Genomic DNA, 72089 nt, shown 5'->3' with positions numbered 1-72089 from the left:
GCTGCTCAAATCAATCCCTCAATCATTCAATCAATCAAAATAGAGTTGGAAAGGGACCTTGGAGGTCTTCTAGTCTAACCCCCCTCCTCAATCGATCGATCAATCAATCAGAATAGAGCTGGGACTTTGGAGGTCTTCTAGTCCAACCGCCTCAATCAATCAATCAATCAGAATAGAACTGGAAGGGACCTTAGAGGTCTTCTACTCCAACCCCCTGCTCAATCAATCAATCAATCAATTGGAATAGAGCTGGAAGGGACCTTGGAAGTTTTCTAGTCCAACCCGCTGCTCAACTGATCGATCGATCAATCAATCAATCAATCAGAATAGAACTGGAAGGGACCTTAGAGGTCTTCTACTCCAACCCCCTGCTCAATCAATCAATCAATCAATCAATCAATCAAAATAGAGCTGGAAGGGATCTTGGAGGTCTTCTAGTCCAGTCCCTTGCTCCTCCTCTCCTTGAAGATATGTAGACTTCAACTCCCAGAATTCCCTAGCCAGAATGTCAACAACAACCGTGCTGACAAGGGAATTTGGGGAGCTGTCCACCCATGTGGAAGTGGCTCCAGCTGGGGACCCACCCACCCATCCACCCCCAAGAGCAACAATATTTTGGCAACGACACAAAAGCTACAACATGCCGGCTGGGGGATTCTGGGAGTTGAAGTCCACAAGTTTTAAAGTTGCCAAGACTGGAGACTGTGCTCTACCCTGTGGGCTAGCTCTTGGCACCATGGCCTTCCGCTATGCCCTGGTAGCTCCACGCATTGCCTAAAGCCCAGAGCAGGACGACGGCAGCCGCCATGCCTCGGCAAAGGCCCAGGAGAGCCGGCTCATTCCTGCTTCCCTGGCTCACCGCCTCCTCCACGCCCCTCACTTGGCAGAGGGGCTGTTATTGCCAAGCCAAGAAAATAGCTCAGCGGGCATCCGACCAGGGGGAGACCAACAGCAGCCCTTTGTTCCTGCCCCACCCTGGACTGCAGGCTGACATGAGCACATGGGGGGTGTTTGCTCCCCACTGATCTGGGCCATCGGTGGCTGCAGGCAGAGGCCTGGATGGGGAGCTCAGGGAGTGGGGGGGGGGCAAAGAAGGAGGAACAGCTGGACCAGGGCAAACGCGCCCTCTGCTGGGAAGTGTCTTTCAGTGCAGAGGTGCCCAAACAGCCATGGCAATCATCAATCAATCAGAATAGATCTGGAAGGGACCTTGGAGGTCTTCTAGTCCAACCCCCTACTCAACCAATCAATCAATCAAGCAGAATAGAGCGTGAAGGGACCTTGGAGGTCTTCTAGTCCAACCCCCTACTCAATCAACCAACCAATCAATCAATCAATCAATCAATCAAGCAGAATAGAGCTGGAAGGGACCTTGGAGGTCTTCTAATCCAGCCCCCTGCTCAAGCAGGAGATCCTCGACCATTTCTTCTTTAAAAAAAAAAAATTCCAGTGATGGAGCACCCATAACTTCTAGTGGCAAGCTGTTCCACAGGTTAATTGTCCTCCCTATCAGGAAGTCACTGGAAGCTTTCAAGAAGGGACTGGACTACCATCTGTCAGAAATGGTGTAGGGTCTCCTACTTGGGCAGGGGGGTGTTGAACTAGATGACCTACAAGGACCGACAAGGTTGTAACTGTGAAAAACGGTTGTAAGTCGCATTTTCAGTGCCGTTGTAACTCCGAACGGCCACTAAATGAACTGTTGTAAGTTGAGGACTAACTGTATCGAAAACCTCTACATGTCATCCTCGACGTACGGCCGCAACTGAGCCCCGAATTTCCGTTGCTAAGCAAGACAGTAGTCGAGTAAATTTTGCTCCATTTTACGACCTTTCATGCCACCGAAAGTCATAAGAGTAGGACTTCCTGTGCTAAATTTATTCTAGAAATGTTTAAGGCCACCCACCTCTGCAATGATTCTAAGTGCCATACCTTCAAAATACAGATAAAAATCATAAATACCAGAAGGAAAAAAGCCAAATATAAGGTAGAGACAGTCCTTGACTTACAACAGTTCGTTTAGTGACCATTCAAAGTTAGAACGGCACTGAAAAAAAAGCAACTTACGACGGTTTCTCACACTTAGATCTTTAACATCTCTGGTCAAGATAATATTAATACTTAGGAAATGATGTATTCAAGTTGGCGGTATCGATGGTCATTAAAGGGTGATCTTGGAAGTACAACAATCCAGAGTACATACAGTGTTTTCACTTCTCAAGATAATTGACAGCCTTTGGCTCAGACTGCTAAGACAGTCTGTTATTAACAGCAGCTGCTTGCAATTACTGCAGGCTCGAGTCCCACCAGGCCCAAGGTTGACTCAGCCTTCCATCCTTTATAAGGGAGGTAAAATGAGGACCCAGATTGTTGGGGGCAATAAAAGTTGACTTTGTATATAATATACAAATAGATGAAGACTATTGCTTGACATAGTGTAAGTCGCCCTGAGTCTTCAGAGAAGGGCGGGATATAAATGCAAGGGCCGTGGTGGCTCAGGCTGGAAGACAGTCTGTTATTAAACACAGCTGCTTGCAATTACTGCAGGTTCAAGTCCCACCAGGCCCAAGGTTGACTCAGCCTTCCATCCTTTATAAGGTAGGTAAAATGAGGACCCAGATTGTTGGGGGCTTTTAAGTTGACTTTGTATATAATATACAAATGGATAAGACTATTGCCTTACACAATGTAAGCCGCCCTGAGTCTTCGGAGAAGGGCGGGATATAAATGCAAATTAAAAAAAAAAGTGATTCCCTTAAACAACTATGGCAAGAAAAGTCGTAAAATGGATCACAAACTCATTTAACAAACGTTGCACTGAACAACAGAAATCTGGCGCTCAGTTGTGGTCGCAAGCCGAGCATTAGCTGTCGTTCCCACTTGCCTAGAAACCTTCTCTCTGTCTATGTGTGTGTGTGTGTGTGTCTATTGTGTTTGTGTACACACTCAGGTTAACACTGGCTTTTAAAGTCCCAACCAAATTGTTCCCTGCCATCGTTTTCCCTCTTCAGGAAACGTGGCCACGTGGCCTCCTCACCAAACTCAGCCAAGCCCCCTTTCCCCTCCCTGACGGGTGACGTGAAAACAAATTATGATTAATGTTCGCCGGTTTGTTTCAGTCCCCGCTCCACAATATTCCAATATTAAAAAGAAAGTTAGATGCTGCGGAATCTAAATCTGCAGGCCGGGGAGCTTTCTAACCTTGTGCAGTTGAGCTTCCTCTGCCTGGTTTTTAATATAATATAACATAATATAATATAACAACAGAGTTGGAAGGGACCTTGGAGGCCTTCTAGTCCAACCCCCTGCCCAGGCAGGAAACCCTACACCATTTCAGACAAATGGCTATCCAACATTTTCTTAAAAAATTCCAGTGTTGGAGCATTCACAACTTCTGCAGGCAAGTTGTTCCACTGATTAATTGTTCTAACTGTCAGGAAATTTCTCCTTAGTTCCAAGTTGCTTCTCTCCTTGATCAGTTTCCACTCGTTGCTTCTTGTTCTACCCTCAGGTGCTTTGGAGAATAGCTTGACTCCCTCTTCTTTGGGGCAACCCTTGAGATATTGGAACACTGCTATCATGTCTCCAGTGATGGGATTCAAATAATTTTAACAACCGGTTCTCAGCTCTAATAATTTCTTCCAACAACCAGTTTGCCAAACTGCTCAGTAAGTTAACAACGGGTTCTCCGGAAGTGGTGCGAACTGGCTGAATCCCACCACTGCGTGTCTCCCCTAGTCCTTCTTTTTATTAAACTAGACATTAGTTTAATGGTTTTTGGGCAAGAAATCAAGAAAATGCCATTTTCTCCTCCCCCCTCCTTTTTTTTTTCTTTTCTCCTTATTTTGGACCTCTTCTCCCCTTTTAATTTTCAGCTCAGAGCTAAGCATGTGAAGGGGTTAAACAGGAAGGAACAGCGAATTTTTTTTGGGGGGAAGAATCTGTTCGCCGGCATCCAAATATTCAGGGAAAGTGGTCCTCAATTTACTAGCCATTTGTTTAGTAACCGTTCAAAATTGCAACGGCCACTGCAAAAAGTGACTTACGACTGCTTTTCACACTTAACGACCATTGCAGGATCCCCTGGGTTTCTATCTGGGTTGGATAGCCATTTGTCTGAAATGGTGTAGGGTTTCCTGCCTCGGCAGGGGGTTGGACTAGAAGACCTCCAAGGTCCCTTTCAACTCTGATATTATTATTATATATTATCTATGTCTAACTATATCAGTGGTGAAATCCAATTTTTTTTTTACTACTGGTTCTGTGGGCGTGGCTTGGTGGGCGTGGCAAGGGAAGGATACTGCAAAATCTCCATTCCCACCCCACTCTGGGACCTCAGCTAAGTCTTGCGCCCCCGGTCATTGTCAGCTGTGGATTCAAAGTGGTATTGGTCATTACCTGTCTCTGTTGGTTTGGTTTGGTCAGTTATTCGTTTCCTTAACTGATCTATGTGGCGCGCCACATCGGTTGTCTGGTAGCTCTACCACACGATTTTGGCCCTGTTACTTTTGTTACTTGTCCGCGACCAACTAGGGCCGTCCCCATAGTTTCGGCCCACACCGGTCGCCTATGCTCATTTCCCTTGTTTTTCTAGCTCCCCTTGTAACCCTCGGGTGTGTAATGGGGTTCAAACGTCAAGTGGGCACCGGAGTTTCGTCCCATTAGCAATTCGGCTGGGCTTTTTCCCGTGGCTGTGCTTGGGGTTCTGTGCTGGACGGCCAGGAAAGTCTATTTTTGTTTGCCAGTCACCTGGCTTGAGCCTGGACAATGCCTCCTTAGCGCCCGGACGGAACGCCTGCAAGGCCATTCGACGCAGGGTGGAAAGGTGCAGAGAGGGCATGTCGGATGCCTTCCTCTGCCAGGTACTCTTCAAACTGGGCTGCCGTGAATTGGGCTCATTGTCGGACACCAGAGTGTCCGCAACCCGTGAGTTGCGAATAGGTGGCGCAGGGTTGCGATTACTGCTTCGGCTGTGGTGGACTTCATAAAGTATGATCTCTAACCATTTGGAAAATGCGTCCACCACCACTAGGCGTTGGCCGTGAAAGGGCCAGCAAAGTCAATGTGGATTCTTGACCAAGGCCCTTGGGGCTTTTCCCATTCTCTGACTGGGGCTGTTGGGGTAGCGGTCTGGACTCTTGGCAAGCTTGGCATTTCCTACCCTCTCAGCAATCTCTGCGTCCATGAGTGGCCACCATACATAGCTTCTAGCTAACCCTTCATCCTTACGATGCCTGGGTGACCCTCGTGGAGGAGGTCCAATACCTGCCCCTTAACTTAACAGGAATTATTACACGATCACCCCATAACAGGCACCCCTTGAGCCGAGAGCTCATCACGTTTCTTAACAAATTCTTTGAACTGCTCGCCCGGCGCAGCGGGCCACCCTCTCTGTACCCAACCGAGTACAGTCCTTAACACAATGTCGGTATGATGCGAGCCACTTCCTTTGATGTGACTGGGCCAGAGTCCAACGAGTCAATAAGGAGGATGGGTGTCCCGGAGTGGGGTCTTCGGTCGCCTGGCAGTGGGCATCGGCTCAACGCTCTGCATGCCCCACTTCTTTCCGGTCGATGCTGCAGCTTGTATGAGTAAGCGGCTAAAATATAGTCCATCGAGTCAAGCGTGGCGAAGTGCCACAGGCGTTGGCCGGTCGCCAGCCAGTAATCCCAGTAACGGTCTGTGGTCAGTCCAAAAGACATACTCATGGAATTTTTGACCCCTGATACAATGGCTAATGCTTCTTTGTCTAATTGGCTGTAGTTCCTCTCTGGGAGGACATCGTTCTAGAGTAGAACGCTATAGGGGCTTCTGTGCCGTTTGGAAGTCTATGGCTGAGTACAGCCCCACCCCATAAGGGGACGCCATAAACCAGCACTAGGGGTAGTGAGTCGTGATATTGGATGAGCAGGCTATCACTTGAGAGCAGGTTCTTTACTGCTTCAAAAGCCCTATTTTCTGACTTTCCCAAGACCAAACAGTATTTTTCCTAAGAGCCTATGCAGCGGTTCCAAGAACGGTTGCTTTGTTCTTTAAAAGACCGTAAAATTAACCAATCCCAGGAATGCCTGCAGCTCTGCTTTGTTTTTGGGCGCTGGAGCCTTCCTAATTGCCTTAACTTTGCTCTCAGTAGGGTGAATTCCTTTCTTGTCTATCCGTAGCCCAAGAAATCGACGATTCGACCCTATCTGACATTTATTTGTCTTGACTTTTAATCCGCTGTCCGGAAAATGCTCAAGACCTTTCTTAACGCTCCCCAATTCCTCCATGTTTTCCCTGAAATTAGGACATCATCAAGTAGGAACTACCCTGGGAGCCCTTGCAGTAGTCGTTCCATCAGGTTTTGGAACAGCCCTGGTGCCACACTAACCCCAAATTGCAATCGGTGCACTTGAATGCCCCCTGTGCGCCACAATCGTTTGGGCTTCGCTGTGCGGGCGTCTACTGGCAGTTGTTGGTAGGCTTGGGCCAAGTCTAACTGCAAAGACTTGCCCTTGCCCCAAAGAGTGCAATAAATGTTGCACCACGGGAACACGCTTTTCTGTAAGGCTTTGTTAAGCGCCGCCTTGTAGTCAGCGCAAATTCTAATTGACCCGTCCGATTTGATGGGGTGACGATTGGCGTCTCCCACTTTGCGTGATCGACTGGCACCAAAACCCCTGATTTATGAGCTTGTCCAGCTCCTTATCAATTTTGGTTTTAGGGCAAAGGACTCTCGCTTTAAGCCTAATGGGGGCTACCTGGGGTCTAAGTTGAAGGAAATAGGGGTCCCTTGTACTTGCCCAGGCAGTCCTTGAAGACATCTTCGAACTCGTTAAAGAGAATGTCTTTCAAATTGCAGTCACTTCTGTAGATGCCAGTCACTCCCATGCCCAGGGCACGAAACCAGTCTAGTCCCAACAGACTGGGCAGAGTTCCTTCGGCGATCGTGATGGGCAGGGTCTTTTGTGAGGGCCGTACTGACTCGGACGGAGGTGGTCCCTCGAACAGGGATGCGATTCCCCTGGTAGTCGTGCACTCGTAGCCGCTGTGCTTGCAGATGGCGCTCCGCGACGGACGGCAGCGACTTCACCAGGGTGTCCCAGGACATGATGGTGATCGCTGATCCCGTGTCCACTTCAAGCCTGCACCGCACTCCCCTCGATCTTGGGCTTTGAAAATCTTCTTTCCACTTTGGTTGAGGCGCGCCTATAATGACAGTCGTTTGGTTAGACTTCGCGCCTTTCTTGTTTGAACCAATCGCGGGCCGCCTTTCCGGTTCCGCTTTTGATTGGCCGATTTGAATTTTCGGCGGAAGGTTGGGCCGCCTGCAAACCTGAGCTAAGTGTCCTTTCTTCCCACGGCATGTTGCGCCTTTAAACCTGCAGCGTTGGCGCTGATGCTGCCCTCCGCAGCTTCCGCACTCGTCACGGTCCTCAGTGTCGCTTTCGGTCCGCAGACCCTTCCTCATCCTCGCCTCACCTTCGGATTCGGACTGAATCTCCTCCTGGTGTACTGGCGCTGGCTTTGCGCGCCTTGGATTGAAGAGGCTTTGCAGAGTCTCTGCTGCTTTAGTAGACATTTCGTGCTCTGGCCTCGCCCAGAGCGGTGGCTAGTGTCAGGTTGCTCCTGGCTAGCAGTCGTCGCCAGGCGGATGTCCTTGACCTCGGATGAGTTGCTCGAGTAGCACTCGCCTAAGTCTCGGTATCCGCAGTCCTTGGACGCCTTCTTAAAGCCCATGTAGTCACCGATGGACTCGCCTCCATCTGTCACGTTCTCCGAATTCAAACCGCTGCACGTTGACGGCGCGCCGGAGAAATGGTTCTTCAGCAAAGTCTGCAGAGTCGGCCACGATACCGATTGTATCGGCGCTGGCTCTGCCAGGGCTTCCGGATCGACAATGACCTCGGCCCGCAATGGCTTAGGAAGTAAGCCTTTGCGGTTATCAGGGATCCTGTAGTTCGTTGGCTTCTAGAAAGCTTTCAAACGGGTCATATGTTCCCCATTTCTCCTTGCCGGGTTGTACGGTGCGGGTGGCGTGTTTGCCATTTCCGCTTTCTGCCCTGAGTTTGCTGGGTTCGAACTAGCGTGCTTCAGCTCGGTTCTGGTTCTCCTTAGCCTCGAGATCCCACCGCCGCCAATGTTAAGTTCGGGAAGTAACGAGGCTGGAGACCAGGGTAGTGACAACAGCTCTTTAATATAGGGTGAACCCAGCAACAGGCTGGGGAAAAACCTCTCCTTTTATACAGTTCTGTTGAGGCTTCCAATCAGCAACGTTGATTTCCGCTCAAATATTTAAAGGCACAACTGTTAATACATAACTGTTCAAGGTAACCACTTGATGGCTTGTTATTATACCTTGTACATTTGACTCAATAGTCTCAATAGCCCTCCCATTTTAGCCCAGCATTCCCGTAGGGACCTAAACCGGATGAAACCCAACTCGCTGCGAGCAAAAAACGCCACATCATCCCTCAAATGTGAAATCATCACGTAGATTTTGCTAAGTGAATAAATTTCAGACAAATGTATCAACATTTTCAAAAATTCCAGTGTTGGAGATCACAATTCTGCAGGCTGTTCACTTATTAATTGTTCAACTGTTGATTCTCCAGTTCAAGTTGCTTTTTCTTGATGTTTACCATTGCTTCTGTCCTGCCTTCAGGTGCTTTGGAGAATAGCTTGATTTCTGCATTGAGATATTAACACTGCTATCTGTTAGTGATATTCAATATTAACAATTCTCTGCTCAATAATTTCTTAACAAAGTTTGAAACTGCTCATTTAACAACTTCTTAATGGTGCTGAACTGTTGAATCATTATGTGTTAGTCCTTCATTAAACTAGACTATTTAATGGTTTTAAGAAATCAAGAAAAGATTTTTTCCTTTTTTTCTTTTCCCTTATTTTGACCTCTTTCCTTTAATTTTCAGCTCAGAGCTAAGCATGTGAATTAAACAGAAGGAACAGAATAAAGAATCTGTTGATCCAAATATGAAAGTTCCTCAATTTAAGCCATTTGTTTAGTAACTGAAAATTCAAGCACTGAAAAATTAAAACTTTTCACATTAAGAATTAGGATTTTTCTATCTCTATACTTTTCAAATATTTCTGTCATTATAGAAGATAATTTTCTTTGATATTATTATCTAGAACATATCATTGAAATTTTTTAAATTTCATTTTTCAAAAGGATACTGAAAATCTATTAATATTTAAAAGATGATTTACATTCTGAATCAAAATAGAATCAGAATTTATTTCAAATTATATCTTTTATCACCATATCATCTAATCATTATCTATCATTTACATCTCATTTTCATCATCTCTATTTCTACACTTCTTCCTTCCTTTCTTCCTTTCCTTCCTTTCTTTCTTTCTTTCTCTTTCACAACCTGCATATCACACATATCTACTATCTATCTATCTATTCATCTATCTATCTTCTTCATCTATCACTATCTATCATTCAAAAATCAGTATTGTGTCTTCTGCTGGAATCTATCACCTATTTTATTCACAGTTTCTGTGTCTGCATTTATCATCAAAGCTATCTTGTCTGCATTTCATTTCACTATCTGAAATATCAATCATGAGCGCCTCTCACTGGCCTTGCTCTGCCAAACAGAACAGAGGCTCACTGGGGACCCCGGTTTGCATAAAAGCTTTTAAGAAGAAAGTCTGCAACACACACACACAAGATACACACACACACACATACACAAATGTCTGAAATGGTGTAGAGTTTCCTGCCTGGGCAGGAGGTTGGACTAGAAGACCTCCAAGGTCCCTTCCAACTCTTGTTATTATGTTAATTATACACGATCACATTGGACACACAATGGGTTGTCGTGTCCAACCCATTGCGACCCCATGGACACACACACACCTAGACACATACAAACACAAACACACACACACGCCTACACACAAAAACACACACAACAAAGACAAACATGCTTTTAAAAACATAAAAAAACACACACATTTTAAAAGAACACAAATAAAAGACATAGACTAATCATGTTTATATTTCACACAAAACACACACATGTACTCACAGAGAAAATATATTTTTAAACACAGACTATATATATTATAGAAATATTTATTATTAATCAGACTATATATACATAAACACATACATAAAGTATTTCTACATATAACATATATATACAGGTTCAAGAAATAATACACACACTTTTTGCGGAACCTCCCCTTTTCATGCTTCTGTGATACCCAGGTAGTCCTCGACTTACAACCACAGCTGGGACCAGAATTTCCACTGCTAAGACAAACGGTTGTTAAGCAAGTCGCGGCTGATTTTGTGACCTTGTTGGGGAGGGCTGTGAAAGGAATCCGTGCAGTCGTTAAGTGAAGGACACGGTCATTATTCAAAACAGATATCAGACTAAGAGTTATCAGACTGCCTTTGAATGATTAGGATGTATTATTTTTGATTGTTTTGGGGGAGGTTAGGAATTGATGAGAATTGAAGGATTATAATTTAGTTAGGAAGGAAAAATTTTTAGTAGAATTTTTAGAATAGAATAGAATTTTTATTGGCCAAGTGTGATTGGACACACAAGGAATTTGTCTTGGTGCATATGCTCTCAGTGTACATAAAAGAAAAGATACGTTCATCAAGGTTCAACATTTACAACACAATTGATGATCAATATATCAATATAAATCATAAAGATTGCCAGCAACAAGTTATAGTCATACAGTCATAAGTGGAAAGAGATTGGTGATGGGAACTATGAGAAGATTAATAGTAATAATAGTAATAGATTCAGTAAATAGTCTGACAGTGTTGATGGAATTATTTGTTTAGCAGAGTGATGGCCTTCAAAACTGTTTTGTGTCTAGTTGTTCTGGTGCAGTGCTCTATAGCGCCATTTTGAGGTAGGAGTTGAAACAGTTTATGTCCAGGATGCGAGGGATCTGCAAATATTTTCACGGGCCCTCCTGATTCGTGCAGTATACAGGTCCTCAATGGAAGGCAGGTTGGTAGCAATTATTTTTTCTGCAGTTCTAATTATCCTCTGAAGTTTGTGTCTTTCTTGTTGGGTTGCAGAACCGAACCAGACAGTTATAGAGGTGCAAATGACAGATACACCTCTGTAGAATTGGATCAGCTTGGGCAGTTTGAGCTTCCTGAGTTGGTAGAAAGAACATTCTTTGTTGTCCTTTTTGATGATGTTTTGATGTTAGCTGTCCATTTTAGATCTATATGATAGAACCCAGAAATTTGAAGGTTTCTACTGTTGAAACTGTGTTGTCAAGTATTGTGAGAGAAGTATGGAAGGTTTTTCCAAAGTCTACCACTATTTCTACGGTTTTGAGTGTGTCAGCAGATTGTTTCACACCACAAGGCTAGTCATTTGACCTCTTGTCTATGCATGATTCACATTGTCTCGAATGAGACCAATCACTGTGTCATCTGTATATGTTTGTTTTATTTTACTACCTTGTGTTCGTTCCAAGTCAAAAGGGGAAAAATTTGTAAAACTTTTCAAAAACAAGGACACGGTCCTTAAGCGCCATCCGACTTTCTTCATTGCCTTTGGTTGTTGGAAGCCAGCTGGCTGGGAAGGTCAAATGGGATCATCAGTTGCCGAGCCTCTGAATTTTGATCTTGTGATCCCTCAGGATCCTGCCACGGTCCTAAAGGTGTTGAGAAGTGGTCATACGTTCCTTTTTTTCCAGCGCTGTCATCAATTTGAAGCCGTCACTAAACGAATGGTTCTGAAGTCGAGGACTACCTGAGCAGCAACCTCCTTCTTGTAATGTGACATTGTGGGCTCGAAACTTTCCACGCACAAATGACAGATCTCGGAAATAAGTTGCTAAAATCTGAGCAGTAGTTTTTTCTGTGATGAACAGAGGCTCAATTTTATAAAAGCTTTTGAAAGTCTGAACAAAACACAAGATAAACACACACATAAAAATATGAAATGGTGTAGATTTTTCATTGGACTAAAGACCTCCAAGGTCTTCCAACTCTTGTTATTATGTTATATTAATTATACACAATCACATTAACACTGGGTTATCTGTACCATTGCAATGGAAAATGAAATACAAACAAAACACACAGTACAAAAAACACACACAACAGACAAACATGACACATTAAACACACACACATTTACAAAGAAACACAAACAAACAGACATACAGACACAATCATAGACGTACACATATACACACAAACACACACACATGTACAACACACACGCAGACAAACATATACACACAAACACAGACACACATATACACACAGAAATACACAGACACAATCAGACACATATACACACAAACACACACACTAAAGAACACATACACACATATACACACATCTATACAAAACACAAGAAACAAAACACATTTTAAAAGAACCTCATGCTTCAGATAAGGTAGTCCTGTACAACCACAGCTGGGACCAGAATTTCCACTGCTAAGACAAACGGTTGTTAAGCAAGTCGCGGCTGATTTTGTGACCTTGTTACTGTGAAGAATCCTGCAGTCTTAATGAAGGAACTATTATTCAAAACAGATATCAGACTAAGAGTTATCAGACTGCCTTTGAATGATTAGGATGTATTATTTTTGATTGTATTAGAATTGATGAAATTGAGGATTATAATTTAGTTGAAGGAAAAATAGTAGAATAGAATAGAATAAATTTTATTGGCCAAGTGTGATTGGACACACAAGGAATTTGTCTTGGTGCATATGCTCTCAGTGTACATAAAAGAAAGATCGTTCATCAAGGTACAACATTTACAACACAATTGATGATCAATATATCAATATAAATCATAAGGATTGCCAGCAACAAGTTATAGTCATACAGTCATAAGTGGAAAGAGATTGGTGATGGGAACTATGAGAAGATTAATAGTAGTGCAGATTCAGTAAATAGTCTGACAGTGTTGAGGAATTATTTGTTTAGCAGTGATGGCCTTGGGAAAAACTGTTCTTGTGTCTAGTTGTTCTGGTGTGCAGTGCTCTATAGCGTCGTTTTGAGGGTAGGAGTTGAAACAGTTTATGTCCAGGATGCGAGGGATCTGCAAATATTTTCACGGCCCTCTTCCTGATTCGTGCAGTATACAGGTCCTCAATGGAAGGCAGGTTGGTAGCAATTATTTTTTCTGCAGTTCTAATTATCCTCTGAAGTTTGTGTCTTTCTTGTTGGGTTGCAGAACCGAACCAGACAGTTATAGAGGTGCAAATGACAGACTCAATAATTCCTCTGTAGAATTGGATCAGCAGCTCCTTGGGCAGTTTGAGCTTCCTGAGTTGGCGCAGAAAGAACATTCTTTGTTGTCCTTTTTTGATGATGTTTTTGATGTTAGCTGTCCATTTTAGATCTTGCGATATGATAGAACCCAGAAATTTGAAGGTTTCTACTGTTGAAACTGTGTTGTCAAGTATTGTGAGAGGTGGAAGTATGGAAGGGTTTTTCCTAAAGTCTACCACTATTTCTACGGTTTTGAGTGTGTTCAGTTCCAGATTGTTTCGGTTGCACCACAAGGCTAGTCATTTGACCTCTTGTCTATATGCGGATTCGACATTGTCTCGAATGAGACCAATCACTGTTGTGTCATCTGTATATGTTTGTTTTATTTTTACTATACCTTGTGTTAAGTCAAAAAAAAAAATTTGTAAAACTTTCAATTGACATCCTTGGATATTTCTTTCATTGCCTTTTTTTAAACATTCAAGGTCAAATGGGATCATCAGTTGCCGAGCCTCTGAATTTTGATCTTGTGATCTCTCAGGATTCTGCCACGGTCCTAAAGGCGTTGAGAAGTGGTCATACGTTCCTTTTTTTCCAGCGCTGTCGTCAATTTGAAGCCGTCACTAAACGAACGGTTCTGAAGTTCGAGGACTACCTGAGCAGCAACCTCCTTCTTGTAATGTGACATTGTGGGCTCGAAACTTTCCACGCACAAATGACAGATCTTGGAAATAAGTTGCAATCCAAGCTAAGCTTAGCTTTTTTCAACTGCCTCATGTGTTTTCTTTGTGTTTGTAATTCAGTAGGCATTGTCTAAGAGGTTCAGAGCCACATTCAGTTTTAAGCAAGTTATATTTCTTTCATTTATTACATTTAATATGCTGTTTCTATTATGATTGAGTTCTTTGATTGCCATGAATTTTCTCTGCGGCCAAGAAACTAGGAGGCGGTGAGTTCTAGACTTGTTGTAGCCATGAAATCTGGCTTGACTTAAATTCAGTCTATTCAGTCCTGCCTTACATGAAAGGCAATCATGATTTGGTCCAATCACTGACTGAGTTCTAGTCCTGCCTTACATGAAACAATGAACTTTAATCTAGGAGACTGATTCAGTATTTATTGAAAGGCAACTGGGTGACTTAATCATCATGTTGGTGAGTTCTAGTTCTGCCTTAGGCATGAAAAATGACTTTAATCACCAGAGACTGTGATTCTAGTCCTGCCTTATATTCACCTGATTTAATCACCAGGAGACAGTGAGTTCTAGTCCTCCTTAGGCTAAAAGCTTGGGTGTCTTTGAGTCAATCACCAGAGACTGGGAGTTCTAGTACACATGAAAGCCAGCTGATGAATTATTTGTTTAGCAGAGTGATGGCCTTCAAAAACTGTTCTTGTGTCTAGTTGTTCTGGTGTGCAGTGCTCTATAGCGTCTTTTGAGGGTAGGAGTTGAAACAGTTTATGTCCAGGATGCGAGGGATCTGTAAATATTTTCACGGCCTCTTCTTGATTCGTGCAGTATACAGGTCCTCAATGGAAGGCAGGTTGGTAGCAATTATTTTTCTGCAGTTCTAATTATCCTCTGAAGTCTGTGTTTCTTGTTGGGTTGCAGAACCGAACCAGACAGTTATAGAGGTGCAAATGACAGACTCAATAATTCCTCTGTAGAACTGGATCAGCAGCTCCTTGGGCAGTTTGAGCTACTGAGTTGGCGCAGAAAGAACATTCTTTGTTGTCCTTTAATGATGTTTTGATGTTAGCTGTCCATTTTAGATCTTGCATATGATAGAACCCAGAAATTTGAAGGTTTCTACTGTTGATACTGTGTCAAGTATTGTGAGGGAAGTATGGAAGGGTTTTCCTAAAGTCTACCATTTCTACGGTTTTGAGTGTTCAGTTCCAGATTGTTTGGTTGCACCACAAGGCTAGTCATTTGACCTCTGTATGCGGATTCACATTGTCTGAATGAGACCAATCACTTTCATCACATGTTTGTTTTATTTTACATACTTGTGTTCTTAAGTCAAAAGGGGAAAAATTTAAAACTTTTCAATTAAAAAAAAGGACATCCTTGATCCGATTTTTTTCATTGCCTTTGGTTGTAAGCCAGCTATAAGGTCAAATGATCATCAGCTCTGTTTCTGAATTTTGATCTTGTGATCCTAGGATCCTGCCACGGTAAATGTTAGAAGTGGTCATATTCCTTTTTTCCAGCTGTCATCAATTTGCCACTAAAGAACAATGGTTCTGAAGTGAGGATCACCTGAGCAGCAATCCTTCTTGTAATGACATTGTCTCAATTCAAGGAAAAATACAGATCTAAAGTTGCAATCCTTGCTAGCTCAACTGCCTCTATGTGTTTTTTGTGTGTGTGAAAACCAAGGCATTGTTCCAAGATTCTGCAGAGCCACATTTTCAGATTTTGCAGATCTGGGTTTTATTTTTTATTTCTTTCATTTATTACATTTAATATCTTCTCAACATTTGACTCAGATTGATTGCTGAATTTTCTCTATTTCAAGAAACTAGCTGTGAGTTCTAGACTTGTTGTAGCCATGAAATCTGGCTGGTGACTTAAATGATCTCCAGATCTGAGTTCTAGTCGCCTTAATGAAAGGCATCACTTTGGTCATAGATGAGTTCTAGTCCTGCCTTAGGCATGAAAGGCAACTGCAACTTTAATTCATAAATGAGTTCTAGTACCAATGAAAGGCAACTGTGACTTCCAATCATCTTTCATGAGTTCTAGTTCTGCCTTAGGCATGAAACAATCGACTTTAATCACCAGAGACTGTGAGTTCAGTGCCTTAGCATGAAAGGCATGACTTTAATCACCAGGAGACAGTGAGTTCTAGTCCTGCCTTAGGCTAAAAGCCAGCTGGGTGTCTTTGAGTCAATCACCAGGAGACTGGGAGTTCTAGTCCCGCCTTAGGCATGAAAGCCAGCTGGGTGACTTTGGGCCAATCACCAGGAGACAGTGAGTTCTAGTCCTGCCTTAGGCTAAAAGCCAGCTGGGTGTCTTTGAGTCAATCACCAGGAGACTGGGAGTTCTAGTCCCGCCTTAGGCATGAAAGACAACTGGGTGACTTTGGGCCAATCATCAGGTGTTGGTGAGTTCTAGTTCTGCCTTAGGCATGAAAACTGGCTGGATGACTTTGGGCCAATCACCAGGAGACTGTGAGTTCTAGTCCTGCCTTAGGCATGAAAGGCAACTGGGTGACTTTGGGCCAATCATTAGGTGTTGGTGAGTTCTAGTTCTGCCTTAGGCATGAAAACTGGCTGGATGACTTTGGGCCAATCACCAGGAGACTGGGAGTTCTAGTCCTGCCTTAAGCCCGAAAGCCAGCTGGGTGTCTTTGGGCCAGACACTTTTTCTGAGCCCTAGGAAGGAGGCAATGGCAAACCAAGAAAACCTTGGCCAGAAAACTGTTAAGGACTTGATCAGCTACGACTGAACAGAAGAAGGAGGGCGAAAAGAGATAATTTTGAGATCTAATATCCTAAACGGCCTCCAAGATTTCAGGCTCTCTTGTTTGTAGCTGCAGTTCAGGCGGGGACCCCCGCATTTCCCGTTTCTCCTTCCTTCCTTCCTTCCTTCCTTCCTTCCTTCCTTCCTTCCTTCCTTCCTTCCTTCCTTCCTTCCTTCCTTCCTTCTTCTTTGACCCCCGGGGGTGCGTGTGTCAACGGGGGGGCTAGGGAACCGAGTTTGGAAGGGAAAAGCGCAGGTCTGTTTTTATCAGCATATATCCCTGAAGAGGGGAAAAGAAACAAGAAAAGGAGGTGAAATTTCGGAACTTCCCATCCTATCTCTCTCTCTCCTTTTCTTGAAGGGGAGGAAAACTCTGCAGGGCGTGGTCAAAAAAAGTCAAAATGGCAGCCTTGGTTGTGCCACGGGAGCCACGCCCATTTTTAAACGTGGCTTTGTAGGCGGAGCTTCCATGGCAGCCATTTTGACTTTTTTGACCGCCCCGGCAGCCACACCCACTCAAGGGCCTGATACCGGTTTCCGAAAAATAAAGCATTATCCTATGTAATTCCTTCTTAGCAAATTTATTTCTGATTTCCGGCAAAGCAGGTCCATTGGCTACAGGTAGTTCCTTGACTTATAACCGCTCACTTAGTGACCGTTTGAAGTTGGAAAAAAAAGACTGTTTTTCTCACACTTGCGACTCACGTGAACAAAATCCGGTTTTGGGGCAACCGACTCGTATTTATGACGGTCGCTGCGTCCCAGAAGGTCACGCGATATCTTTTTTTGCGACCTTCGGACGAGCAAAGTCCATGGGGAAGGTGAATTCGCTTAACTGCTGTGAGACTTACTTAACGACTGCAGTGATTCGCTTAACGGCAGGGGCAAGAAAGGTCGTAAAATGGGGCAAAGGACTCAATTGCGGTCGTTAAGGCGAGGACTGCCTGTATTTCTTAAAATCTCTTACACAGTAAGGAGAGTGGGAGAGGAGAAAATATGGTCGTAAGTTGGGGACTAAAGTACAATGGTGTAAAGGACTCCCTGTACAAGGCACTCACTTAATGACCGCCATATTCACTTAACAACGTCAGAGTTGCTTAATGACCGCCACAAAAAATTTTAAAAAAATTGGGCGTCCTTTAACAACCGGCACAATTTATGACCATACTTCTGGCATCCATTACGGTCATAAGTCGAGGTCTACAGGTAATATGGATGTTATTGCAATATCATGGGAATACTACAGATAGTCCTCGAATTGCAACCATAGCAGAGCCCAAAATTTCCATCCTTAAGTGAAACCCGCGTTGCGAGTTTTGCCCCGTTTTACGACCTTCCTTGCCACCGTTGTTAAGTGAATCGCTGCAGACGTTCGGTTGGTAACGCGGTTGTTAAGCGAATTTGGCTTCCCCCTGGACTTTGCTCGTCGGAAGGTCGCAAAAGGGGGATCGCGTGGTACCCCCACCCCCCAGGGACACTGCAACCGTCGTAAGTACATGCCAGTTGCCAAGCCTCTGAATTCCGATCACGTGACCTTCCGGAAGGCTGCAACGGTCGTAAGTGCGAAAAACAGCCCTTTTTTTCAGTGCCATTGTAACTTCGAACGGTCACTAAACGAGCCGTCGTACGTCGAGGACTTCCCAATATCGCAGTTCCTAGAGCTGAACAGAGACAGCAGCACGAGAAGCCCCCAAATAGGAAAAGGGGTAGCAGATGAAGAAGAGGCCCAAAATCCCCAGCTGCCCCTTGCCCAGGTACCCACCTCATGCATGGAGACTTCAGGGTCCACGAGGCTGGCACCGTAGAAGCTGGGAAGCAGCTTCCCTGCTCGGAGTTTTTCTAAGGAAAGAAGAGGAAGGAGGAGGGGGCTAAGAGGAAGTCGTGGCTCCCATCGCCAGCAATTGTGGGGAGGGGAGGGAGACACCCCATTGGAAAAGGGGGAGATGGGTCTCTTGGACTCACTGTTATGCCTGGCTAAGGCCACATGCCCGGCTATCTTCAGAACGGTCTCCAGAGGGGATAACTGTACAAGAAAAAAAAATACCTCAAGATTATGAAGTTATGAATTATTTCAATCGGAATAGAGCTGGTTTGGACCTCAGAGGTCTTCTAGTCCAACCCCCTGCTCAATCAATCAATCAATCAATCAATCAATCAATCAATCAATCAGAATAGAGCTGGAAGGGACCTCAGAGGTCTTCTAATCCAATCCCCTGCTCAATCAATCAATCAATCAATCAATCAATCAATCAATCAGAATAGAGCTGGGAGGGACCTTGGAGGTCTAGCCCAACCCCCTGCTCAATCAATCAATCAATCAATCAATCAGAATAGAGCTGGGAGGGACCTTGGAGGTCTAGTCCAACCGCCTGCTCCATCAATCAATCAATCAATCAATCAATCAATCAGAATAGAGCTGGGAGGGACCTTGGAGGTCTAGCCCAACCCCCTGCTCCATCAATCAATCAATCAATCAATCAATCAATCAGAATAGAGCTGGGAGGGACCTTGGAGGTCTAGCCCAACCCCCTGCTCAATCAATCAATCAATCAATCAATCAATCAGAATAGAGCTGGGAGGGACCTCGGAGGTCTTCTAATCCAATCCCCTGCTCAATCAATCAATCAATCAATCAATCAATCAGAATAGAGCTGGGATTGACCTCAGAGGTCTTCTAATCCAATCCCCTGCTCAATCAATCAATCAATCAATCAGAATAGAGCTGGGAGGGACCTTGGAGGTCTAGTCCAACCCCCTGCTCAATCAATCAATCAATCAATCAATCAATCAATCAGAATAGAGCTGGGAGGGACCTCAGAGGTCTTCTAATCCAATCCCCTGCTCAATCAATCAATCAATCAATCAATCAATCAGAATAGAGCTGGGAGGGACCTTGGAGATCTTCTAGCCCAACCCCTGCTCAATCAATCAATCAATCAATCAATCAATCAATCGGAATAGAGCTGGGAGGGACCTTGGAGATCTTCTAGCCCAACCCCCTGCTCAATCAATCAATCAATCAATCAGAATAGAGCTGGGAGGGACCTTGGAGGTCTAGTCCAACCCCCTGCTCCATCAATCAATCAATCAATCAATCAATCAATCAATCAATCAATTGGAATAGATCTGGAAGGTACCTTGGAGGTCTTCTAGTCCAACCCCTCAATCAATCAATCAATCAATCAATCAATCAATCAATCAGAATAGAGCTGGGAGGGACCTCGGAGGTCTTCTAGCCCAACCCCCTGCTCAATCAATCAATCAGAATAGAGCTGGGAGGGACCTCGGAGGTCTTCTAGCCCAACCCCCTGCTCAATCAATCAATCAATCAATCAGAATAGAGCTAGAAGGAACCTTGGAGGTTTTCTAGTCCAACCCCTCAATCAATCAATCAATCAATCAATCAGAATAGAGCTGGAAGGGATCTAATCTGACCCCCAGCTCTAATTATGAATTTTAGGTCAAATGTGGTCATAAATTGAGGGCTACAGGTAAGTCCTCGACGTACGACCTCAGTTGAGCCAAAAAATTCTGTTCTTAAGCAATACCTTTGTGAAGGTCCTTTTGCCCCATTTTACGACTTTTCTGGCCACCCTTGTTAAGTGAATCCCTGCAGTTGTTAAATGAGTCACACGGTTGTTAAGCGAATCAGGCTTCCCAGATTGACTTCGCTGGTCAGAAGTCTGCAAAAGGGGATCACGTGACCCCCGGGACACGGCAACCGTCGTAAATATGAGTCAGTTGCCAAGCATCTGGATTCTGATCACGTGACGATGGGGATGCTGCAACGGTCGTAAGTGTGAAAAAACGGTCCTAAGTGACTTTTTTTCCGGGCCATTGTAACTTTGCACGGTCACTAAACGGGTGGTTGTAAGTTGAGACCTACCTCTCTACCTGCGATTGCCTTAACAAGTGTGGCCAAAATGGTCGTAAAATAAAGCATGCCTCAGTTAACAACCGCCTTGCTCGGCGGTTTTCTCCTCTCTTGACACACTCACCTGGATCTCGCCGATCCTGGACCACTCCTGGGACAAGCGCAAACTGTGGGGCAGAGAAGAGAACAGACGGTGATATAGATATTAACAGATATTAACAGATTAACAGAGTTGGAAGGGACCTTGGAGGTCATCTAGTCCGCCCGGCCGGCCCAAGTAGGAGACCCTACACCATTTCTGATCGATGGCAGTCCAGTCTCTTCTTGAAAGCCTCCAGTGATGAAGCTCCCACAGCTTCCGAAGGCAACTTCTGTCCCATTCATGGATTGTTTTCACTGTCAGAAAATTCCTCCTTATTTCCAGGTTGAATCTCTTCTGGATCAGTTTCCATCCATTATTCCTTCTCTGGCCTTCAGGCGCTTTGGAGAATAGCTTGATCCCCTCCTCTCTGGAGCAGCCCCTCAAATATTGGAAGATGTTATCCTGTCTCCCCTGGTCCTTCTCTTCCCTAGACTAGCCAGGCCCAGTTCCTGCAACCGTTCATCGTATGTAATATAATATAATATAATAACAGAGTTGGAAGGGACCTTGGAGGCCTTCTAGTCCAACCCCCTGCCCAGGCAGGAGAACCTATCCCATTTCAGACAAATGGTTATCCAACATTTTCTTAAAAATTTCCAGTGTTGGAGCATTCACAACTTCTGCAGGCAAGTCGTTCCACTGATTAATTGTTGTAACTGTCAGGAAATTTCTCCTTAGTTCTAAGTTGCTTCTCTCCTTGATGAGTTTCCACCCATTGCTTCTTGTTCTACCCTCAGGTGCTTTGGAGAATAGCTTGACTCCCTCTTCTTTGTGGCAGCCCCTCAGATATTGGAAGACTGCTATCCTGTCTCCCCTAGTCCTTCTTTTCATTAAACTAGACATAGCCAGTTCCTGCAACCGTTCTTCATATGTTTTAGCCTCCAGTCCCCTAATCATCTTCGTTGCTCTTCTCTGCACTCTTTCTAGAGTCTCCACATCCTTTTTACATCGTGGCGACCAAAACTGGATGCAGGACTCTAGGTGTGGCCTTACTAAGGCTTGATAGAGTGGTATTAGTACCTCCCTTGATCTTGATTGTATCCCTCCGTTAATGCAATTTAGGATTGTGTTGGCTTTTTTGGCTGCCGCCGCACACAGCTGGCTCCTATTTAGCTGGTTGTCCACTAAGACTCCAAGATCCCTCTCACAGTTCCTGCTATTAAGCCTGCTTTCACCCAGTCAGTATGCATACTTTTGGTTTTTCTTGCCTAAGTGTAAGACTTTACTTTTCTCTACGTTGAACTTCATTTTGTTAGCTAGGGCCCAGAGTTCAAGTCTGCCAAGATCCATTATGGTCTCTAGAGTCTCCTACTTGGGCAGGTGGTCAGACTAGAAGAGTCTGACCTCCGACTCTTGTTATTCTGTTCTATGATTCTGGTTAATTGAAAGCAGCAAGTAGCTTCATTTTGAATGCTTGGGCAGGGGGCTGGACTAGAAGACCTCCAAGGTCCCTTCCGACTGTACTGTTTATTTATTTATTTTATTTATTTATTTTGTCACAACAATATATGTAACTATCATACAGAAAGGTTATATAGTATATAAAAGTATAGAAGAAAAGAAAAACAATAGGACAGGAACGGTAGGCACGTTTGTGCGCTTATGCACGCCCCTTATGGTCCTCTTAGGAATGGGGCGAGGTCAATATTAGAAAGTTTTTTGGTTAAAGCTTTTGGGATTATGGGAAGAGACCACAGAGTCAGGTAAAGTTTTTCAAGCACTGATGATTCTATTACAGAAGTCATATTTTCTGCAATCTAGATTAAAGCGGTTGACATTAAGTTTAAATCTATTGGGACTGGAGGCTAAAACATATGAAGAACGGTTGCAGGAACTGGGTATGTCTAGTTTAATGAAAAGAAGGACCAGGGGAGACATGATAGCAGTTTTCCAGTATCTCAGGGGTTGCCCCAAAGAAGAGGGAGTCAAGCTATTCTCCAAAGCACCTGAAGGCAGGACAAGAAGCAATGAGTGGAAACTCATCAAGGAGAGAAGCAACCTGGAACCGAGGAGAAACTTCCTAACAATGAGGACAATTAATCAGTGGAAGTTGTAGGTGTTTCAGCACTGGAGGTTTTTAAGAAGGGACAACCATATGTCTCAAATGGTATAGGATTTCCTGCCTGAGCAGGGGGTTGGACTAGAAGACCTCCAAGGTCCCTTCCAACTCCATTATACTATTCTATTCTATTCTATTCTATTCTATTCTATTCTATTCCATTCCATTCCATTCCATTTATTCTATTCCACATTTTCTATTCTATTCTATTCTATTCTATTCTATTCTATTCTACTCTACTCTACTCTACTCTACTCTACTCTACTCTACTCTACTCTACTCTACTCTACTCTACTCTACTCTACTCTACTCTACTCCACTCCACTCTACCCACTCTACTCCACTCTACTCATTCTATTCCATTCTATTCTCACTCTACCCACTCTACCCACTCTACCCACTCTACTCTACTCATTCTATTCTCACTCTACCCACTCTACCCACTCTACCCACTCTACTCTACTCTACTCTACTCTACTCTATTCTATTCTATTCTATTCTATTCCATTCCATTCCATTTATTCTATTCCACATTTTCTATTCTATTCTATTCTATTCTATTCTATTCTTCTCAACTCAGGCCTCCTCAGCCCAACTTTTATATACAGTATGTCCTCGACTTATGACCACCAATTGAGCCCACAATGTCTGTTGTTAAGTGGGACTTTTGTGAAATGTCCCATTTTATGACCTTTCTGGCCACAGTTGTTAAGTGAATCCCTGCAGTTGTTTAACTTAGCACCAAGGTCACTAAGGGAATCAGGTTTTCCTCTTGACTTTGCTCGTCAGAAGTTTGCAAACGGGGATCACATGACCCCGGGACACTGCGACCGTCATAAATACGAAACCATTTGCCAAGCATCTGAATTTTGATCCCGTGTCCACGGGGACGGACGCTACAACGGTCGTAAGCCTGAAAAACGGCCATCAGCCGCTTTTCCAGTGTCACTGTAACCTCGAACGGTCATTAAATGAACCAAGTGAAATATAAGCCAAGGACTTTCTGAACCTGCGGATTGCCGGGCATCTTAATTTTTATAATGTGATTGTGGAGTTGCGGCAACGGTTTTTAAGTGTTTAAGAGGGCTGGTTGTAAGTCACTGCCCTCATAATGTATCTGCTAAATGGGTGGACATAAGTCGAGGACTTCCTGCAAAGAAGGAGACTCACCCTTGGAGGGCCACGGAGCCCCCAACCTTGGCAAAGGACTCGCCCGAACCGACGCCTTCCAGAAAAATGTGTCCTGTGAAGTTGCACTCCTAGGAGTAACAAGAAAACGTAGTTCAGGTGCCGAAGAGCCCGGAGTGCCTCCTCCACTGTGGCCCCCAAGGAGGAGTTGGAGAAGCAGGTGTTGACCTGGTGGTCTTGACTCCCAAGAAGGGGGGTCTCAGGGAGCCTCTTCTGAAGGCAGAGTCTGAAGTGCATGGGATCGAGTAAGGCTGAGTCTTATTTACATGCATGTTAGATGCATGTTCACTGGACCATGGGTGTTGGGGACCGCCTTCCTCCTTTTTTGTCCTCCTCTGCCTTCCTTCTTTCCTCCTGCTCCTTCCTCTGTTCTTCCCTCTCCTTCCTCCTTTGTCCTCCTCCACCTCTCTTCCTCTTCTATCCTCCTTCCTTTTCCTCCTCTCTTCCTCCTCTTTCCCCTCCATATTTCCTTCTTCTCCTCTTCTCTTACTCTTCTCTTCCTCCTCCTCCCGTCTCCTAGTTCCTATTCCACATTTCCTCTTCTCTTCTCTTCTCTTCTCTTCTCTCTTCCTCTCTTCCTCCTCTCTGCCTCCTCTCTCTTATTTCCTTTTCCTTCTACCTCCCCTCTTCCTCCTCCTTCCTTTCTCCTCCTTCCTCTTCTTCATCCTCCTCTTCTCTTCCTCCTCCTGTCTCCTCCTCCACCTCTTTCCTTCTCTTGTCTTCCCTTCTCTATTCTACTCTACTCTACTCTATACTCTTCTTTATTCTACTCTACTCTATACTTTTCTTTATTGTACTCTTCTCTAGTCTATACTCTTCTTTATTCTACTCTACTCTATACTCTTCTTTACTCTATACTCTTTTTTATTCTACTCTACTCTACTCTTCTCTAGTCTATACTCTTCTTTATTCTACTCTACTCTACTCTACACTCTACTCTACTCTATACTCTTCTTTATTCTACTCTTCTCTATTCTACTCTACTCCATACTCTTCTCTTCTCTACTCTACACTACTCTACTCTACTCTACTCTATACCCTTCTTTATTCTACTCTACTCTTCTTTTCTCTTCCTCCCCCTCCCTTTCTTCTAATCTTTTCAACCCTAGGCTTTTCAACCCTACCCTGTCCATATACCCAGGTTGGGCCGGGATTCATTTCTGCCCAACTCCCTCTGTCCAGCCTGACCCCTTTCCCTGCCCCGATGCTTACGATGTTGAGGGTGAACACGGGCACCAGGCTGCTATTGGGCAGGACCACAAAGGTTTCCACCCGGCCCAGGACGATGGCATCCAGACCCCCGTGGTGGAAGTGCAGCTTCGGCTCCTGCTGGGCTTCCAGGTGTAGCTCTATCGGCATCTCCGGAAACTGCCTCCTCAGCTGCAGAGGAAGACGAGCGGAGGCTGCAGATCCAGCCAAGATCCATCCATCTCCCACCCACCCCCACCCCCGCCAGCAATCTAGCCCTGCCTGATTCCCCCATCCATCGGTTTTTTATTTTATTTATTTATTTTATTTTAATTTATTTATTTTGTGGAAGTACATATTAGATAATATATATAAGTATAAGCATGAAATAACCACACAAAATGAATGCAACCAAAGGGAACAATAGGACAGGGACGGTGAGCACGCTGGTGCTCTTATGCAGGCCCCTTACAGACCTCTTAGGAATGGGGGGAGGTCAACAGTAGATAGTCTTTGGTTAAAGTTTTGGGGTTTTGGGATGAGACCACGGAGTCAGGTTTGCTTACCTCAGGTACAAAGTAGCCAATGCTTTGGGTATTCAAGCGAAATGGGGACCTTTTGGGTATCTGAAAGGGGAATGGATTTCTTTAGAACACCAGTTGGGGCCTTGGAGATCATCTAGTCCAACCCCCTGCTCAAGCAAGAGACCCTATACCATTTTGGACTCCAATAGTTCTCCAAGCCCCTCCTCCTCCTCCTTTTTCCCTTTCCCCTCCTCTTCCTCCTGCTCCTCTTCCTCTTCCCTCCTCCTCCTCCTCATTGTCCTTCTCCTTCTTCCCCTTCTCTTCCTCCTGTTCTTCCTCCTCCTTCCCATCTTCCTCAGTTCTCCTCCTTTGTCTTCTTCCCCTTCCCTTCCCCTTCTCCTCTTCCTCCTCCTCCACCTCATCATTGTTCTTTTCCTCCGCCTCCTTCTTCCTCTTCTCTTTCTCCTCCTCCTCTTCCTCCTTCCCCTCCTCCTCCTCCCCCTCCTCCTCCTTTTTCCCCTTCTCTTCTTCCTCCTTCTCCAGCTCATCATTGTTCTTTTCCTCGGCCTCCTTCTTCCTCTTCTCTTCCTCCTTCTCCTCTTTCTCCTTCCCCTCCTCCTCCTCCCCCTCCTCCTCCTTTTTCCCCGTCTCCTCTTCCTCCTCCTCCACCTCATCATTGTTGTTTTCCTCCGCCTCCTTCTTCCTCTTCTCTTCCTCCTTCTCCTTCCTCCTCCTCCTTCCTCCTCCTCCTTCCTTTCCTCCTCTTCCTCCTTCTCCTCTTCCTCCTCCTTCTCCTCCTCATCGTCCTTCCCTTCCCTTCTCTCTTCCTCCTCCTCCACCTCATCATTGTTGTTTTCCTCCGCCTCCTTCTTCCTCTTCTCTTCCTCCTTCTCCTTCCCCTCCTCCTCCTTCCCCTCCTCCTCTCCTTCCCTTTCCCTCCTCTTCCTCCTTCTCCTCTTCCTCCTCCCCTCTCCCCCTCATCGTCCTTCCCCTTCCCCTTCTCTTCTTCCTCCTCCACCTTCTTCCCTTTCCCTCTTCTTCCTCCCCCTCCCCCTCCGCCTCATTGTTCTTCTCCTCCTCCTTCTTCCCCTTCCCCTCCTCCTCTTCCTTCTTCTCCTCATCATTGTTCTTTTCCTCCTCCTTCTTCCCCTTCTCTTCCTCCTTCTCCTCTTCCTCCTTCCCATCCTCCTCCTCCTCCTTTTTCTTCCCCTTCTCTTCTTCCTCCTCCTCCTCCTTCCCTTTCCCTCCTCTTCCTCCTCCTTCTTCTCCTCGTTGTCTTCCTCCTCCCACCTCCTCCTCATTGTTCTTCTCCTCCTTCTTCTTCCCCTTCCCTTCTCCTCTTCCTCCTCCTCCTCCTCCTCTTCCTCCTTCCTCCTTCCCCTCTTCCTTGAAGCAAAAAGGTCTCCTTCAAACTGGGATAATCCCTGGAGGATCCTTACCATCTCGTCAGTGTATTTCGCCCGTAACGTATTTCCAGCAAAATATACAAAGGCTGCTGAGTTGACCAAAACATCGGAGACCCCTATTGCAACCATGGAGCGCGACTCGTGGGGTAGGATGATGGGGGTGGGCACGAGGGGGCTTCTTTGGCGCTGTCCCATCAAGAAGAATTCCCCCTGAAAGACAAGAGAGGAGAAATGGCAAACGAAGTTCCACATGTGATGTTCTCCTTATGGTCAAAAGGGCCTAATCGTTTGACCATGGGTTATGTAGAGTGAGGGAGGAGGAGGAGGAGGAGGAGGAGGAGGAGGAGGAGGAGGAGGAGGAGGAGGAGGAGGAGGAGGAGGAGGAGGAGGAGAAGAAAAAGAAGGAGGAGGAGGAGGAGAAGGAGAAGAGGAGGAGGAGGAGGAGGAGAAGAAGAAGAGAGGAAGGAGAAGAGGAAGAAGAGAGGAGAAGAAGAAGAAGAAGAAGAGGAGGAGGAAGGAGGAGGAAAAAGGAGAAGAAGAAGGAAGGAGGAGGAAAAGAAGAAGAGGAGGAGAAGGAAAGAAGGAGGAGGAGGAGGAAGAGGAGGAGAAGGAGAAGAAGGAGGAAGGAGGAGGAAAAGAAGACGAAGAGGAAGAGGAAGGAGAAGAAGGAGAAAAGAAGAAGAGGAGGAAGGAGGAGGAGGAGGAGGAGAAGGAGAAGAAGAGGAGGGAGGAAGAGGAGGAGGAGGACAAGAAAAGAAGAAGGAAGGAGGAAGAGGGGGAAAAGAAGAAGAGGAAGAAGGAGAAGAAGAGGAAAAGAAGAAGAAGGAAGGAGGAGGAAAAGAAGAAGAAGAGGAAGAAGGAGGAGGAGGAGGAGGAAGAGGAGGAGGAGGAGGAGGAGGAGGAGGAGAAGAAGAAGAAGAAGAAGAAGAAGAAGAAGAAGAAGAAGAAGAAGAAGAAGAAGAAGAAGAAGAAGAAGAAGAAGAAAGAAAGAAAGAAGGAAAAAAGAAGAAAAAAGGAGGAGGAAGAGGAATTTTCAACCTACAATCATTAATTTACCGACCGTCTGAAGTGACAACGGAACTGAAAAGAGGGACTTGTGCCCAGTTTTCACACTGAGAACCGGCGCACATGATCAAAATTCAGATGCTTGGCCACTGACTCATAGTTATGACGTTTGCAATGTCCTGGGATCACGTGGTTCCCCTATTGTGCAAAAGCATCCTCAAGGATACTGAGCAGATGGACCACCAGGATGGGTAGCTCCAGCCACCTGCTGATGGACCTCCCCTTGCGGACACCCCTGGGGTGTAAAATAGCTTATATAATCAGGATAGAATTGGAAGGGACCTTGGAGGTCTTCTAGTCCAGCCCCCTGCTCAAGCAGGAGACCCTAAGCCAGTGATGGCAAATCTTTTCAGCACCGAGCGCCCAAGCTGGAATGCGTGTGCATGCATCTGCATGTGCTTGCGCCAAAGTCCCGGAAAGCCAAAGACCAGCTGGGCGGCGTCTGCATGTCTGTTATGGGGCCAGTTTCAGGCTGTTTTGGGGGGCTGTTTTTTGGTCTATTTTCAGGGCTGTTTTTCAGGCTGAAAAAAGGCCCTAAAATGGCCTGGAAAACAGATTGAAAAACAGCCTGAAAACAGCCCGGAAATGACCTGGAAAACAGCCTAAAAAAGACCTGAAAACAACCCAGAAAATGGCCTGGTTTTTAGCCATTTTCCGTTCCTTTTTCAAGCCGTTTTCCGGTGCTCTGGCGCCCGCATGCCCACAGAGAGGGCTCTGCTTGCTACCTCTGGCACATCTGCCATAGGTTCGCCATCAGGGCCCTAGACCATTCCAGACAAGTGGCTTTCCAGTCTCTTTTTAAAACCTCCAGTGATGGAACACCCACGATTTCTGGTGGCAAGCAGTTCCACTGGTTAATTGTCCTCACTGTTAGGAAGTTTCTCCTTAATTCCAGGTTGCTTCTCTCCTTGATGAGTTTCCATCCGTTTCCGCTTCTTTTCCTGCCTTCAGGTGGTTTGAAGAATAGGTAGACCTCTCCTCTTCTTCATGGTAAAGGTAAAGGTTCCCCTCGCACATACGTGCTAGTCGTTGCCGACTCTAGGGGGTGCTGCTCATCTCCGTTTCAAAGCCGAAGAGCCAGCGCTGCCCGAAGACGTCTCCGTGGTCATGTGGCCGGCACGACTCAATGCCAAAGGCGCACAGAACGTTGTTACCTTCCCACCAAAGGTGGTCCCTATTTTTTCTACTTGCATTTTTTACGTGCCTTCGAAACTGCTAGGTTGGCAGAAGCTGGGACAAGTAATGGGAGCTCACCCCGTTACACGGCAGCACTAGGGACTCGAACCGCCGAGCTGCCGACCTTTCGATCGGCAAGCTCAACGTCCTAACCCCTGAGCCACCGCGTCTTCTTCATGGCAGCCCCTCAAATACTGGAAGACTGCTATCATGTCCCCCTCCGCCCCAGTCCTTCTTTTCACTAGACTGGCCAAACCCAGTTCCAGCAACTGTTCTTCATGCGATTTAGCCTTCAGGCCTTTAATCACCCTAGTTGTTCTTCTCTGCACTCTTTAAAACAGGGGTCTCCAACCTCAGCAATTTTAAGCCTGGAGGACTTCAACTCCCAGAATTCCCCAGCCAGCTTTGCTGGCTGGGGGGTTCTGGGAGTTGAAGTCCGCCAGGCTTAAAGTTGCCGAGGTTGGAGACCCCTGCTTTAGAATATAAAAGTTAACCGAGGGATCACAGATTAACTGAGACCGCCTCGAAAGTCTGCTATTACCTTGAAGTCCAGATTACATCGGTCCTCGTCAATTTCTGGTTTGCTCACCAAGGAGTAGTCGATCCCTGCTACGGGGTCTATCTGGGCCCAGACTAGAGAAGAACAAGAGAAAGCAACGTTCAAGATCTGATGGCGCCTAGGATGGTAGAGGGAGCTGGGTTTGAACTTGATCGTGGCAGGCGTACTCACAGTTTCTGTACTTCCAAGTCTGTGAAAAATAGTGAAGCGATTTCCTGACCTCTGTGCACACCTGGAAGAAAAGGCAAAACCTGTTCACGAAGAAGAAGAGATGGGCAGCGCAGAAAAACTTTTTCGCTTCTCCAGTGTCAGTCCTGTTCAACTCGGTCCTTTAAGCAGGAAAGACCCTCGATTCCATTTGTAGTGCTTTCCTGCGTACCAAAGCCGGAACTGAGATTCACGCACCAAATTTTCCCAGCTAACTCTCTCTCCCATTGGTCCCTTCTCATTGCTGGTTTCCCTTTGTCCAATCATATTCAAATAATGTGTTTTGGGAACCGTCTCTTCAACCGTAGACAGGGCATTTGCACGCCGTTCCCAGCTGTCTAACTTTGAGGTTGTGTCTTTAGAAGGTACGATGAGCAGTTAACTTTCCGCCCTCCCATCCAGCTCCCTTCCCCCAAAGTTTATGGCAGACGGGCAGTGATTGAATTCGAAGTGCAGGTGTGAGATAACAGCTCTGACATTTGGTCTCTGATGTCCTCCAGATATGTCCAAGTGGACCCTAAATTCCCAACCTGTCAATTATCACCCGGTAACCTATACAGCTAGTCCTTGACTTAAGACCACAACGGAGCCCCAAATTTCCATTGCTAAGCAACACAGTCATTAAGTGAGTTTTACTTCATTTTACTCCCTTTTTCCGCCACCGTGGTTAAGCGAACCATGGCCGTTCTTTATTTTATTTATATTTATTTATTTATAATTTAATTTCTATACCGCCCTTCTCCCGAAGGATTCAGGGCGGGTTTACAGCCATATTAAAACACAGAATAAACAAAGTGTAAATCACAAATTTAAAACGAAAATATTTAATAGGCCTAATTAACTAAAACGGTCATAGACCGATAAAGACCCTTTAAAATTTAAAATTATAAATTAATGAATTAAAACACACTTAAGTTAGTCACGTGGGTTGTTGAGTGAATCGGAGTTCCCCGTCGACTTTGCTTGTCGGAAAGATTGCGTGACCCCGGGACAACCATCATAAATATGAGTCAATGGCCAAGGGCACCGAGTTCTGATCATGGATGCTACCACGGTCGTAAATGTGAAAAGTCATTAAGTCACTTTTTTGACCGTTGTAAGTGCGAAACGCCACTCAGCGTAGGGTTGAGAAGGCAAAGAAAATCTGTAGGTCACAACCTCGCCCCCAGAATCTTTTTGGGTATCGTACCTTTTTTGTTCATCCCGGCCTACACTACAGGGAGGACAAAGTGTCCTCCAGACCACCTTGAAATCTTTGGAGTCAATAAAACAGGGTGCAAACCAGACAGGTGAACAGGTAGGGCGAGGACGATGGATGGACCATTTCTAGGCTCCCTACCCATCTATCCGGCACGTCACCTACTCACCGCCTCCTGCCACCGGACAGGTGAGCCCTTTGATTGAAATTAAAGCCCTCCCTTCCACCTGCATCTGTTCATCTTCTGCTTAAGGATGCAGGAGGTGCCTGGGAAAATATCGACTGGCACCTGTGCATTCCACCTGGCTGGGGAGGGGAAAAAAAAGCAACTGAGGCCCCCAATTCGGAGAAAGGACCTTGGGAAAGATAATCTCGGGCGCTAACAAGCTGAAAGATAAATTGGGCTCTCTAAATGAAAGACAATCTATTTGTTGAAATCGGGGGAAACTTCTCGTCTTCCCCTTCTCATAAATCTCGCTTCAAAAGGCTCCGTGAGAACCAGGCGCCGGCCAAGAAACTGACAATAATCACTTCGCAGGTGCAGAGTTTACACAGGCCGGACGATCCTGTGCTGTGCTGGGCTCTTTGTGTGCGGGCTGTGGTGGTTTCCGTTCGCTCCCAATAGGTGAGCTGATAGAGAAGCGAACTCATAACTTACAGGTAGACCTTCACTTACGACCATTTGTTTAGTGAGCCTTCAAAGTTACGTCACTGAGAAAAGTTACATATACGAATAACATTTATATACTGCTTCACGGCACTTTCCAGCCCTCTCTAAGCGGTTTACAGAGTCAGCCTCTTATAATAATAATAATAACACTAGAGTTGGAAGGGACCTTGGAGGCCTTCTAGTCCAACCCCCTGCCCAGGCAGGAAATCCTACACCATCTCAGACAGATGGTTATCCAACATTTTCTTAAAATTTCCAGTGTTGGAGCATTTACGACTTCTGCAGGCTAACTCTGTAAACTGCTTAGAGAGGGCTGGAAAGCACTGGGAAGTGGCATATAAATCTAAGTACTAGTGCTACCTATTTATGTCTCTTATGTTTCTCTGTCTCTCACTGTTTCTCTCTGTCTCTGTCTCTCTCTCTCTCTCCATACCTGTCTAATCTGATCTATCTATCTATCTACCTCACTATCATCTGTCTATCTATCTATCTATCTATCTATCTATCTATCTATCTATCTATCATCTATCTATCTATCATCTATCTACCTATCTTTGTGTGTTTCTCTCTCTCATCTATCTACCTATCATTATCTACCTATCATTATCTATCTATCTATCTCACTATCTCTATCTATCTATCATCTATCTATCTCACTAATTAACTATCATCCATCTATCTATCATCTATCTATCTATCATCTATCTCACTAACTAATTAACTATCATCTATCTATCCATCTATCATCTATCATTATCTACCTATCATTATCTATCTATCTATCTATCTACCTATCTATCTATCTATCTATCTATCTATCTATCTATCTATCTATCTATCTATCTATCTGTCCATCGATAGACCTTCCTACCTACTTATCTACCTATCTAATCACCTAATCTAGATCTGGTGGCGCAGTGATTAGAAATCATTATTGAAGGCTGACTCTGCCCACAGTCTGGAGTTTGATCCTGACCAGCTCAAGATTGACTCAGCCTTCTGTCCTTCCAAGGTCGCTCAAATGAGGACCTAGACAGTCACTTATCTAAAATAGTATAGGGTCTCCTGCTTGAGCAGTAGGCTGGACTAGAAGACCTCCAAGGTCCCTTCCAGCTCTATTCTGAATTTAAAAAGAAAAAAACTTTGCATTTGAAAGGATGTTAAGGAAGCTAAATTTGGTGATCCACCAGACATGGCGGAGCAATGAAGAGGGATGGACACCCGGTGGTGGCTTTTGACCTTGGTCGACGGAAGGGCCTGCTTTGTGAGGAAAAGACCCCCAAATCTTACCTCCTGGTTGAGATCGGAGATCAGGGCCTTCTTGAAAGTTTGAGCGATCAAATTGTAGAGGTAGCTGCAAGAAGAGAGAAAGCATGTCAGGATGAAATGGGTCCCGTCACAGCCTGCTCACTGCTATAGACTTTTGATTTTGAGGGGTGGGGGCTCAGTGTGTGTGTGGGGGGGTCTTACAGAAAAAGCATTGGGGGTGGGGTCTAGGATAGCTGCCCTCACAGGGGAGGGCTTGAGCAGGGGGGGCTAGAGAAAGAATCCTGTCTGTTGCAATGTCCTTCCTGTCGAAGACTACTTCAGCTTCAATCGCAACAATACATGAGCACACAATAGATTTAAGCTTAATGTGAACCGCTCCAATCTTGATTGCAGAAAATATGACTTCAGCAACAGAGTTGTTAATGCTTGGAACGCACTACCAGACTCTGTGGTCTCTTCCCAAAATCCCCAAAGCTTTAACCAAAAACTTGCTTACTGTTGACCTCATCCCATTCCTAAGAGGTCTATAAGGGCCGTGCATAATAGCACAAACGTGCCTACCGTTCCTGTCCTAATGTTCCCTTTGTTTGTATCCAATTTGTATGGTTATTTCATGCTTATACTTACATATACTCTTGTGTTTGACAAACAAATAAATAAAAAGAAAGAAAGAACGGGACGTTGAGGAAGGAACAATCCTGGCTGCTCCATCACTAGAGGTTTTTAAGGAGAGATTGGACAACCGTTTGTCTCAAAGGGTAGAGGGCAGCAATGGCTTATCTTTTCTGGACTGAGTGGCCAAAGTACGCGCCCCTGAACCCCCAAAATGCGATGTGGGTGCAACCCCGTCCCCCTGCCCCCCTGTGCATGTGCCCCCTGCATGCCCCACGCTCCCCACACATGCACACATGGGCCCTCCCGCATGCGCCCCACCCCCTTCTGCGCATGCACGGCAGAGAACCGACGAACAGCTGGCCGACAGGAGGCACACGTGCAGGCCCAGCGGAGCTGAACTGGGGCAATGGCTCTATGTGCCATAGGTTCACCATTAAGGGTATAGGGTGTCCTGCTTGAGCAGGGGGTTAGACTAGAAGACCTCCAAGGTCCCTTCCACTTCTGTTATACTATTATATTTTTAATTCTATTCTGTTCTGTTCTGTTCTGTTCCGTTCCGTTCCGTTCCGTTCCGTTCCGTTCCGTTCCGTTCCATTCCATTCCATTCCATATACTAATATTCTATTCTATTCTATTCTATTCTATTCTATTCTATTCTATTCTATTCCATTCCATTCCATTCCATTCTCTATTCTATTCTATTCTATTTCATTCCATTCCATTCCATTCCATTCCATTCTATTCTATTCCATTCCATTTCATTTCATTCCATTCCATATATTCTATTCTATTCTATTCCATTCCATTTCATTCCATTATTCTATTCTATTCTATTCTATTCTATTCTATTCTATTCTATTCTATTCTATTCTATTCCATTCCATTCTCTATTCTATTCTATTCTATTCTATTCTATTCTATTCTATTCTATTCTATTCTATTCCATTCCATTCCATTCCATTCCATTCCATTCTCTATTCTATTCTATTTCATTCCATTCCATTCCATTCCATTCTATTCCATTCTATTCTATTCTATTCCATTCCATTTCATTTCATTCCATTCCATATATTCTATTCTATTCTATTCCATTCCATTCCATTCCATTCTGCATTCTATTCTATTCTATTCTATTCTATTCTATTCTATTCTATTCTATTCTATTCTATTCTATTCTATTCTATTCCATTCCATTCCATTCCATTCCATTCCATTCCATTTCATTTCATTTCATTCCATTCCATATATTCTATTCTGTTCTGTTCCATTCCATTCGATTCCACATTTTCCATTCCATTCCATTTGTTCTGTTCTGTTCTGTTCGGTTCGGTTCTGTTCGGTTCTGTTCGGTTCTGTTCGGTTCTACCAAATGCCCTTTGACAATAGAGTGCAGTTTTAAGATTGTAATTGATCATAAATCGCTGCAGTCATAAATCAATTTGGACCCAATTTTATGACCATTTTTACACAGCGGTCGTCAAATGAACCGGCAGCCATTAAACAAGGCTGCCGGCGCACTCGTAAAGTGTGGATTTGTTCTTTAGAAAGGTTGGGGTTTTTTTGCTGCAAATTGGTAAAACAGGTCGCAGGTTTTGATCAGGGGACTGCAGGGGACTGCAACCCAGCTGCTTGCCAAGTGCCTTGAATGGCCACCAGGGGGCTACAGAGATGGCGTAATAGTCATAAAGGTGAGGATCGGTCATAAATGCGAGGACCTGACTTTTTTTTTCCCCAGCACCGTCATAACTTCCAACACTTGCTAGATGGATGGTCATAAGCCGAGGACTTCCTGTACGTGGAATTTATGCTTTCACGCCATACGGCTGATGAGATACTGGAAGTCCTCGCCTTACAACTGTTCGTTTAGTGACTGTTTTTTAAAAAAAGTCAGTTATGACCATTTCTCACACTTACGACAATCGCAGCATGACGTGATAAAGATTCAGACTCATATTTGTGACGGTCGCAGTGTCCTGGGGTCACATGATCCTCTTTTGCGACCTTCTGACCAGCAAAGTCAAGGGGAGAAGCCAGATTCAAGTAACAATCACGTTACTACAAGTAGTCCTCGACTTACAACAGTCCATTTAGTGACTGTTGAAAGTTACAACAGCACTGAAAAAAGGGACAGGACCATTTTTCGCACTTACGACCATGGCAGCATCCCCATGGCCATGTGATTTATGTTCAGATCCTCGACAATTACTCACATTTATGACAGTTGCAGTGTCCCGGGGTCATAAGATACCCTTTTACGACCTTATGACCAGCGGTCAATTCGGGGAGTCAGATTCACTTAACAGCTGTGTTAGTGATAATAACAACAGCATGGATTCACTTAACAACGGTGGCAAGAAAGGTCGTAAAACGGGGCAAAACTCACTTGATACTTAGCAACGAAACTTTCTGGTCGTAAGTCAAGGATTAGCAATGGAAACTTTGGCCATAAGTCGAGGACTAACTGTGTTTTCCCGGAATGGAACAGTTCAAGATGTCCTGCTTTTGATGACCAAGACGACAATGACGGAAAACGAGGACAGCGGTTGGTGGCCTACCTGTTTGGCCCAGAAAACGTCAATTCAAAGTCATCAACTTCGGCCAAGCAGCTGATGGATTGAAGTAGTGGCCGCCCCGCAGAATCCACATCTAGTCCAAGCAGGACGGAGAGGGAGATGCTACTGACGTTGGTCTGGACTATGCCGTTATCCTGTCTATGAGGATGGAGAGAATCTGTGAATTACCCACCTTGGCTAAAATCTTCAAGTGCTAGAAGGGAGAGGAGGAAGAAGAGGAGGAGGAGGAGGAAGGAGAGGGGGAGGAGGACTGTGGGATCCTCGGTGCTCTCTGAGCTTGGTGGTTTTCTTGCAGACGTTTCGTGACCCAACTAGGGAACATCATCAATGCTAGAAGGGAGGAGGAGGAGGAGAAGGAGACAAGAAGGAGGAAGACTGCAGGGTCTTTGATGCTCTCTGAGCTGGGTGGTTTTCTTGCAGGCGTTTCAGGACCCAACCAGGCGACATCATCAGTGCTAGAAGGGAGGAGGAGGAGGAGGAGGAGAAGGAGACGAGAAGGAGGAAGACTGCAGGGTCTTTGATGCTCTCTGAGCTGGGTGGTTTTCTTGCAGGCGTTTCAGGACCCAACCAGGCGACATCATCAGTGCTAGAAGGGAGGAGGAGGAGGAGGAGGAGGAGAAGAGGAGGAGGAGGAGGAGGAGGAGAAGGAGCCGAGAAGGAGGAAGACTGCAGGGTCTTTGATGCTCACTGAGCTGGGTGGTTTTCTTGCAGACAGTTTCAGGACCCAACTAGGGAACATCATCAGTGCTGGAAGGGAGAGGGGTTTGCAGAATGGAGGAGGAGGAGGAGAAGGCATGGAGGAGGAGAGGGGGACTATGGGGTCCTTAGTCATCAGTGCCAGAAAGGAATGGGGCTTGAGGAATGTAGGAGGAGATGGAGGGGATTGGGGGGGTCTTTGATGCTCTCTGAGCTGGGTGGTTTTCTTGCAGACAGTTTCAGGACCCAACTAGGGAACATCATCAGTGCTGGAAGGGAGAGGGGTTTGCAGAATGGAGGAGGAGGGGGAGAAGGCATGGAGGAGGAGAGGGGGACTATGGGGTCCTTAGTGCTCTCTGAGCTGGGTGGTTTTCTTGCAGATGTTTCAGGACCCAACCAGGCAAGATCATCAGTGCTAGAAGGGAATGAGGTGAAGAGGAGGAGGAGGAGGAAGAGAGGGAGGAAGAGGAGGACGACTGTTGGGTCCTTGGTGCTCTCTGAGCTTGGTGGTTTTCTTGCAGACGTTTCGTGACCCAACTAGGCAACTTCATCAGTGCTATGGTAGAAGGGGATGGGGTTTGTGGAGTGGAGTGGAGGAAGAGAAAGGGAGAATAGGGAGGAGGACGACTGTGGACCTGAAGGAATAAGGATTTGCAGAAAGTAGGACGATGACTTTGGGGGTCCTTGGTGCTCTCTGAACTTGGTGGCTTCTTGCAAATGTTTCCTGGCCCAACCAGGGAACATCATCAGTGCTAGAAGGGAGGAGGAGGAGGAGGAGGAGGAGGAGGAGGAGGAGGAGGAGGAGGAGGAGGAGGAGGAGGAGGAGGAGGAGGAGGAGGACAAGGAACAAGGGATGGAAACTAATCAAGGAGAGAAGCAACCTAGAACTAGGGAGAAATTTCCTAACAGTGAGGACAATTAATTGAGAGGACTGGATGCTAAAACATATGAAAGACAGTTGCAGGAACTGGGTATGTCTAGTTTAATAAAAAGAAGGACTAGGGGTGACATGATAGCAGTCTTCCAATATTTGAGGGGCTGCCCCAAAGAAGAGGGAGTCAAGCTATTCTCCAAAGCACCTGAAGGCAGGACAAGAAGCAATGAATGAAAACTTATGATGGAGAGAAGTAACATAAAACTAAGGAGAAATTTCCTGACAGTGAGAACAATTAATCAGTGGAACAACTTGCCACCAGAAGTTGTGAATGCTCCAACACTGGAAGTTTTTAAGAAGATGTTGATAACCATTTTTCTGAAGTGGTGTAGGGTCTCCTGCTTGAGCAGGGGGTCGGACTAGAAAACCTCCAAGGTCTTCTAACTTTATTATTCTGTAATATGTCAAGTCAACCCCGAATCCGTAACTTGCCTCATGGTCTCCCTTCCTCAGGCACTCATCCCACAAAAAATACTTACCCAAAGAAATGTTTTATCTTCCAGTTGCTATTGAACACAACCTGAGCATTCTGGACGGCCAGTCGGACACCTGTGCCTTTGTCAAAATATGCTACCGAATCATCCGCCTGAAGTTGTATGATTCGGGTGCTGTGAAGAACAGGAAAGAGACATCAGCAACAGCAGGTAGAACGTTTACTTCCTTAAACATGCAAGAACTTATTTCCCAGAGTTCCAAGTTATTGCATTCATCTTCATTTAACGACCCCATAATCCGTTGCAGAGTGGAGTCTGGGCAACTGAATGGAGCTCGGTGAGTGTTTCCTGGCCAGATGCCTTTCCTATCCCCAGTACGGAGTTTTGTTCCGCAGATATATTCTCAGTGTGCCCAGAGAGAGAAATATCTGCCTCTACCTAGGATCGATCCCACAGCCTCCTGATTGTGAGGCAAGAGCTCCGCCTCTAAGCCACCGCACCACTCAAGAGAATTTCAGACACTGCCAGATGTTAAATGCGAGCTCTATTTATAAAGAAAACAATGCTGTTTTTCTGCCTGAAACATGCAAGAATCTGTTTCCCAGGCCCTAAAGGCTCAAATTTAATGCAGCAGAATTGTACTGGTAGTCCTTGACTTACAACAGTGACCGTTCGAATTGCAACAAACCCTGAAAAAAGTGACTTATGACCGTTTTTTACTCTTACGACCATGACAGCATTGATCAAAATTTGGATGCTTGGCAACATCGTTCAGGGAGTCCTTGATTTATGACCACAAACGAGCCCAGAATTTATGTTGTGTAAGTGAGAAATTTGCTAAGGGAGTTTTGCCCCATTTTACAACTGTTCTTGCCACATTTGTTAAGTGAATCACTGCAGTTGTTAAACTGAACCTGGTTTCCCGGTTGACTTTGCTTGTCAGACGGTCGCAAAATATAATAACATGACCCTGCAGGACACTACAACCGTCATAACTACGAACCATTTGTTGAGCATCCGGTTGTAAATCCCGTGACCATGGGGATGCCGCAGTGGTCATAAGTGTGAAAAATGGTCGTAAGTCACTTTTTTCAGTGCTTTGAATGGTCACTAAATGAACCGTTGTAAGTCGAGAATGACCCGTCAATGGGGAAGCCGATTCACTTAACAACCGTGTGACTAACTCAACAATTGAAGTGATTGGCTTAGCAACGGTGGCAAGAAAAGTCGTAACCTGGGGCAAAGCTGACTTAACAAATGCCTCTCTTAACAACTTTGGGCTCAGTCACGGTCGTAAGTCGAGGACTACCTGTATTTGGTAGAAGGGGAAGCCGCTTACTTTGAAAACCACATAGAGACTTCTCCCAGCGAGGGCACGTTGTAACTGCCTCTTTGATCTGGGATTGGCTGCTCCTTCAGTTGTGACAGGAGCATCTCCATCACCACGTTCTTTGCTGCAAAGAGATAACAAGGGTTACAACCAAAGGTTAACAAGGGTCAAGATTCTTGCCGTTTTCTTTTGAACCCAGCACCCACATCCCTTAAAGGAGGGATATCGGTGCTGGGTTCAAAAGGAAACAACGAGAACAATCGGTTCCAAATCCTGTTCAGATGGTATTCAGTTGGTTCAGACCGATTTGCCCGAACCGGTAGCGGAAATAGCAAGTCGGCCTGCATACTCTCCCCAGCTCTATGCCATCCTACTTAAGCAAGTTTTTGAGGCCGGAGGGTGCGCGCGAGAGCAAAGAATATGAGTGGAAGGACGGGCGCATGCGCAGAAGGCAGATGCATGTGCAAACCGGGTGCGCACGCACACTCATGAAGCATGCATGTGTGTGCAGGGCGAACCAGTAGTGACATAATGTGAAACCCACTGCTGTGTGCTATCCCCATTGGGTAGCTTTCTTCAACCGTTGTTGTGACTCGTCCTCCCTCCTCTCCTCAGCCGGCCCCTCCTGTCTCCAACCGGGCCTTTTATCAGACTCCGAGTCCGATAATGAAGATGAACGGCCTGTCATGCCTCCAGCCCTCCCTCCCCGCCCTGGCCCCATGCCCGGAGAGGATTCCAGAAGTGGGAAGACAAGCCCGATAAACCTCACTCATACAGCGTGTGTTCCTTTGGCTCAGCTGTCAAAGCAGGAAGCCAGCCAGTGGTGGAATCACTCGGGCGTACTCCCTCTGACCCCTCCCTTTCCCAGAAGCTGACAGCAGATCCAGCTGAAGACAATTCAGTGTGGGTGGACCCTCGCTTCTGGAGATCTGAGAGGCGACACTAGCAGAAGGAAGGGTGGGGCAGGCCTGGATTAATGCTGAGTCATGGAGCCACACTCCACAGCCTATATAAAGGACCTGCTTTTGGCATTCCAACCTTGAGTCAAGCAAAGTCTTAGCTAGTTTGCTGATATCGGACCCTATCGCTGAAGTCACAATTTGGACTCCTGCCTGCCCGGATAAACCTCGAAGGAACTTGGCAAGCTGCAAAGGCTTCGTTGCCAAGTTTGTCACGGACTTCCTTGACTCGTTCGTCGGAGTGGGGGCTGGGACACGACATCCGTTGGTGCCCCCTATCACCATCAAACATTCAACATCATGGACACAAACTCCCATAATCCCCAGCCAGCCCTAAAGCCCAAGAAGGTCCATGTTGGGGAAGGATGCCCTGTTTAAATTTCATGGGTCTCCTAAGGGAGATTCGTCAGAGGAGGCAGAAGGCTGAGTGAAACACATGCAGCGTTTCTCAATTTCAGCCACTATAAGACGCATGGACTGCAACTCCCAGAATTCCCCAGCTGGCCATGACATTGAAGTCCACGCAACTTGAAGTTGGAGTTGGTGTAGGAATTATGGGAGTTGAAGTCCTCACAACTCCAGGCATGCTGGCTAGGGAATTCTGGGAGGTGCAGTCCACACATCTTAAAGTGGTCGGAGTTGACACTGTAGCCCACACATCTTGAAGGTAGCATCCTGGTGGGGGAATTCTGGGAGTTGAAGTCCATGCATCTCCAAGAATGTTGGCTGGGGAATTCTGAGAATTAAAGTCTACCCATCTCCAAGAATGCCGGCTGGGGAATTCTGGAAGTTGAAGTCCACCCATCTCCAAGAATGCCGGCTGGGGAATTCTGGGAGTTGAAGACCATGCATCTCCAAGAATGATGGCTGGGGAATTCTGGAAATTAAAGTCCACCCATCTCCAAGAATGCCGGCTGGGGAATTCTGGGAGTTGAAGTCCACCCATCTCCAAGAATGCCGGCTGGGGAATTCTGGGAGTTGAAGTCCACCCATCTCCAAGAATGTTGGCTGGGGAATTCTGAGAATTAAAGTCTACCCATCTCCAAGAATGCTGGCTGGGGAATTCTGGGAGTTGAAGTCCACCCATCTCCAAGAATGCCAGCTGGGGAGTTGAAGTCCATGCATCTCCAAGAATGTTGGCTGGGGAATTCTGGGAGTTGAAGTCCATACGTCTTAAAATGGCTGAAGAATTACTGTCCCACTGAATTTCCAGCAGATGTTGAGGGTTCTACCAAAGATCGTAGGTAGAATCGGAATGTAATGACCATCGTGCCAAATGATTGGCTGATGATGCCCTCCTTCCTATGATATTATCATTGCCTATTTTGCAAATGGACAAAGTTCCTGGGGAAACTTTGACTTCGCTTAAGGCTCCCTCCGTGAAGACCTGAAGGGGACACTCACCGTAGGTCAGCCCTCTCTGGTTGATTTGGAGTTTCAGGGCTCCTGTGGGCTTCGGTTCTTTTTTAAGAAGGGGGCGAGATTCGAAGATGGGCAGGAAAAGAACCCACATCATCATGGTTAAGTAACGGTTAGACATGCCGGTCATCATGGAGAAGCCTAGAAGAGAAGAGAATAAAGACCGGAGGTGGGGGTGGGGGGTTTCAAGAGGTCATTACCAAGAGTCACTAATGGTAAAATGAGCGGCTATATTATTATTATTATTGTTATTGTTGTTATGTTATGCCATGTTACCTTATGTTACTTATATTTTATTTAATATAATATATTATAACATAACAATTAATTAATCTTATTGGCATCATTATTATGATTATTATTACTTTGCTGTTTTGCACGTACGCTGAGAGCGTCTGCATTGAAAACAAATTCCTTATGTGTCCAATCACATTTGGCCAAATAAACTATTCTGTTCTGTCCTGTTCTGTTCCATTCTATTCTGTAATCCTGTTCTGTTCTGTTCTGCTCTGTTCTGTTCTGTTCTACTCTACCCTACCCTACCCTACCCTTCCCTTCCCTATCCTATCCTAACATAGCCTAGCCTATCTATTCTTCGTGTGTCCAATCACACTCAGCCAAACAAGTATTGAATTTATTCCTCGTGCATCTAATTATATGCGACCAAATAAAGAATTGGATTTATTCCTCGTGCCTCTAATCACACTTGACCAAACAAGTATTGAATCTATCCAGGGGTGAAATCGAGCAGGTTCTGACAGGTTCCGGAGAATCGGTAGCAGAAATTTTGAGTAGTTCGGAGAATCGGCAAATACCACCTCTGGCTGGCCCCAGAGTGGGGTGGGAATGGAGATTTTGCAATATCCTTCCCCTGCCATGCCCACCAAGCCACGCCCACAGAACCAATAGTAAAAAAAATTGGATTTCACCACTGAATCTATCCCTCGTGCATCTAATCACACTTGGATAAATACAGTGTTGAATTTAATCCTCATGCATCTAATTATATGTGACCAAATAAAGAATTGAATTTATTCCTCGTGCATCTAATCACACTTGGACAAATAGTATTGAATTTATTCCTCGTGCCTCTAATCACAGTTGGATAAATACAGTATTGAATATCTTGTGCATCTAATCACACTTGGATAAATACAGTATTGAATTTAATCCTTGTGAGTCTAATCACACTTGGATAAATACAGTATTGAATTTAATCCTTGTGAGTCTAATTATATGTGATCAAATAAAGAATTGAATGTATTCCTCGTGCATCTAATCACACTCAGCCAAACCAGTATTAAATCTATCCCTCGTGCATCTAATGATAGTTAAATACAGTATTGAATTTATTCCTTTTGCATCTAATGACACTTAGATAAATACAGTATTGAATTTATTCCTTGTGCATCTAATGACACTTGGCCAAATACACTATTGAACTTATCCCTTCGTGCATCTAATCACACTTGGCCAAATAAAGAATTGAATTTATTCCTCGGGCATCTAATCACACTAGACCAAATAAAAGTATTGAATTTATGCCTTGTGCATCTAATCACACTTGGCCAAATAAAATATTGAATTGATTCCTCATGCGTCTAATCACACTTGACCAAATAAGTATTGAATTTATCCCTTCATGCCTCTAACCACACTCGGCCAAATAAAGTATTGAATTTCAGTGTCGCACACCCATGCAAAGTATTGAATTCAATTCAAATCAAAGATTACTTACTACGAAGGTCTTGGATTCCCCTCAGGGCGGCTCTTCCGTCTTGGGTGCCAATACAACCGTTGGTTGTCACCTAATGATCCTTTAGGGTCCCCGGAGGTTTTTATATCTCCTCCAAGCCAAACTTAGACTTCCTCCTCCTGAGGGTGACTTGGCAGTAAGATGTCAATCCAGGCTCACGAGGGAAAACCCACATTTCTCCATCTCTGTCCATGCAAAGGGAATAAAGAAGGAAGTGAACGTCCTTAATTCAACCTCTGGCACGTTCGAATCTCATCGTAAGAAATAAAAAAAAAATCACCCAGGAAACTCCGGGTTTCTGATCCACACTGACGGTCACCCGATACAGTTCATTTAGTGACTGTTCAAAGTTACGACGGCCCCGATAAAAGTGACATGCGACCATTTTTCACGCCACCGTTGCAGTATCCCCGTGGTCACGTGATCAGAATTCAAATGCTTGGCAACTGGCATGTACTTACAACGGTTGCGGTGTCCCCTGGTCACGTGATCTCCCTTTTGCACCCTTCTGCCAAGCAAAGTCGACGGGAAGCCAGATTCTGATATCTCAACCCTCTAATTTACTTAACAACTGCTGTGATTCACTTAACAACCGTGGCAAAAAGGGTGGTAACCTGGGGCGAGATTCACTTAAACTCGGGTCTCGCTTAGCAAGAGAAATTTTGAACTCCAATGCGGTCATAAATCCAGGACTGCCTGCACAGGAATAAATGCAGCAAATATATATATTGCTGTGGTTGCGGTTAGCCAGGATCAAATCAAATCTGGCCTCAAAAAAGAGGATTAAGGGGTGAAAAAGGAGAAAAATCCTTCCCAGAACCAGGAAGAAATCAAATAATAATTCTAAAATCCACAACTGATGACCAGACAGGCGAGAAATTAAAAAGAATATATTGACTCAAGGGTTGACCAACTCTAAGAAAGCAGAAAGCAGGGACAGCTAAAATGTTTAAAACTATGTCTAGCAAAATGTTGGAAATTTAATCAAAAAACTGCCACATTTTCTCATTTGAGGCAAACTCGTGTCAAAAGAAAAAAAAATTGGACAAAGATCCACAGAAAAGAGGCTAGGAAAAAGTATAGATTTTAAACTTGAATTGTTAGATATAATATCAGAAAAACTTGATAAGAAAAGTATGTATTTAATATAACATGTCACAACAGCAGCGAGGATTATTTTCACACAACATTGGAAAAATGAAGATATATTCCAAGAAGTCAAGAAGATACTACTAGATTGTGCAGAAACGGATACACTGACATTGAAAATTAAACAGAAAGAGGACGTAGAATATTATCAAACATGGAATTTATTTTACCTTTGGTTGGAAAAAAGGAGTGGAGATTAAGAATGCAATTTGTATCGTTAAGCAAATTAAATACCCAGGCAACATCTTTATTAGATATTAGATCTTTATTAGATATTAGATTACTCATCTGAGTCCTTCGGGAGAAGGGCGGTATACAAATTAAAATATTATTATTATTATTATTATTAAGCACCAAGAAATGTATTTAATAGAAAATCAATCAAATTAAAAAAAAAATTAAAAAAAGGAAACAGCAAGGAAAGAATTGAAAATAAAACGGCCAGGATAGTGAGAGCCAAGCAACATGGGTTTTATTGTACTTTGTTTTGCTTTGCTTTGCAGGTAGTCCTCGACTTAGACTCACTCACTGAGCGACGGTTCAAAGTTACAACCGGACTGAAAAAAAGTGACATGACCGTTTTCACACCACCGTTGCAGCGTCGTTAGGGTCATGTGATCGAACTTCAGGCACTTGGCAACTGGCATGTACTTATGACGGTTGCAATGTCCCGGGGTCGTGTGATCCCTTTTTGCAACTTCCTGACAAGCAAAGTCCATCAGGAAGCCCGATTCACTTAGCAACCATGTGACTAACAACTGCAGGGGTTCACTTAACAACCGTGGCAAAGAAACTAAGTAAATTGGGACAAAACTCACTTAACAACCGGGGGTTGTTGAGGGGGTCCTCAAACCTCCTCCAACAGGAAATTTTGGACTCAAAATGTGGTTTTAAATCAAGAAACTGCTTGTACTTTTTACATTTAATGAGGATAACCTTATAATATAATCAAGTAGAAATTTTGTGACAGTAAGAATAAGGAACCAGTGGAACAGCCTGCCACCAGAAGTTGTAGGGGCTCCATCACTGGAAGGTTTTTAAGAAGAGACTGGACAGCCACTTGTCTGACATGGTCTAGGGCAGGGGTCTGCAAACTTGGCTCCTTTAAGGCTTGTGGACTTCAACTCCCAGAGTTCCTCAGCCAGCAAAGCTCTGGGAGTCGAAGTCCACAAGTCTTAAAGGAGCCAAGTTTGCAGACCCCTGGTCTAGGGTCTCCTGCTTGAGCAGGGGGTTGGACTAGAAGACCTCCAAGGTCCCCTCCAGCTCTATTCTGAATTTGCATTTGAATTTAATGGAATGCAGAAGTCTTGTGGCTTAGCAACCGAATTGCTGCAACTTTCTAACCACAAAATAAGAACTTTCTCAGGCTGAAATAACAAAGGATTATTCATCTCTATGTCCTTATTGTTTTAATAAAACACAGTTTTGTCTTTTTACAAGGACTCTACGGGACTCAGAAGGTCTTTTCCCAGGCTATTTTTTTTTATTTTTTTCCCTCCCCTACTACTTTTAATATATTTTTTTAATGGCATTCTGTATCTTTATTATTAGAATAGAATAGAATAGAATTTTTTATTGGCCAAGTGTGATTGGACACACAAGGAATTTGTCTTGGTGCATATGCTCTCAGTGTACATAAAACAAAAGATACATTCATCAAGGTACGACATTTACAACACAATTGATGGTCAATATATCAATATAAATCATAAGGATTGCCAGCAACAAATTATAGTCATACAGTCATAAGTGGAAAGAGATTGGTGATGGGAACTATGAGAAGATTAATAGTAGTGCAGATTCAGTAAATAGTCTGACAGTGTTGAGGGAATTATTTGTTTAGCAGAGTGATGGCCTTCGGGGAAAAACTGTCCTTGTGTCTAGTTGTTCTGGTGTGCAGTGCTCTATAGCGTCGTTTTGAGGGTAGGAGTTGAAACAGTTTATGTCCAGGATGCGAGGGGTCTGTAAATGGTGGTTAGTGGTTCTGCTTAAGTATTCCTGGACGCTGGGTTTTTATGCTGTAACTGGATAAGATGATTTTTGTTAACCAATCAAAATGTTCTTTTTCATACTGTGATAAGTACAGATAGTTCTCGATATATGGCTGTGACTGATCCCAATATATGTGCGGTTGAGACAGTTCTTCAGTGAGTTTTTGCCCCATTTTACAACCACGTTAAACCACAGTTGTTTAAATAAACCATGCAGTCGTTAAACGGGTAACACAGTCATTAAGTGAATCTGGTTTGCCCATCGACTTCGCTGGGGATCGCGTGACACACACACACACACACCCGGGACGCTGCAAACGTCATAAATACGAGTCAGCTGCCAAGAGAGATCTGGACTTAAAGGAAATAGTCATCGAACCTTTGTCATGGTCAGATCACTCTCTTCTTCGCTTAGACTTTCTGACCGCCATTCACCACCGCAGGGAGGCGGAGCCGACACGTTGGTTCCGCCCCAGGCGCCTGATGGACCCTGATGGGTTCCGGACGGAGCTTGGGCCGTTTCCTGAGGGTCTGGCCCACGGCTCGGCTGAGGAACTTGTGGCGGCCTGGGAACGGGCCGCGGCGGGGGCCTTAGACCGTGTCGTGCCTTTGCGGCCTCTGACCCGGCGCAGGTCCCAACCGGCTCCTTGGTTCTCCGAGGAGCTGAGAGGGATGAAGCGCCGGAGAAGACGCCTAGAGAGTTCCTGGAGGTCTAGCCGTTCGGAAGCTGATCGGACACTAGTGAAGTCCTATACTAGGACTTACCTAGTGGCATTGAGGGAAGCGAGGCGTAGCTACGCCTCCTCCCTCATTGCATCGGCAGATAACCGCCCAGCCGCCCTGTTTGGGTGACCCGCCTCCCTCCTACATCAGGGGAGCGGGATGACCCGCTGCAGGACGTGCTGAGGAGTTTAACGGTTATCTATACGATAAAATCGTTCAGCTTGGGATGGGTTGGACCAAGATTGCGGTGATCGGGTGAGATGTTCGAGGGTGGTCTTGGCGATATTGTTTGGGATGAGTTTGACCCTGTGGCTCCTGAGGTCATGGACAGGTTGCTAGGTAGGCTGAATGCCACCACATGTTTACTGGACCCGTGCCCCTCCTGGCCCGTGCTGGCGACGCGGGAGGGGCCACGAGGCTGGGTCCAGGCGATTACGACCGCTTCTTTGGTGGAGGGTGTCTTCCCGGCCGCCTTGAAAGAGGCGGTGGTGAGGCCCCTCCTTAAGAAGCCTTCCCTGGACCCGGCTGTTTTAGGTAACTATCGTCCGGTCTCCAACCTTCGCTTCGCGGCGAAGGTTGTAGAGAGTATGGTGGCATATCAGTTTCCCTTGGACCTGTATGAAACTGTCTATCTAGACCCGTTCCAGGCCGGTTTCCGCCCGGTTACAGCACGGAGACGGCTTTGGTCGCGTTGGTGGATGATCTCTGGAGGGCCAGGGATAGGGGTTGCTCCTCTGCCCTGGTCCTATTAGACCTCTCAGCGGCTTTCGATACCATCGACCATGGTATCCTGCTGCGCCGGTTGGAGGGATTGGGAGTGGGAGGCACCGTTTATCGGTGGTTCTCCTCCTATCTCTCCGACCGGTCGCAGTCGGTGTTGACAGGGGGGCAGAGGTCGACTCCGAGGCGCCTCACTTGTGGGGTGCCGCAGGGGTCGATTCTCTCGCTCCTGTTTAACATCTACATGAAGCCGCTGGGTGAGATCATCAGTGGTTTCGTGTGAAGTATCAGCTGTATCGGATGACACCCAGCTGTGTTTCTACACCGACCACCCCAACGGCTATCGAAGTGCTGTCCCGGTGTCTGGAGGCCGTACGGGTCTGGATGGGGAGAAACAGGCTCAAGCTCAATCCCGCCAAGACAGAGTGGTTGTGGATGCCGGCATCCCGGTACAGTCAGCTTAATCCGCGGCTGACCATCGGTGGCGAGTCATTGGCCCCGATGGAAAGGGTCCGCAACTTAGGCGTCCTCCTGGATGAACGGCTGTCTCTAGAAGACCATTTGACGGCCGTCTCCAGGAGAGCGTTCTACCAGGTTCGCCTGGTACGCCAGTTGCGCCCCTTTCTGGACCGGGATGCCTATGCACGGTCACTCACACACCGTGACGCGCCTCGCCTGGATTACTGCAATGCTCTCTACATGGGGCTCCCCTTGAAGGGCATCCGGAGGCTGCAGTTAGTCCAGAACGCGGCTGCGCGGGTGATAGATGGAGCCCCTCGTGGCTCCCGTATAACACCCATCCTGCGCAGACTGCACTGGCTACCTGTGGCCTTCCGGGTGCGCTTCAAGGTCTTGGTGACCACCTTTAAAGCGCTCCATGGCATTGGGCCGGGTTACTTACGGGACCGCCTACTGCTACCGAATACCTCTCACCGACCCGTGCGCTCTCACAGAGGGTCTCCTCAGGGTGCCGTCAGCAAGGCAATGTCGCTGACGCCCAGGCAAGGGCCTTCTCTGTGGGGGCTCCCACCCTTTGGAAACTTCCCCGGACTCCGCCAGCTTCGGACCTTGGACCTTCCGCGGGCTTAAAACATATTTATTTAATTGTGCAGGACTGAGCTAGGTTTTAAATTCATGGGTTTTAATTGGGTTTTATTTGTATATTTTAATTAACGGGCTTTCAAATAAGTTTCTTAATTGTTTTTATTCTGTATTTATATTTATATGTTTTTAAATGCCTGTGAACCGCCCTGAGTCCTTCGGGAGATAGGGCGGTATATAAATACGATTAATAAATAATAAATAAATAAATAAGTATCTGAATTTTGATCACGTGACCATGGGGATCTTGCAAACGGTCGTAAGTGTGAAAATAGGACATCCATCCATCCATACATACATAAAACATAGTGCTGTTTTAACTTCGAACAGTTGCTAAAGGAACAATTGTTAAGTCAAGGACTAGCCGTACATTTGATCGCCATGGGGATGCTGCAACGGTCGTTAAGTGTGAAAAACGGTCGTAAGCAGGGGTGAAACGCTCCCGGTTCGGACTGGATCGCCCGATCCGTTAGCGATGGCGGCGGGTGGTTCGGAGAACCGGTAGCAAAAATCCCTGCCCACCCCACCCCGCCCCGCCCAGCTGAGCTGTGCGATCATCAGAGGTTGGTTTTTTTTTTTACTTTTAAAAGCATTTTTTCTTCGGCCGAAAAAATGCTTTTAAAAGAAAAAAAAACCCTCTGAAGATCGTGCGGCTCAGCTGGGATCGTCAGAGGAGCCTTTGAAAAGCATTTTTTTGCAACGTCTTTGGCCGAAGAGGTTGTAGAAAAAATGCTTTTAAAAATAATTTTTTTAAAAAAGTTGGCCACACCCACCCAAACACATTTACCCTCCCCCCAAGCCACGCCCACAGAACCTGTAATAACAAATTTTACATTTCACCCCTGGTCGTAAGTCACTTTTTTCTGTGCCACCGTAACATCACTAAAAAAATTGGTGTAAATCACAGATTATCTGTCATTGCGGTTTTCCTGGAAACCTGTCGCTGGAGGTGATAATTCAACAACTCCTTGGCAAAGTTTCCTTTTTCTTTTCTTTCTTTTTTTTTAAATAGTTTATTTATGTATTTTCTCTTCACATACAATAGGTGTTCAGTGAACAGCATGCTGTCTGGGTTAATTTGCTTACGTAAAGGCTTCCATTGAGGACCTGTATACTGCACGAATCAAGAAGAGGGCCGTGAAAATATTTGCAGATCCCTCGCATCCTGGACATAAACTGTTTCAACTCCTACCCTCAAAACGACGCTATAGAGCACTGCACACCAGAACAACTAGACACAAGAACAGTTTTTTCCCGAAGGCCATCACTCTGCTAAACAAATAATTCCTTCAACAGTGTCAGACTATTTACTGAATCTGCACTACTATTAATCGTTTCATAGTTCCCATCACCCATCTCTTTCCACTTATGACTGTATGACTGTAACTTGTTGCTGGCAATCCTTATGATTTATATTGATATATTGACCATCAATTGTGTTGTAAATGTTGTACCTTGATGAAGGTATCTTTTCTTTTATGTACACTGAGAGCATATGCACCAAGACAAATTCCTTGTGTGTCCAATCACACTTGGCCAATAAAATTCTATTCTATTCTATTCTAATAATACTTTTTTCAGTTCCTAGTTTCTGCCTCTATTTATCCAACCATTGATAAAACAAGGCCCAAGTTCTAAAATATTCCGTGTCTTCTTTTTCTTTTATCTTCAGTGTTAGTCTATCCATTTCCGCACGGTCTTAATATTTTTCTGATTATATGTTCTCCTCTGGGTGTTTCCTCGTTTTTTCCCAGTATTGTGCAAATACAATTCTTGATGCTGTCAATGCATATAAAATTAAACATACCTTTCCCTTTATCATATTTTTCTGATATTAGGCCTAACAAAAATAGTTCTGGCTTATAATCTATATCAGGGGTATCAAGCTCAAGGCCCGCGGTGCCTCTGCAAGCTAAAACGGGCCGTGTGTGCCCGCCCCATGCCAGGTTTTCGCCCTCCGTGGCCTCCTGCAGCACTATGCCAGCCAAAAACTGGTCATGTGTGGCAGCCCCGCACCTCATTTTAGTCTTTCCTGGCCTCCAGCCAGCCAAAATGGGCCAGGAACGAGCCAAAAACGGGCCCTGCAAAGGACGTCTCCATCCGTGTGGTCTGTTTTTGGCCAACAGAGTGCTGCAATAGCAGTAGCGGGTTGCAAAACCCAACGCTACCAGTTCGCTCGTGCGCACGCGATGCTTCTGTGCATGCGCAGAAGGGTCTGGCATGAGTGGGCGGAGCTTCCCACCGCCGCCGCTACTGGTTCGCCAATCCGGGTAGAACCGGTAGCAACCCACCACTGTACAGTAGGTATACAGGTGTACAATGCTGATCCGGCCATCTAAGACAGGGGTCTCCAACCTTGGCAACTTTAAGCCTGGCGGACTTCAACTCCCAGAATTCCCCAGCCAGCAAAGCTTCTGGGAGTTGAAGTCCGCCAGGCTTAAAGTTGCCAAAGTTGGAGATCCCTGATCTAGAATAGAATAGAATAAAATTTATTGGCCAAGTGTGATTGGACACACAAGGAATTTGTCTTGGTGCATAGGCTCTCAGTGTACATAAAAGAAAAGATCATCAAGAAATCAAGTACAACACTTACAACACTTAATGATGGTCATAGGATACAAATTTAACACTTAATGATCCAACACTTAATGATAGTCATAAGGTACAAATAAGCAATCAGGAACAATCAATATCAATATAAATCATATATAATTTTTTTCCCAAAGGCCATCACTCTGCTAAACAAATAATTCCCTCAGCACTGTCAAACTATTTACTAAATCTGCACTACTATTAATCTTCTCATCGTTCCCATCACCCATCTCCTTCCATTTATGACTGTATGACTGTTAACTTTATTGCTGGCAATCCTTATGATTTATATTGATATATTGACCATCATTTGTGTTGTAAATGTTGTACCTTGATGAAGGTATCTTTTCTTTTATGTACACTGAGAGCATATGCACCAAGACAAATTCCTTGTGTGTCCAATCACACTTGGCCAATAAAAAATTATATTCTATTCTCTATTCATAAGGATTATCTATATGCTGCCTTAACATTTTTTTCAATCATGTATGCACTTTCGTCCAAATTTCTCCCCCCTCCCTTTTTTTCCCTTTTCCTTTTTTAACACCGTCGTTTTGAGATCTACAGTGGGACGTCCTCAAAAGATCAGATGCTGTGATTGGGAGGGGGAGGAATGGGGGGGTGTCTCACCCCCCCCCCCAAAAAGGAAGAATGTGTCCGGAAAACAAAGATTATATCTTAAGTTTTGCTATTACAAAGTGTAGAAGCCGTCTTCCCCCTCTCGCCCAGGCTGTTCCTCTTCTTCTCTGAAACGAGGAAGCTCAACCGATCAAGGAGGCTAACAGACAACAACTATAGAATAACAGAGTTGGAAGGGACCTTGGAGGTCTTCTAGTCCAACCCCCTGCTTAGGCAGGAAACCCTACACCACTTCAGACAAGCAAACTAAACTTAAAGCAACTCAGATGATTAAAGCCCTGGAGATTAAAACGTAGGAAGACTGGTTGCAGCAATTGGGTTTGGCCAGTGTAGAGAAAAGGAGGATTGTGGAGGAGGGGGACATGATAGTAGTCTTTCACAGAGAAGAGGGGAGGGGGGAGGTCAAGCTATTCTCCAAAGCCCCTGAAGGCAGGACAAGAAAAAACGGATGGAAAGTCATCAAGGAGAGAAGCAACCCTGGAAAGCTTTAACCAAAAACTTTCTACTATCGACCTCACCCCATTCCTAAGAGGACCATAAGGGGCGTGCATAAGCGCACAAACGTGCCTACCGTTCCTGTCCTATTGTTTTTCTTTTCTTCTTCCTATATATGTTTGTATGTGTATATACTATATAATCTTTTTGTATGATGTTGTGACAAAATAAATAAATAAAATAAATAAAATAGAATTTCCTTAAAAGTGGGATCAACCAGTGCTTGCCTCCAGAAGTTGTAGGTGCTCCATCACTGGAGGTCTTGAAGAAGAGACTGGACAGGCATTTGTCTGACATGGTAGAGGGTCTCCTGCTTGAGCAGGGGGTGGGGCTAGAAGACCTCCAACTCTTATTCTGTTACTCTGTTGAAAAGGACAGATTTGGCTGAAGAAGGCAGACCGAGCAATTGAGCCAATCAGGAGATTGGCAAAACTTGGACTAAAAGACCTCTAAGGTCCTTTCCAAGTCTGCTATTCTATTCTGTTCTGTTCTGTTATTTCCTATTCTATTCTATTCTAATCTAATCTGATCTAATCTAATCTAATCTAATCTAATCTAATCTAAATCTAATCTATTATTTCTTATTCTATTCTATTCTGTTCTATTCTATTCTATTCTTTCTTATTTTCTTCTATTCTTATTCCTTATTCTATGCTATGCTATGCTATGCTATTATTCTCTACTCTTCCCTTCTATTTCCTTTCCTATTCTATTCTATTCTATGCTGCTGTTCTATTCTGTTCTGTTCTGTTCTGTTCTATTCTATTGTGTTCTGTTCTGTTCTGTTCTGTTCTTTCTTATTCTATTCTATTCTTATTCCTTATTCTCTTCTATGTTATGCTATGCTATTATTCTCTTCTCTTCTATTTCTTTTCCTATTCTATTCTATTTTATTCTATTCCTGTTCTGTTCTGTTCTATTGTGTTCTGTTCTGTTATTTCCTGTTCTATTCCTATTCCTATTCTATTCTATTCTATTCTATTCTATTCTATTCTATTCTATTGTGTTCTGTTCTGTTCTGTTCTGTTCTTTCTTATTCTATTCTATTCTTATTCCTTATTCTCTTCTATGTTATGCTATGCTATTATTCTCTTCTCTTCTATTTCTTTTCCTATTCTATTCTATTTTATTCTATTCCTGTTCTGTTCTGTTCTATTGTGTTCTGTTCTGTTCTGTTCTGTTATTTCCTGTTCTATTCCTATTCCTATTCTATTCTATTCTATTCTATTCTATTCTATTCTATTCTATTCTATTCTATTCTATTCTATTGATTCTAATTCTATTCTAAATTGGACAGCCCATTTGTCCAGAGTAGTGCAGGGTCTCCTGATTGAGCAAGGGTTTGAAGACCTCTGAGGTCCCCTTCCAACTCTGTTATTCTGTTATTACCGGTAGTCCTCAACTTACAACCATTAGTTTAGTGACCCTATGAAAACTCAAGGGCACTGAAAAAAGTAACAAGACCATTTTTTTCACACCTATGGCCGTTGCAGCATTCTCGTGGTCACATGATCAAAATTCAGCCTCGGGGGGGGATCACGTGATCCCTTTTGTGACCTTCTGACCAGCGAAGTCAATGGGGGAAGCTGGATTCACTTAAAAGCCATGTGGCTGACTTAACAACCGCAGGGATTCGGTTAACAACGGTGGCAAGAAAGGACCAAAAAAACGGGGCTAGACTCCCTTAACAAACGTCTCGCTTAGCGGAGGAAATCCTGGGCTCCATTGTGGTCGTAAGTCGAGGATTATCAAGGTCTCTCTCCCCCCCCCCACCTCCTCCTTTTACCCATATTTTGCAGCAGCTTCCTCCGACGAAAACAGACCGGTTCCCACAAGGTTGAACTCTACCTGCCCTCACCTGTGTTGAGGGTTGCTTGGAAGCAGATGAAAGAAACCGGAGGAAGAGAAGGAGGAGGAGGAGGAGGGGGCCTCTTTCAAGAACTCAGAGTTCTCTTGACGTCCGGTCCTTGAGAGCCTCTCCAGGGTGGAAGAGTGTGGGATGACCACAGCTCTTCCTGTCCTGCTTGATGGCTTGCCAAGGTGTGGGAGGGGTGTTGGATAAATGCCCTTCGGTGCTTTGATACAGCTAAGCTCTCCACGTAGGCTTTAGGGCCCTGCCTCACCTGGTTCACCTCGTCTCTGCTGAGGATGAGGCAAGGACCATGGGAAGGATCTGGAAGGCCTAGAAACCCCAAAGAAGATGTTCTCCATGAGATGGAGAGAGGAGTCTACCGTCCCAACAGGGTAGAATCTAATAATAATAATGATAATAATGATAATAATGATAATAATAATAATAATAATAATAATAATAATAATAATAATAATAATAATAATAATAATAATAATATCAGAGTTGGAAGGGACCTTGGAGGTCATCTAGTCCAACCCCCTGCCCAGGCAGGAAACCCTACACCATTTCAGACAAATGGCTATCCAACATTTTCTTTAAAATTTCCAGTGTTGGAGCATTTACAACTTCTGCAGGCAAGTTGTTCCACTGATTGATTGTTCTAACCGTCAGGAAATTTCTCCTTAGTTCTAAGTTGCTTCTCTCCTTAATGAGTTTCCGCCCACTGCTTCTTGTTCTACCCTCAGGTGCTTTGGAGAATAGCTTGAGTCCCTCTTTTTGGGGCAACCCCTGAGATATTGGAACACTGCTATCATGTCTCCCCTAGTCCTTCTTTTCATTAAACTAGACATACCCAGTTCCTGCAGCCGTTCTTCATATGTTTTAGCCTCCAGTCCCCTAATCATCTTTGTTGCTCTTCTCTGCACTCTTTCTAGAGTCTCAACATCCTTTTTACATCGTGGCGACCAAAACTGAATGCAATATTCCAAGTGTGGCCTTACCAAGGCATTATAAAGTGGTATTAACACTTCACTGATCTTGATTCTATCCCTCTGTTTATCTTGTCATATGAAGAACAATTGCAGGAATTGGATATGTCTGGTTTAATGAAAAGAAGGACTAGGGGAGACAGGATAGCAGTCTTCCAATATTTGAGGGGCTGCCACAAAGAAGAGGGAGACAAGCTATTCTCCAGGCACCTGAAGGCCAGAGAAGGAATAATGGATGGAAACTGATCAAGGAGAGATTCAACCTGGAAATAAGGAGGAATTTTCTGACAGTGAGAACCATCAACTGATGGAACAGAAGTTGCCTTCGGAAGTTATGGGAGCTTCATCCCTGGAGGCTTTCAAGAAGAGACTGGACTGCCATCTGTCAGAAATGGTGTAGGGTCTCCTGCTTGGGCGGGGGAGGGGGGGTTGGACTAGATCAGGGGTCTCCAACCTTGGCAACTTGAAGACTTGTGGACTTCAACTCCCAGCTTTGCTGGCTGAGGAACTCTGGGAGTTGAAGTCCACAAGTCTTCAAGTTGCCAAGGTGGACTAGATAACCTACAAGGTCCCTTCCAACTCTGTTAATCTGCAAAAGAAGAGGGAGTCAAGCTATTCTCCAAAGCACCTGAAGGCAGGACAAGAAGCAATGGGTGGAAACTAATCAAGGAGAGAAAGAACCTGGAATTAAGGAGAAACTTCCTAACAGTGAGGAAAATTAACCAGTGGAACTGCTTGCCACCAGAAATTGTGGGTGCTCCATCACTGGAGGCCTTTAAGAAGAGACTGGACAGGCACTTCTCTGAAATGGTACAGAGTCTCCTGCTTCAGCAGGGGGTGGGACTAAAAGACCCCCAACTCTTATTCTATTACTCCATTGAAAAGGACAGCATTGGCTGAAGAAGACCTGCAACTGAGCCCAGGAGGTGTTTCTTTTAAGGGTGTTGGGTAATAAGAACACCTCGCAAAGTGGCCAGTTGCTCCCCTTGCCATGGTAGTGCCCTCACAAAGACAGACCAGGCAGATGGCAGAGGGTGGCAGTGGCTTCTTCACCTGGTAACTGAATTAGCCTACTTTTATCGAGAGAAGAGAATCTGTAGCAGCTCAGGGTTGAACTGCGGGGCCCCTCGGTAGTCTCTGAGCTCGGTGGATTTCTTGCAGACGTTTCATGACCCAACTTGGGAACATCATCAGTGCTAGAAGGTGGGGGAGCAAGTTCTCCTCCTCCTCCTCCTCCTCCTCCAACCCCACTCCCTTCTAGCACTGATGATGTTCCCTAGTTGGGTCATGAAATGTCTGCAAGAAAACAACCAGGCTCAGAGAGCACCAAGAATCCCTCAGTCCTCCTCCTCCTCCTCCTCCTCCTCCTCCTCCTCCTCCTCCAACCCCCCTCCCTTCTAGCACTGATGATGTTCCCTAGCTGGGTCACGAAACGAGAAGAAAACAAGCAAGCTCAGAGAGCACCAAGGTCCCCATATCCCACTCATAAGAATTGCCAGTGCTTTTGCGTTGCTTTGGAAGTTTGCAACTCTGAAGGGCTCACAAGAGAAAAATACCTAATAGTGCAGTTTTGATGCGACAACCATCAAATCAATCGCTAACACACACGCAAACAGATAGATTCAGTCTCTGGCATTCACTGTCAATTCTCTTGTTGTCGGGAGGCAGAGAGAAAAATCAGACAGCTGAAAAATCAAGGCCGCCCCTCCCCACTTTGCTTTTTCGGGGACCATCCTGATGCCCCAGACCTCCCCAGATACCCCTTCGCCCTTTTCTTCCCCCCCCACCCACACCTGCTGGGTTCCCAGGGCAGGTGAGGAGGTAGAGTTGGCAGACCAACTTAAGGGGAAAATGTCAACATTGCGGCAACAAAGCTTGTCTTGCAGGCACATTCTGTCCTTTGTCTCTTCCGCCCAAACAGCTACGTGTTCGGGGCAGGGCCTTCCTTGCCTCTTGAGCCAAGCCCGCTTGGGGGGGTGGGGGTGGGATTTGAACCCTCATCCTCCTGGCCCCTGCTTGGTTTTGCAATCAAGGAAGACAAACGAGCAGCTGCGGTCTGGCCCTCGGCAGCTTCCGCAAGCGAAGTTTCCCACGAACTCCAGAGTAGCTTGTGATACCTTGGAAAGTTTGGTGTTCGAGGGGGTTGGGTGGGTTCTCCCCACCCACCCCACCTCCCTGGGGAGGGGGGGAGACTCTCTCAGCTCCTGGAAGGACCCGATTCACAATTCCAGGGGGTGGGGGGTAGGGGGTACTGCAAAAGGAAATCATGCTGGGGGGGTGGGGTGGAATTGTAATAGCTAAGGTTGATTTTCTGAGATGCGATTCCCCCTAAAAGAACAGAGTTGGAAAGGGACCCCGGAGGTCTTCTAGTCCAACCCGCTGCTCAAGCAGGAGACCCCATGCCATTTCAGACAGATGGCTGTCGAGTTTTGTCTTGAAAATCTCCAGTGATGGAGAACCCTTGCAACTTCTACTGGCAAGTGGTTCCACTGGTTAATTGTTCTGCTATCACGACATTCCTCCTTAGTTGCATCGCTCCTTGATTAGTTTCCATCTGTTGCTTTTTGTCCTGCCTTCAGGAGAAGAATAGAATAGAATAGAATAGAATAGAATAGAATAGAATAGAATAGAATAGAATAGAATAGAATAGAATAGAATAATGGAATGGAATGGAATGGAATAGAATAATGGAATGGAATGGAATGGAATGGAATGGAATAGAATAGAATAGAATAGAATAGAATAGAATAGAATAGAATAGAATAGAATAGAATAGAATAATGGAATGGAATGGAATGGAATAGAATAGAATAGAATAGAATAGAATAATGGAATGGAATAGAATTGTTATGTATTAACAGTTGTGCCTTTAAATATTTGAGCGGGAAATCAGCACGTTGCTGATTGGAAACCTCAACAGAACTGTATAAAGGAGGTTTTGCCTGTTGCTGGGTTCACCCTATATTAAAGAGCTGTTGTCACTACCCTGGTCTCCAGCCTCGTTACTTCCCGAACTTAACATTGGCGACGAGGTGGGATCTCGAGGCTAAGGAGAACCAGAACCGAGCTGAAGCTGAAGCACGGTCCGAACCCAGCAAACTCAGGGCAGAAACGCGGAAATGGCAACACGCCACCCGCACCGCATAACCCGGCAAGGAGAAATGGGAACATATGACCCGCTTCAAAGCTTTCTAGAAGCCAACGAACTACAGGATTCCTGATAACCGCAAGGGCTTACTTCCTAAGCCATTGCGGTCCGGAGGTAATCGAGATTGGAAGCCCTGGCAGAGCCAACGCCGATACAATCGGTATCGTGGCCGACTCTGCAGACTTTGCTGAAGAACCATTTCGCACCGACGCCCAAATACGCAGCGGTTTGAATTGGAGAACGACAGATGGAGGGCGAGTCCATCGGTGACTACATGGCCGCTAAGAAGAGCGCCCAAGGACTGCGGATACCGAGACTTAGACGAGGTGCTTCGAGCAACTCATCCGAGGGGTCAAGACATCCGCTACGGGCGACGACTGCTAGCCAAAGAGCAACCTGACACTAGCCACCGCTCTGGACGAGGCCAGAGCACATGAAATGTCTACTAAAGCAGCAGAGACTCTGCAAAGCCTCTTCAATCCAAGGCGAAGCCAGCCAGTACACCAGGAGGAGATTCAGTCCGAATCCAAGGTGAGGCGAGGATGAGGAAGGGTCTGCCGGACCGAGAAACGCGACACTGAGGACCGTGACGAGCGGAAGCTGGAGGGCAGCCAGCGCCAACGCTGCAGGTTTAAAGACGCAACATGCGGTGTGGAAGAAAGGACACTTAGCTCAGGTTTGCAGAGCGCCCAACCTTCCGAAAATTCAAATCGCCAATCAAAACGCTGAACCGGAAAGGCGGCCCGCGATTGGTTCAAACAAGAAAGGCGCAAGTCTAACCAAACGACTGTCATTATAGGCGCCCAACCAAAGTGGAAAAGAAGATTTTCACAAAGCCCAAGATCGAGGGAGTACGGTGCAGGCTTGAAGTAGACACGGGATCAGCGATCACCATCATGTCCTGGGACACTGGCGAAGTCGCTGCCGTCCGTCAAAGCGCCACCTGCAAGCACAGCGGCCACGAGTGCACGACTACCAGGGAATCGCATCCCTGTTCGAGGACCACCTCCGTCCGAGTCGAGTACCCCTCAAAAAGACCCTGCCCATCACGATCGTGAAGGAACTCTGCCCAGTCTGTTGGGACTAGACTGGTTTGCCCTGGGCATGGGAGTGACTGGCATCTACAGAAGTGACTGCAATTTGAAAGACATTCTCTTTAACGAGTTCAAGATGTCTTCAAGGACTGCCTGGGCAAGTACAAGGGGACCCCTATTTCCTTCAACTTAGACCCCAGGTAGCCCCCATTAGGCTTAAGGCGAGGAGAGTCCCTTTGCCCTAAAACCAAAAATTGATAAGGAGCTGGACAAGCTCATAAATCAGGGGTTTGGTGCCAGTCGATCACGCAAAGTGGAGCGCCAATCGTCACCCCATCAAATCGGACGGGTCAATTAGAATTTGCGCTGACTACAAGGCGGCTTAACAAAGCCTTACAGAAAAGCGTACCCGGTTCCGTGGTGCAACATTTATTGCACTCTTTGGGGCAAGGCAAGTCTTTGCAAAGTTAGACTTGGCCCAAGCCTACCAACAACTGCCAGTAGGCGCCCGCACAGCGAAGCCCAAGCGATTGTGGCCAGGGGGCATTCAAGTGCACCCGATTGCAATTTGGGGTTAGTGTGGCACCAGGGCTGTTCCAAAACCTGATGGAACGACTGCAAGGGCTCCCAGGGTAGTTCCCTACTTGATGATGTCCTAATTTCAGGGAAAACATGGAGGAATTGGGGGCGGTTAAGAAAGGTCTTGAGCATTTTCCGGACAGCGGATTAAAAGTCAAGACAAATAAATGTCAGATAGGGTCGAATCGTCGATTTCTTGGGCTACGGATAGACAAGAAAGGAATTCACCCTACTGAGAGCAAGGTTAAGGCAATTAGGAAGGCTCCAGCGCCCAAAAACAAAGCAGAGCTGCAGGCATTCCTGGGATTGGTTAATTTTACGGTCTTTTAAAGAACAAAGCAACTTCTTGGAACCGCTGCATAGGCTCTTAGGAAAAATACTGTTTGGTCTTGGGAAAGTCAGAAAATAGGGCTTTTGAAGCAGTAAAGAACCTGCTCTCAAGTGATAGCCTGCTCATCCAATATCACGACTCACTACCCCTAGTGCTGGTTTGCGATGCCTCCCTTATGGGGTGGGGCTGTACTCAGCCATAGACTTCCAAAGCGGCACAGAAGCCCCTATAGCGTTCTACTCTAGAACGATGTCCTCCCGAGAGAGGAACTACAGCCAATTAGACAAAGAAGCATTAGCCATTGTATCAGGGGTCAAAAAATTCCATGAGTATGTCTTTGGGCGGAATTTTGAAATCGTGACTGACCACAGACCGTTACTGGGATTACTGGCTGGCGACCCGCCTGTGGCACTTTTCGCCCCTTGACTCGATGGACTATATTTTAGCCTTACTCATACAAGCTGCAGCATCGACCAGGAAAGAAGTGGGGCATGCAGGCGCATTGAGCGATGCCCACTGCCAGGGGCGAAGACCCCACTCCGGGGACACCCATCCTCCTTATTGACTCGTTGGACTCTGGCCCAGTCACATCAAAGGAAGTGGCTCGGGCATCATACCGGGACATTGTGTTAAGGACTGTACTCGGTTGGGTACAGAGGGTGGCCGCTGCGAGCAGTTCAAGAATTTGTTAAAAGCGATGAGCTCTCGGCTCAAGGGGTGCCTGTTATGGGGTGATCGTGTAATAATTCCTGTTAAGTTAAGGGAAAGGTATTGGACCTCCTCCACGAGGTCACCCAGGATCGTAAGGATGAAGGGGTTAGCTAGAAGCTATGTGTGGTGGCCACTCATGGACGCAGAGATTGCTGAGAGGGTAGGGAAATGCCAAGCTTGCCAAGAGTCCAGACCGCTACCCCAACAGCCCCAGTCAGAGAATGGGAAAAGCCCCAAGGGCCTGGTCAAGAATCCACATTGACTTTGCTGGCCCTTTCACGGCGTTCCTAGTGGTGGTGGGCGCATTTTCCAAATGGTTGGAGATCATACTTATGAAGTCCACCACAGCCGAGCAGTAATCGCAACCCTCGCCACCTATTCGCAACTCACGGGTTGCCGGACACTCTGGTGTCCGACAATGAGCCCAATTCACGGCAGCCCAGTTTGAAGAGTACCTGGCAGAGGAAGGCATCCGACATGCCTCTCTGCACCTTTCCACCCTGCGTCGAATGGCCTTGCAGGCGTTCCGTCCGGGCGCTAAGGAGGCATTGTCCAGGCTCAAGCCAGGTGACTGGCAAACAAAAATAGACTTTTCTAGCCGTCCAGCACAGAAGCACAGCCACGGAAAAGCCCAGAATTGCTAATGGGAGAAACTCCGGTGCCCACTTGACCGTTTGAACCCCATTACACACCCGAGGGTTACAAGGGAGCTAGAAAAAACAAGGGAAATGAGCATAGGCGACGGGTGTGGGCCCGAAACTATGGGGGCGGCCCAGTTGGGTCGGGACAATAACAAAAGTAAGGGCCAAAATCGTGCGTGGTAGAGCTACCAGACAACCGAATGGGCGCCACATAGATCAGTTAAGGAAGCGAATAACTGAACCAAACCAACAGAGACAGGTAATGACCAATACCACTTTGAATCCACAGCTGACAATGACCGGGAGGCGCAAGACTTAGCTGAGGTCCCAGAGTTCCAGCGGCCATCAGGTCCCGAGGAAACAGGGAAAATTCAAAATTAATCCAAGGCGGATGGCCAAGAAAAAGTCGGCCAATAATCCAGAGCCCGATGGCCAGAGAAAGAGCTGGGAGGAAAACAGCCCCTCCGACCAGCTCAAAACCCACCAGAACTGAACCGCGCAGGTCAGAAAGAACTAGGAGGCAGGTTATTTGCGTGACTACGTCGAAAAATAACATGTAAATAAATATGTAAATAAGACCAAGTGTTTTCTGGGAGGGAGGAGTGTTATGTATTAACAGTTGTGCCTTTAAATATTTGGAAATCAACACGTTGCTGATTGGGGAAACCTCAACAGAACTGTATAAAAGGAGGTTTTCCCCAGCCTGTTGCTGGGTTCACCCTATATTAAAGAGCTGTTGTCACTACCCTGGTCTCCAGCCTCGTTACTTCCGAACTTAACAAGAATGAATGAATAGAATAGAATAGAATGGAATGAATAGATATAATGAATAGAATAGAATAGAATAGAACAGAATAGATAATGGAATATGGAATAGAATAGAATAGAATAGAATAGAATAAATAATGGAATAGAATAGAATGAATAATGGAATGGAATGGAATGGAATGAATAGAATAGAATGAGATAGAATAGAAGAATAGAATGAGAGAATAATGGAATGAATGGAATAGAATGAATAGAATAGAATAGAATAGAATGAATAGAATGGAATAGTTGAATAATGGAATGGAATGGAATGGAATGGAATAGAATGAATAGAATAGAATAGAATGAATAGAATAGAATAGAATAGAATAGAATAGAATAATGGAATGGAATGAATAGAATAGAATAAAATAGAATAGAATAGAATAGAATGTTGAATAGAATAATGGAATGGAATGGAATAGAATAGAATAGAATGAATAGAATAGAATAGAATAGAATAGAATAGAATGGAATGAATAGAATAATGGAATGGAATGGAATGGAAGAATAGAATAGAATAGAATAGAATAGAATAGAATAGAATGAATGGAATAGAATAATGGAATGGAATAGAATAGAATAGAATAGAATAATGGAATGGAATGGAATGGAATAGAATAGTAGAATGAATAGAATGATAGAATAGAATAGAATAGAATAGAATAGAATAGAATAATGGAATGGAATAGAATAGAATAGAATAGAATAGAATAGAATAGAATAGAATAGAATAGAATAGAATAATGGAATGGAATAGAATAGAATAATGGAATGGAATAGAATAGAATAATGGAATGGAATAGAATAGAATAGAATAGAATAGAATAGAATAGAATAGAATAGAATAGAATAATGGAATGGAATGGAATAGAATAGAATAGAATAGAATAGAATTCTTTATTGGGTGTGATCGGACACAAGAAATTTGTCTCTGCTGCAAAAGCTCTCAATGTACATACAGATAGTCCTCAACCTATGACCGCAATTGAGCCTAAAACCTATGTTGCTAAGCGAAACATTTCTAAAGTGAGTTTTGCCCCACTTTTCGACTTTCCTTGCCACAATTGTTGAAGTGAATCACTGCTGTTGCTGTTAGTAACACGGTCGTTCAGTGAATCTGGCCTCCCCATTGACTTTGCTGGTCAGAAGGCCTCAAAAGGGGATGGCATGACACACACACACACACACCCAGGACACTGCAACCATCATCAGTACAAAGCGGTTGCCAAGCGTCTGAATTTTGATCTCAGAGATGCTTCGAAGGTCATAACTTTGAAAGACGGCCATAAGTCCCTTTTTTCAGGGGCGTTTCGGTAACTTTGAACGGTCACTAAACGAACTGTCGTAAGGCGAGGCCTGCCTATACCAATGACAGATTCCCGAATTCCCCTGTAGAACTGAATCAGTCGCTCATTAGCTTAACCATCTCTAGGGGGGAAAAAAATAAAATAAAATCAGGTCTGGTCTCGTGAGTTTCTCAAATTACGACTGTTATGACTGTGGAAGGAAATTCCAGGCTGCATTACAGTCGTAAGCTTGAGGCGGACTTGAATAAGCACATCGGGAACACGATATTTCTCAAATGACGCCCGTTGTGTGACTCTGGCCATTTGCATGACGGTGTCGGGACACATGTGACCTCACTGCAGCTTCCCCGGGATGGTCCAGGACGGCGTAGCATGACTCAGAGCTGCCAACGAAGAAGGATTACGCAATTGCAACCATCTCTGCTTCACTGTCACGCCAAATAACCTTCTTTAAATCCCTCGCCCCTGAATTCCTAGGTTCAGTTTTGTTCCATCTTTCCCCCTTCTGTTCAAAACCACAATTAATTAATCAGAATAGAGCTGGAAGGGGCCTTGGAGGTCTTCTAGCCCACCCTCCTGCTGAAGCAGGAGACCCTTACAGAATTACAGAATAACAAGAGTTGGAAGGGACCTCAGAGGTCTTCTAGTCCAGCCCCCTCCTCAGGCAGGAGACCCTTACAGAATTACAGAATAACAAGAGTTGGAAGGGACCTCGGAGGTCTTCTAGTCCAGCCCCCTCCTCAGGCAGGAGATCCTTACAGAATTACAGAATAACAAGAGTTGGAAGGGACCTCAGAGGTCTTCTAGTCCAGCCCCCTCCTCAGGCAGGAGACCCTTACAGAATTACAGAATAACAAGAGTTGGAAGGGACCTCGGAGGTCTTCTAGTCCAGCCCCCTCCTCAGGCAGGAGATCCTTACAGAATTACAGAATAACAAGAGTTGGAAGGGACCTCGGAGGTCTTCTAGTCCAGCCCCCTCCTCAGGCAGGAGATCCTTACAGAATTACAGAATAACAAGAGTTGGAAGGACCTCGAGGTCTTCTAGTCCAGCCCCTCCTCAGGCAGGAGATCCTTACAGAATTACAGAATAACAAGAGTTGGAAGGGACCTCGGAGGTCTTCTAGTCCAGCCCCCTCCTCAGGCAGGAGACCCTTACAGAATTACAGAATAACAAGAGTTGGAAGGGACCTCGGAGGTCTTCTAGTCCAGCCCCCTGCTCAGGCAGGAGACCCTTACAGAATTACAGAATAACAAGAGTTGGAAGGGACCTCGGAGGTCTTCTAGTCCAGCCCCCTGCTCAGGCAGGAGACCCTTACAGAATTACAGAATAACAAGAGTTGGAAGTCTTCAGGTTGGCCTGATGATTCAGGGGTATCATCAACATATTGTACTACCCGATGACCCGACTTCATGGCATCATGTATAAGACGTTCAATAGAGGTGGTGAGAGATAGCAAATCCTGAGGAACCACACATTGTATGGATCTACTCTCACCACCAAGGTGAGAGTAGAAGAACCACCATAAACCAATGTCCACTGTTTCCATTGAATGTGGAAGGTGACGGTATTGAAGGTCACTGAAAGATCTAGGACAGGAATCTGCAAACTTGTCTCTTTTAAGACTTGTGGACTTCAACTCCCAGAGTTCCTCAGCCAGCAAAGCTCTGGGAGTTGAAGTCCACAAGTCTTAAAAGAGACAAGCTTGCAGACCCCTGATCTAGGAGAAAGAGGACCTAGCCAGAATTCCCATCCATCTTCCTGGAACTGAACAGGGCTCATACATTAATAAAATTGTCAAGAATGCCTTCCATTTTAGACTCTAGAAAGAGTACAGAGAAGAGCAACATAGAGGACTGGAGACTAAAACATACAGGAACTGGGTATGTCTAAGGAAGAGAAGGACTAGGGGAGACATGATAGCAATCTTCCAATATCTCAGGGGCTGCCCCAAAGAAGAGGGAGTCAAGCTATTCTCCAAAGCACCTGAAGGCAGGAGAAGAAGCAACGGATGGAAACTCATCAACTTAGAACAAAGGAGAAATTTCATTACAATAAGAACAATTAATCAGTGGAACAATTCAGATGGTCCATCACTGGAAGTTTTTAAAGAAGAGATTGGACAACCATACATGAAATGGTGAAGGGTTGTTGCCTGCCCAGGCAGGGGGCTGGACTAGAAGACCTCCAAGGTCCCTTCCATCTCGGTTATTCTGTTAACCACCTGTGCATTCTTGTGCCTTCGGTGTCGAAAGATTAAAGAAGCTATCATTTACCCAACTTCAACGGTTTAAACTGCTCACCCACCCTCTGAACCAGACCTCCCAGTTCTTCGCAACCCCCGAAGGCCAAAATTAAAAACAATAGCCCAGTGCTTAAAAAGATGATGAGTTATGAATTCTTCTGACCAATTTCAATGCTGGAAGAAGATTACCTGTGACAGCATCTTAATAAAACTCACCTGGACCATTGCAAATAATTATCCAGAGAAATTATTCTTGGTGGCCTTGAATGAAGAGGGAAGGGGAAAAAAAATTAAGCCACTACCTGTCTGAGCTTCTGCTGGGGCTTATTGGAACATCTAGCTGGGAAGGCTTCTTATCCATCTTTCCAAAAAGGGAAGGAACCTCACCTGGACACGCCTCTCCCCCCAAGCTTTCGGAGGAAGGATGGGTTTCTTGAAGCTGGTTGGACCAGCAAACCTCCACAGATGCTATTCCTGACAACTATTTCCTCCCCACTGAGTCACCACCTCCGCCTAAAGCTGGTTTAGGAAGAAGGAGATGTTGACCTGGATTACAGAAGGTGTGGGAGCTATCTCAGTGGACATATGTACAAGGGGTTGCTGGGTGGGAGAAACGGGTACAGTACGATCTCCTGGATGATTCTATATAATTCTAGAATACAGCTCGCCTGTCTGGAACCCACACCACATTTCTGACATCAATACAATTGAACGTGTCCAGAAATATTTTACAAGAAGAGTTCTCCACTCTTCTGAAAACAAAAAAATACCTTATCCCACCAGACTTGAAATCCTAGGCTTAGAAAACTTGGAACTCCGTCGCCTTCGACAAGACCTAAGTTTAACTCATAGGATCATCTATTGTAATGTCCTTCCTGTTAAGGACTACTTCAGCTTTAATTGCAATAGTACAAGAGCAACCAATAGATTCAAACTTAATGTTAACCGCTTTAATCTAGATTGCAGAAAATATGACTTCTGTAACAGAATCATCAGTGCTTGGAACACACTGCCTGACTCTGTGGTCTCTTCCCATAATCCCAAAAGCTTCAACCAAAAACTTTCTACTATTGACCTCACCCCATTCCTAAGAGGACCATAAGAGGCGTGCATAAGCGCACAAACGTGCCTACCGTTCCTGTCCTATTGTTTTTCTTTTTCTTCTTCTTATATATATATATATATGCTTATACCTCCTTATATTTCCTCATATACATGTTTATATACTGTATAATCTTTTTGTGTGATGCCTATATATATTGTTGTGACAAATAAATAAATAAATAAATAATTGATGTCAAGAGATGGACCTTTGGACCTCCTTCTTAGCCAACCCAGTTAGAGGACCTGCTTTGAGGGCATGGCGGCGGCAGCGGCTTCCATCTCAACTTTCCTGACGCTCTCCGGCACATAGCCCATGCCTGCCTTGACTGCCAGAAGATATTTTCCTACAAAACACAAGGAATTTTGTGTAACAAGGGTTCTTTTCCAGATAGGAAATGTCCCCCTAAGCTCAGGGCTTTAGGGGGCAATGTTAGGGGGCGCAATGCATTCTAGATCAAAGGTTCCTGCTAGCATAACTTAATTACGGGGTCCTTGGTGCTTGGTTTTTTTTCCTTGCAGCTGTTTCATGACCCAACTAGGTAACATCACCAATACTAGAAGGGAGGAGGAGGAGGAGGAGGAGGAAGAGGAGGAGGAGGAGGAGGAGGAGGAGGAGGACGAAGACGACCGTGGGGTCCTTGGTACTCTCTGAGCTTGGTGGTTTCCTTGCAATTTCATTACCAAAGTAGAACTGATGAAAATGATGTTACATAGTTGGGTCATGAAATGTCTGCAAGAAAACAGCCAAGCTCAGAGAGCACCAAGAACCCCACAGTTGTGCTCCTCCTCCTCCTCCCTGCAAATCTCACCCCTTCTAGCACTGATGATGTTCCCTAGTTGGGCAATGAAACATCTACAAGAAAACAATCAAACCTCACGGTCCTCCTCCTCCTCCTCCTCCTCCTCCTCCACTCCACACTCCTTCTAGCACTGATAATATTCCCTAGTTGGATCATGAAACATCTGTAAGAAAAAAACCAAGCTCAGAGAGCACCAAGGACCCCACAATCCACATCCACATCCTCATCCTCCTCTCTCCTGCAAACTCCACTGCCTTCTAAGCACTGATGATGTTACCTAGTTGGGTCATGAAACGTCTGCAAGAAAACAACCAGGCTCAGAGAGAGGACCAAGGACCCCCACAGTCCTCCTCCTTCTTCCCCTTCCTCTTCCTCTCCTCTTCCTCCTCCTCCACTCTGCAAACCCCACTCCCTTCTACCGGTAGTACTGATGATGTTCCTTAGTTGGGTCATGAAATTATCTGCGAGAAAGCAACCCAGTTCAGACAGCACCAAGGACCTTCTCTCTACAAAACCCCACTCCCTTCTAGCACTGATGATGAAGAAAACTACCAAGGACCCCACAGTCCTCCTCCTCCTCCTCCTCCTGCAAACCCCACACTCTCTTCTACACTGATGATACTATCTAGAGCAGGGGTCTCCAACCTTGGCAACTTTAAACCGGGTGGACTTCAACTCCCAGCTTTGCTGGCTGGGGAATTCTGGGAGTTGAAGTCCACCCGGCTTAAAGTTGCCAAGGTTGGAGACCCATGATCTAGAGAGTTGCTCTAGATCAGAGTTGCAACTCTGAACAAACATCTGCAAAAAAAACCCAACCAAGTTTGGAGAGCACTCCCACATTGAATTCCTGATCAACAAACGTTTTCTTCTATCATAATTTCATTCCGTTGGGTGTTAGGAGCACCACTGAATTTCCCCCGTTCTTTGAAAGTTCTGAGGTTGACTTGAAGGCCAAAGTCAACTCAAAAGGGAACAAGAGAAAAGATCTCGGAATTCCTGGCCTTCTCTTCCTTCCCCATAGCCATCCACAACTGGACAAACCTTCTAGACCCACGGGGCTACAGCAGATCAGGAAGTCCCCTTCCAAAAATACTCAGTGGGTCATTAAAACTACTCAGCTAGAGAAGATTTCAGATTTATAGATTAACAGAGTTGGAAGGGACCTTATAGGTCATCTAGTCCAACCCTTGGCCCAAGCAGGAGACCCTATACCATTCCTGACAGATGGCAGTCCAGTCTCTTCTTGAAAGCCTCCAGGGATGAAGCACTCACAACTTCTGAAGGCAACTTCAGTTCCATCAGTTGATGGTTCTCACTGTCAGAAAATTCCTCCTTATTTCCAGGTTGAATTTCTCCTTGGTCAGTTTCCATCCATTATTCCTTGTCTAGCTTTCGGGGTGCTTTGGAAAACAGCTTGACCCCCTCCTCTCTGTGGCCGCCCCTCAAATATTGGAAGATGCTATCCTGTCTCCCCTGGTCCTTCTCTTCATTAGACTAGCCAGGCGCAGTTCATGCAACCGTTCATCATATGTTTTAGCCTCCAGTCCTCTCATCATCCTGGTTGCTCTTCTCTGCACTCTTTCCAGAAACTCAACATCTTTTTTATAGTGTGGTGACCAAAACTGGATGCAGAATTCCAAGTGGGATCTTACTAAGGCTTTATAGAGTGGTATTAGTACCTCCCTTGATCTTGATTGTATCCCTCCGTTAATGCAGCCTAGGACTGTGTTGGCTTTTTTGGCTGCCGCTGCACAGTGTTGGCTCATATTTAACTGGTTGTCCACTAAGACTCCAACCAAAGACTCCAAGATTTCAACCCAAGGAAGGAAGTGGGAAAGAGGTTTTTCAGATCTAAGAAGTTCTTAGAAGATGTTTTCCTCCAGAAAGGGTCCCAGTGTCTGTTTTTTATTGCTTTTTTTTTAAAAAACATAGGAATATGCCCAACTTACTCTGGAACAAAGTGTTTGGGCCCCACCACAGATAAATAACATTGCTTCCTTTCTATGCAGCTCAGCATTGACTGGCTAGGAGCTCAGGATGTGCACAGGGACGTTTTATTTATTGTTTATTTTATTTATTTATTTATTTTGTCACAACAGTATATATAAGCATAAGCATAAAATAACTATACAATATATAAGCATATATATAAGTATGAGTGTGTAATAACTATATTAATTGGATATAACGAAAGGAAACAATAGGACAGGAATGGTAGGCACATTTGTGCGCTTATGCACGTCCCTTATGGTCCTCTTAAGAATGGGGTGAGGTCAAAAGTAGAAAGTTTTTGGTTAAAGCTTTTAGGATTATAAGAAGAGACCACAGAGTCAGGTAAAGTATTCCAAGCACTGATGATTCTGTTACAGAAGTCATATTTTCTGCAATCTAGATTAAAGCGGTTGACATTAAGTTTAAATCTATTGGTTGCTCTTGTATTATTGCAATTAAAGCTGAAGTAGTCTTTAACAGGAAGGACATTACAATAGATGATTCTGTGAGTTAAATTTAGGTCTTGTCGAAGGCGACCGAGTTCCAAGTTTTCTAAGCCTAGGATTTCAAGTCTGCTGGGATAAGGTATTTTGTTGTTTTCAGAGGAGTGAAGAACTCTTCTTGTAAAATACTTCTGGACACGTTCAATTGTATTGATGTCAGAAATGAGGTGAGGGTTCCAGACAGTCAAGCTGTATTCAAAAATAGGTCTAGCAAATGTTTTATATGCTCTGGTTAATAGTGTAGTGTTTTTGGAGAAGAAGCTACGCAAGATTAGGTTTACAACTCTTAAAGCCTTTTTTGCGATGTAGTTGCAGTGGGTTTTGGCACTTAGATCATTTGATATGAAAACTCCAAGGTCTTTAACAGGGTGGGGGTCATCTGTAAGGTAATGTCCATCAAGCTTGTACTTAGTGTTTGGGTTCTTTTTTCCTATATGTAAGACTGAGCATTTGCTGGTTGAGATTTGGAGTTGCCAAGTTTTAGACCATTCAGATACAAAGTCAAGGTCTTTTTGAAGGGTAGCTGTATTGTTGGTGGTGTTAAATAGTTAGACATCATCAGCAAAGAGAACACAATTACTTGTAATAATAATCACAGAGATCATTAATGTATAATATGAAGAGTGTTGGTCCAAGAACGCTGCCTTGGGGAACGCCACTCTTGACAGGAACAGGATTTGATAGGGCACTCCCTATT

General features: G+C 45.2%; 1 protein-coding gene across 1 annotated transcript; it reads right to left on the bottom strand.

Annotated features, from left to right (window-relative positions):
- Positions 1-16126: 16126 nt before the first annotated feature.
- Positions 16127-44101, bottom strand: LOC131194058 (bactericidal permeability-increasing protein-like). The gene is made up of 16 exons (XM_058174634.1): positions 43921-44101; positions 42168-42323; positions 39814-39928; positions 38520-38648; positions 36393-36548; positions 33244-33307; positions 30050-30110; positions 29861-29952; positions 27112-27288; positions 25715-25774; positions 25173-25340; positions 23943-24031; positions 20696-20738; positions 18660-18720; positions 18460-18536; positions 16127-16977 (listed from the first exon to the last, which is right to left on the bottom strand). The coding sequence occupies exons 2-16, from the start codon at positions 42313-42315 to the stop codon at positions 16921-16923; spliced, it is 1497 nt and encodes a 498-aa protein (XP_058030617.1). The 5' UTR covers positions 42316-42323; positions 43921-44101; the 3' UTR covers positions 16127-16920.
- Between the last annotated feature and the right edge of the window lie 27988 nt (positions 44102-72089).

This window comes from Ahaetulla prasina, chromosome 3 (genome assembly GCF_028640845.1).
Source record: "Ahaetulla prasina isolate Xishuangbanna chromosome 3, ASM2864084v1, whole genome shotgun sequence".
Lineage (NCBI taxonomy): Eukaryota > Metazoa > Chordata > Lepidosauria > Squamata > Colubridae > Ahaetulla > Ahaetulla prasina.
The sequence above is the reverse complement of the archived record's forward strand: the minus strand, read 5'-3'. Positions and strand labels throughout refer to the sequence as shown.

What these genes read in the sequence shown, in the direction of transcription:
- LOC131194058 (XM_058174634.1), bottom strand. Translation starts at nt 42,315, where the DNA reads ATGATGACCGGCATGTCTAACCGTTACTTAACCATGATGATGTGGGTT. An exon ending in CCAGAGAGGGCTGACCTACG is followed by an intron (nt 39,929 to 42,167) that starts GTGAGTGTCCCC and finishes ATCTCTTTGCAG; the next exon opens with CAAAGAACGTGGTGATGGAG. An exon ending in GGCCTTAGCCAGGCATAACA is followed by an intron (nt 18,537 to 18,659) that starts GTGAGTCCAAGA and finishes TTCTTTCCTTAG; the next exon opens with AAAAACTCCGAGCAGGGAAG.